The 72,089-nt window shown below is 40.2% G+C and overlaps 2 protein-coding genes across 8 annotated transcripts in view; both read right to left on the bottom strand.

The window, feature by feature from the left end:
• Positions 1-2,240: 2,240 nt before the first annotated feature.
• On the bottom strand, positions 2,241-39,722 carry sh3gl2a (SH3 domain containing GRB2 like 2a, endophilin A1). 7 transcript variants are annotated; one of them, XM_020628790.2, is made up of 11 exons: positions 39,513-39,721; positions 13,102-13,170; positions 11,902-11,974; positions 11,356-11,499; positions 10,435-10,568; positions 10,168-10,326; positions 9,051-9,154; positions 8,813-8,928; positions 7,299-7,313; positions 4,977-4,988; positions 2,241-4,868 (listed from the first exon to the last, which is right to left on the bottom strand). In XM_020628790.2, exons 1-11 carry the CDS (start codon positions 39,555-39,557, stop codon positions 4,672-4,674), a joined length of 1,068 nt encoding a protein of 355 aa, XP_020484446.1. In that variant the 5' UTR covers positions 39,558-39,721; the 3' UTR covers positions 2,241-4,671. The 7 variants fall into 7 exon arrangements, with proteins under 7 accessions (XP_020484446.1, XP_020484448.1, XP_020484452.1 ...); XM_065957317.1 differs by lacking the exons at positions 2,241-4,868; positions 4,977-4,988 and adding exons at positions 5,057-6,688; positions 7,128-7,139 and having other exon boundaries at positions 7,287-7,313; positions 39,513-39,722; XM_065957321.1 differs by lacking the exons at positions 2,241-4,868; positions 4,977-4,988 and adding exons at positions 5,057-6,688; positions 7,128-7,139.
• Positions 39,723-48,822: 9,100 nt separating this feature from the next.
• The window catches only part of cntln (centlein, centrosomal protein), an 80,757-nt gene continuing 57,490 nt past the window's right edge, over positions 48,823-72,089 (bottom strand). Inside the window, exons 21-26 of the mRNA XM_065964106.1 lie at positions 69,966-70,092; positions 69,622-69,759; positions 68,694-68,879; positions 63,209-63,406; positions 57,983-58,057; positions 48,823-49,677 (exon numbers count right to left, since the gene is read on the bottom strand). Coding sequence (XP_065820178.1) covers positions 49,567-49,677; positions 57,983-58,057; positions 63,209-63,406; positions 68,694-68,879; positions 69,622-69,759; positions 69,966-70,092 — 835 coding nt within the window. The 3' untranslated portion in view covers positions 48,823-49,566. The remainder of the gene's footprint in view (positions 49,678-57,982; positions 58,058-63,208; positions 63,407-68,693; positions 68,880-69,621; positions 69,760-69,965; positions 70,093-72,089) is intronic.

Raw genomic sequence — 72,089 nt, forward strand, 5'->3', positions numbered from 1 at the left:
AGGTAGCCTCGAATAATTCTCAGAATAGCTTTGTGAATGAAGACATACCAATGTTTTAAAACATCTTATACTGTGATAATGATATCTTACTTCTATATATTTTTTCTAGCTTGGCATGTGATGATGATGATCATCAAGTCAGAAGTAGCAGTGAGCAATAATTCAACACGACTAATGATCAGAGCTCCTGTGTTTTTACTGATTAAAACAACAACTGTTTGACAGGACACCTACACACTAACACCACTAGAGAGCGCTTTCCTTCTGGTGTCAGTTTGCAGCTGAATGAATGAGTCAGATATATGGCACTGTTTCATCAACAACGTTTAGCAGGAGACGCCCTGTATCCACAATATCCACCTGTACACATATGACAATGCCAGTTACTGTGGTTAATTTAAGTGTTTGTGGACTCATCTCACCTGCATTATGTCAAACAAAGTGCAGGCTGTGTCTATATTTGCAGTTATGTGTGGAGCAACAGGCCACAGGGTGTGGGACTGTGACGGTGACATGCTCTGATGCTGTACAAAAGACCACCATGTCCCCCTCAAAACTGGACCAGAGTCAACGTAGCAGAGTGTAAGTGTGTGATGTATGTTTGATGTATGTCTGTGTCTGTGTGTGTGTGTGTGTGTGTGTGTGTGTGTGCAGCAGTGCAGATGCAGAGTTGGGGTTAAACAGTGTGCATGAAGACAGGGTGTAGCCAGATTGATAGTGGTGACAGATGATGGGTGGAGACCTTAAGGTATCATGTCTGATGATAACTGTCATACAGTTAAAACCACAACTGGCTTATCAGATTGTCAAACATCGTACGTCTGTGCGAATGTACAAGAGGCAGAATAATCACACTATTTATCACTGTATGTATTTTTGACATTGGGTGGAATTTTGATATGTTTTGATCAATATTTTCAGCCTGCACCTTGATATTTATATTTTTGCATTCTTCGTATTTGCAAACCTTTGCTTTCCTCTCGTCAGATAAACGTATATCTTATATTGTTTAATGTGCGATGGCTTTGCAAATTTCCCAATATACCGTCAGTGTGCAAAACATTAGATTTTGGCGCCATGTAGCATCTTAAATGCAAACTGTTTGGGAATAAGTGACTAATTTAAGTTCACCAGAACATCCCAATTTCCAATTCTTATCAGTTCATTTGACCGATAGTTGCAATTCAAGATTAAAGTAAGGTATAATTAAAGTAAAAATGTTCAATATTCACAGATATATTGGAAAATAAACTTTATTCAATACTTCAAACATTAGATATTTGTGTTATGTATGGCTTTACTCGTCAAACAGTTTCCATAAATAAATAAATATATCTTTTAATTGTGAGTCCCAATACTACATGAATATACGGCATTACATGTAAAGATAATAGGCAAGGACCCCTGGTTGTGTAATTACATTAATAATATAAATGTATTATTGCTTCTGACACATCATCCTTATTTATATACGATATAAATTATATAATTTTGAAGGGATGGAGCTTATTTCAGCTATACTTTATATTAGTGTAGGTTTTTATTTGAATGTCTCATTTGTTAAACAACGATGTCATGCTATGTTAATTAAAAACATTTAAAGTAGAAAGTAACAACGATCACTGTGACATAAATAAGTCTCACAATGAACTGTGGGAGAGTAATTGGTTTAATGGAAAGAATCCATATCCAGATGGACAAATCTAGACTTCTTCAGGACTTGTACTTAACACTAGTGTAGAGCTTAAACTTTGTTGATTTACAATATTTACTACAGCTTTACTATAATTCTTTATTTGTACAGGTCATGTAACGTTTGAATTGTATAGCCCAGCTTACACATGATTATATATCGCAGAGCCTTTAACATGCTCAAAGCTGAAGTCATGCGTTTGATAATGTTGCACTAACAGGATGACTGATACATTTCAGCCTGCTTTGGTGGTTTTCTTACCTGACCTATTTTGTGTCGGGCTGGATTCTTGCAGGATGACATGAAAGAATCCACCAGTTAAATGAATAATACATTCTTCTTCTTGTTTTACTAAGCCAGGTCCCTGCTGTGTCTTCCCCACATCTTCAAAACAACAGATAGAGATGGTAGAGAAGTTGAATAGTTAGCAGGATATTAAACCCTTTAAAAGAAATATGTTTTTTTATGATAACAGATTTCTACATGCCATATTTTTGGTTGGAGCAGAGTTGTGTGCACCAAAGTCGTAAAAAAGTCCCCAGGACAATAACTGTTTCTCTGTATTTATTTGAATAAATTACATTGACTTATCACATTTTTTCTTTACATCAAGCATACAGTCTTAGAATCCAGTGCAAGAATAAAAGAAAAACCCAAACCGAAAAAAAAACAAATGAAAGAAAAAAACAATCCAAAGACAATCATGTGCAGCACAGAGAATCCCTCCTTTCACGTTGCTTCTGGATAATATACTGTATATATACATCTATACTGTAAGTGTATACTTTTGTCACAGTTACAAAAATAAGATACGTTACTGTAGATGCGGGACTATACAGACAAGGTGAAAACAAAACACAGAAAAGCTGTACAGTCCTCATTGAGGGCAAAAATACACACGATTGTTAAAAAAAGTGAAAGAGAAAAAGAAGGAAAGAATTGTGTCGCCTTGAAAAAATAAATAAATACATGACCTTCAATCTGTACTGTGGTTCTTCCCCAGCCAATGAAGTGTACTGTCTGATAAAGTTGTGCTTCCCTTAAAAAAATAACACTTAAAATGGGATATCAGGTTTACTTTGCATCGTTTATTGTTAATCTACTGAATCTGATGAATTCCAATATTAAAGAGACATCCATGTTTGTTTTAAATGTTGAACACTGTCAGAGAAAGTACACCGTTAATACCTCAATATTAGAGGTCCTCTGCATCCCCCGGCCCTCTGCATTAATACATGTACAGTATGCAGACCCCTCCCCCCCATAAAACAAGCACAGCATTACTACAAGATGGGTGTGAAAACAGTAACCGCTGCACAGATTATTTTGCAGAGGAGATAATACATTTTTTTTTGACATCGCTGAGGAGAAAAATGGGAGACATAGTGTTCGGCTACAGCACATAAATACTCAGCTGACTAAAACATGATCTGTAATAACTGAGAGTGGTTTGATTTCTAGATTTTCAGACAAAGATGGGGAAAGAATCCCACACAATACCGCCTACACCCTACAGCCGATGAAGAAAAACAAACACAATGTGTAATCATCTATAACTATCTGAGATCTTACATGAGAGAAAAAAGGTAAACCTGCGACTGTGATCCATTTTATGTTGTAGAAATGTTTTTTATTTTAGAATAAGTTTCAAAAACATTTCTACTGAGACAAAAGAAAAATATGACTTCTCATTCTGTTCGGCCATTTGTGGACTCTTGGCTCTGCCTAGTTCCCTCTTAATCAATGGCTTATAGACAGCTAAACTACAGAGTACTAATTGGACTAGTAGGGATGCAGCAACGCCTTCGGCTGCAGAGAAAACAGTTGCCCCGAGGAGCATTTAAGTCTTAGAAGTTATCATTATATCACAATACATCGACAATTTGTCACACAAGCTGCTGATAAGATACACGTTGGAGGATTGAAACGTATCATAGTTTTCTTACATCACTTCAAACAGGTTAAACTGCACATTGTTGTGTTTTTGCAAATCAAGTCATCACTTCACTAATCACTGGCTCAGATAGGTAATGTCACATACGTAAGAATACACTTTGTTTCCTCCTGATAAAAATACCAAAGAACTAGAGATTGCAAGCTTCACCCTGACACATCCAACAGATTGACCCACATTTACCGTCTTCGAATCTTGAAGCTAAAACTGAAGTTGATTCTTGTTTTTGTTCTTTTTTTTGCAGGTAACTTTGGTATCTAAATCACTCACGCACACATATTGATATGTCAATAATAAAAATGTTGGTAATCATGGGTTTTCTTTGTCAGTAAAGATGGTTCCATTGTCAAAAGTCTGATAAATCAAAAGCTGACAGACATCCTTTGGACAGAGTTTTTGGGCATGACGAGTGCATAGTTTCTTCAGAAACTGTCAAAGCATGCCAAAATACAAGCACTGTTGAAAAGAAGAAGGAATATTCAAAAAAAATATCCGCTCGACAAACTTTTTATAAGATAAATGTTAAACACTTGAAACCATGCTTGACCTAGAGTCTCTAACAAACATGAAGCACGTGGACCGATTTCTCTTTTTCTAGTATGTGAGAGAGAACATTTCTATCTACTGTAGAGGTTTTTCCACAAAGTACAGTGAATGAGAGAAAGTGACTTTTTGTTAAGCTGCTCTGATAAACTGATGAAGGACTGACAGCCAACGTAAACAGAGACAAAAGCCGGGACAGAAGTTGGATAAATAACTATAGAAGCCTGAAAAAACCTCCTGGGATAAAGGGCAGCAACAACATCAATGCAGATATTTGTTCATTTGAAGTTTCTACACTCAATTGATTCTCGTCAATCTTTGCTCGATATCATGTTGTTGCCGTTTTGTCTCCTCTAAAGCAAAGTGCAGGTGGTTGTTAGGAATGTTTAGGAAAAGATTACTGGGAAATACTTGAGGGAGGAACTGGACACTTGGATTCATTTCACCATCTTTTCCAGACACAGCTTGTATTGGTGACGTCCTAGTGGGGCAGCGGCACCAGGATATCCACATAGTTGATAGGGAAGAAGCCCGAGTTGCCGTTCAGCATCCCCTCATACCAGTTATCATCGATCTTATTGGTCAGGGTGATGATGTCGCCCTCCTTGAAGCCTAGCTCACCCTCATTCTCAGGGTCAAAATCGTAGAGCGAACGGCAGCAGGGCTGGTCCATGGGGGCTGCAGGAAACAGATTTAAAAGAGTTAAAAGAGCGTTCAGAGGACACAAAATGTTGCATATCCATTTGTAATATAATAATCAGGAGATAAGCTTGTACAAAGGCTCACCTGGAGACCTGGCTGTAAAGGGGATGGGAGGGTGGAGGAAGCAGAGAGGAGGAGAAAAGTGAAAGAGACACATAAAATATCAGCGTCACTAAATATAATATTTGTTTTAGGAATGCTGTGTTTAAAGGAAAAGTTCTTCAGTTTGGGAAGATTTCATTCTCTTCTTTGGAGTACAGTAAAAAAAAAGGATTGATACAATTCTCATATCTGCCTGTTAAGGCTACAACTACTTTAGCTTAGCATCAAGACTGGAAATGAGGCAGCACTGGAGTAAGGCCGAAGGAAGATGAGCATCGTTTTTTTTTAAAGGAAGTGAGGGGGTTAACATGATTTCCAAACTGGCCAGTTAGTCTTCCTCCTTGTAATCCTTGTTAGAGTTTGTTTTTGACTAATGCTCATTTTTGCCCCTTGTGGAAGCTCGGTATAAACCACCCTTACAATCATCTTTCTCTCAGTTAGTCTTGATCTAATAAATGGGAATCAAACCAAAGACTGACTTAATAATAATGGACCGTGCTGTGATGTCAACATTAGTTTGATGACTGCCTTTTTGAAATCTTGAGTTTCGCATTTCTGGAGCCACAAGTGTCCATGTTTGGACCAGAGGGTGGCGCTGTTAAGCAGCGAGAGGATGACAAACGCCTCGTTAAGTAAATGATTAACAGTCTTATACCCGCGGCTAATTCCCTAGCTGGCAAATGAGCTATTTGACACTTGCATTTTACACAGGATGACATAGATGACCAGATACTATAGTATATCATAATATAAAGCTAGAATTTCACTCATTGAAAAGCTTGAGCAACAACTTTTTGTTACAAAAACCTCAGGGAAAGCCTCAATATCACATTTGCGTGAAATAATCCTCAAACACAGCCAAGAGGGAGAGAGAAGAAGAGAAGTTCAGCGACGGGAGCAGCTGAAATGACTGTTAGTAGACAGCTACCTGTCACTCAAAGCCCCTAATGATGCATAGCTTCAGGTATTAATTTCATTTAAACAAATGGTATTAATGGAAAACATGGAAATGTTTCCTGTTTTTTTTCTTACTGGGCTGTAAAAATGTTTGACTTTGCTATAAATAGGGGCATCTTAGTATGGGGCCTGATGGAGATAAACTCACTTTTTGAGTCCGCCTCAAGTGGCCATTTGAGAACTGCTGTTTAATGCTGCCACAAATTTCCCCCACGGGGGATCAATAAAGTTTATCTTTATCTTTATCTTAATGGCACTGGTGATAATTTTGGGACTAAACTATTATAGGCAACATGCTGCGGCTCTTTATAACCCTCAAAGATATTCCAGCACATAACCCCATAAAAATGAGAGCTGAGTCAGCTTTAAAGGTGCTGATAGGTGGATTTCCCAACCTTTTAAGTCTTTTTGCTAAGCCCACTGGCTGTGGCATTATAATTTGCATCCAGAAATGAGAGACATTTCAATCTTATCTAACTTAAGAATATTAGTTAATAAGCTCATTTCCCAAAGTTCTGAACTTGTCCTTTAAGAATAAAAGAAAGATTTAACAAGGAATAGGGTCAAAAGAGAAAGCAGGGGTTAGACAGAAACAGCACTGCAGAGGAGTTGCACTGCGAACAAAAATTCAGACAGAAATACATTTCCACAAATCGATTAAAAACCAGATAAAAAATAAGAGTGATAAAGAGATTTTGCATCCCTTCCCAGTCACTCTTGCTCACCTGGAGATCTTGCTGCAAAGGGGACAGGAGAAAAACAAAAGTGAAAAACAAAGCATAAGTGGTTATGTTTCATAGTATTTTCTAGATGGATAAATGATGGCGTGATTGGTCAGAACAGTTGGCGCTGAGATGAAGAGGTCAATAAACAATGTGAGGAGAAACACAAGTTGGAAAACAAATGAGAAGAGAGAGGACACCAGAAGAGGAATAAGTGGACAAAGGAGAAAAAACAAATGCTGGTCCTTGAAGCACTCCATTGTTACTTTAGGTCAGATGTTCTTTGTACAGTGAACGGACAGCAATTGTTTTTCTGCTGTTGTAACACATCATCAGTGCAAAAATGTTCCAATGAAAAGAGAAAACGGAAAGATAGATGGTCAAACAAAAAGAAATGGTGACGTGATGGAAGAGATATTGTTGTATCTCTCTCCAGGGGTTTACTTTGCCTCACCTGGAGACCTTGCTGCAAAGAGGGGGAGAGGAAACCATACGAGGTGGAGGGAGGAAAAGAAGACAGTAAAACGTGTTAAGTGTAATGAAAGGATGATGTTAAAGAAATTAATTCATGAGCACACAGGTGGAGAAACACACTGACGGATAAAGTTTTGACCTGCATGCTCACCTGGAGACCTCGCCCCTGAAAAAATTCACAAAAAACATAAAGAGAAAGAGAAGAGTTCACAGTTGTATTAATTTGCTCTGGATTGGTGGAATTTCTGTATAATGTAGGTAATAACTGAAATGTAGGGAAATCACGCTGGAAAAAGAAAGATAAAATTAGCAAACAAATAAATACACTGTAAATTCTCAAATATCTGCATTTTCTTATCTACACCAATTCATGAAAGCATTGTAGTTTTTTGATACATGTGGAGAAATTGCTAATTTTTGCAAATTAGAAGCATGGACTGTATAACTTATGGACAGAGTGCAAGTGACGTCACCCATTGGTTTCTCAAGAGTAGCTTTGAAGCTTAATGATGGCGGTTGCCATGTTAGAAATGCTGTCTCAACTAAACTTTCGTTCCATCTAGACACAAGCAATGAGGTGGAGATGAGGTGGACCTTAAGCCTCCTTACAAACAGCTACAACACGTCCACTTGCTGTCAGCCAAGGGACTGCAGATGTAAAATTAGCCTAACGCTAACTCTGGTGCAATGCATCAAATGGTTACATTTATGTTTTAATTGCACATTGTCCATTACAAATAAAGTTAAATTGAGATTGGTCACACCCCTACATAACTCTTATCCTTCATAAAATCAACATGAATGTGTAATAAACAAAGTTTAAACCCCATCAAATGCGTGCTGTTTGGAAATGGGCTATTTGTACTGAATTGTTTTTTTTTAAACCAGGCTGTAAACATGTTTATTTCTGCTGTAAAAATTGATAATTTAACATGTCCATTTAAAACATGTATGTGACTTCTGGGGCTTTTGTAGCCAGGAGCAAGTGGATGCCTGATTAACTGCAGTTTGTTTTTTGCCCTTCCTCATTTGCTTTATTTTTCAACACCTGAGGTTGCTGCTTGCTTAAAAGACCACTTGCAGTTGTTGTCTTTGATGTGAACTTTGTGTTGTGTTATTCTGCATGTTTGTCAATGCTTTAACTCGCATGTCTTGTCATTTTTATTTTAATACAATACTCCCTTGATTATGATTGACTTATCCCTGTAGCTGTGTCCTGTTCATGCAAACATAACAAACCATCAAGCAAGTTTTCATATTTTTTAAATTCAAATGCTAAATGTCAGTAGTTTGACTTTGAGAAATCAAAGTAAAATGTAACGGTTCATTACAGGAAGCTATGAGTGTGTTGTACTGATTCAAAATGCATGTACACTGTTCATGGATTAACTTGACAATGCGATGTATAAGATTTAAAGCATTTACTTAGCTATTATTTGAGAATTTACAGTAAAACTCAAAAAGAAAGAGGAGCTTGTTAAAGGAAAGTAATCGTATATTTGTAGAAACTAGCCCAGAAACTGTCCTTTACAGATAATTACCACCACAATTTGATTTTTCTGTCTTCATATGGGATTTCCAAATGAGATTCCACATTTTATACAAAGCACCAGGACTAGTTTCTGGACCTGTTTCTGAGCAGTGAGGTTTATAATCAGGTCTCACCTGGGGAGCGGGCACCGTGGATGCCTCCATTGTGGTTCTCACTGATGGAGAAGTCCAGAGACGTACGCGGTTTAGGAGTGTACTCTTTCCTTGGTTTGGTACTGCAGTCCTTTATCCTGTAATGAGAAAACACACGAGTCCCTTAATGCACATATAACAGAGATTCTACATGTCAATATAAATGCATTCAATACATATATTTGAGTGAAACAGAAAAACAGGATGTGAAGATACTGACCGTTCGTCAATCTTACTGGAGAGCTGTGTGAGGATCTCAGCAGCCCGGCTGTGGTACTCCACTTGAGCGTGGACCAGTGCAGCCAGCTGGCTCACCTGCTCAATCTGTGTGTGAGATGTGTAGGATCTTATGTTTAAACTGAATACAGCAAGGTGATGTAGAGCAAGATCTTAAAAATAGTGACTCATAGACTGTTTCAAACACAAAGAGTATGAGACTGACAGTTCCTTCTTGACCTTGGAAACCTCAGTTGTCAAAATAATCATGCCCTGAGGTTCAAGAGCAGCTGTTATCATTCTTTTAAAACTTTGTGCACTGAGAACAGCTACTAATGGACATTGTGATAAAATGTTCTCTGCAAATATACAGCATCAATTGACTGATAGAAGTACTTTTAGGGGCCACTTAGGGCAGAAAAACTACAAACTATGAAAAAACAATGACTCATGCTTTAGAGGAATCCCTATAAAATATATTGTAACCTTTAGCTACAGCAGGAAACGTCAGCTTTCAATGAAGTCAGGCTTAAGGCATCCATTCATCCATTTCATTTTTTCTGTGTCAACTTCACAAGTTTTTTAATTGGATTTAAATATCTTGATGTAAAACCGTCTCCAGTTTGAGTTGCTAGGGAAACCAGGGCATAGACTTTGTGGATGTAAGCTCCATGAGCCCAAAAAGCAGAGTCAGTCAAGAAATGCACTAAATCTGCATTCCTGCTAACAGCCAGCAGGAGGCAGCTCCATTGGTAGAAAAATAGGTTTCAGGTTAAACAAAGACCTTAAATGTTAACTCTAATTTTATAATTTTACTTAATTTGTCTCATATGATTTGTTTTATTTCAGCTACAGTAAAATAAAAATAGATAATAAACCAGGACATTCCAGGGTGTGTTGACAAGTCGCTAACACAGCATCCAGTCAATCTGCTTAGAGTTAAAAAAAAAATGTGTGTCGAAGAGGACTAAAGGAATAAGTTACATAGCTGGAGATAATAAATAGCAGAAAGTGCAAGGCAGTACAGTAAAATTTCACCAAAAACATGAAAGAATGGCTGTCACATTCTGATATGGCTTGCAGGGCTAAAAGACAAGTGATCAGAGAAAAAAGATACTTACATCACTCTCCAGCAGGTTAAACATGCTCAGCTCAGCAATCTCCTTTGAGTCATCAAATTTCTCTAGTGCTTGTTTAAGCTCGTCCTCTGTCACTTTAGCCTGGCGCTTCTTCTTATAATCAAAGTCCAGACGGCGGCCCTCCATTTTCTTCAGGTGATGCTGCAAGAGGAGGCCAAAGATTTGAATCCAAACACTCAACAAAGAGATGATTTTGATTCAAATTTTTTTGTTTGTTTTCTGTACCTCTACATAATTCTGGACTCATACCTGAATCTCCTTCAGATCTTTTTCATGCAGGTTCTGCATTGGATCAATGAAGTTCTGCTTGACCTCCATGTCCAGGGCGTCCTTCACCTCTCCGAGCTCACGCATGGCTTCCCCAGCGTCGATCAGAGCAATGCCTAGAAAAATAAAAACACTTTTAGTCACTTTTAGAAACCACTCACATTACAATGTCAGGGTAAACTTTTGGTCTCTTTGCACACATTTTCATTAGAACCTTATTTTAAAGCATGTATTTATCTTTATCCTTATTTTATTTCCTTTACATGTGAACTAAATAACAAAGCAAGCTGTCAGCATCTTGTGTGGAAGACACACTCAGACATTTTTCACATCATTGTCAGGGCTGCACAATAATTCCCGGTTTCATCGTTATCATGATATGAACCTTCCCAATAAACACATCTCCAAAGTCGGAATTTATAGCAATAAAAAAACAAAACATTTTAATGAAGTCAAGCAATGCTTTCTCACTCAGCATTTGTATGTTCCACCTTTTGTATGGAGGCATGAGTATAATGTTCATTCTTTTAAACCATTATGATGGAGTCAGATGAAGCTTAAGCCATAAACTACCCTTCGATTTATTAGTGCCAAATTAGTGAAGGAAAAAATGGATTCATGGATTTATTTTGGATTCAGGAGAAACAGGTTGCACACACTGGTATCATATAGAACATGAACATAAGAAGGTAAACAGAGTTGACTGAGTTACAGCTAACATGTGAATCTTTATTTGTTATTTATCGTAACTTATATCATCGTCGCAATATCGAACAATGTAGTCGCACATCGCATATTTTTCTCATATCATGCAGGCGTAATTGTTTTTGCAGAACACAATTAAGCCTATAGACATGATTTATACTTCTCTGTTTCTGTGTTATCATATGTTTTGTAGCTTACCAAAGTTAGAATCATCTCCGAGCTCCCTGCCAAACTTCTGCATGGACTCTCCCAGGATGGTCTCGGTCTGTGTGTAGCCCGGTCCCTTCTCCTGACCCCGCATACGATGCATGGAGTTCATCATGCTCATCTTAGCTCTGGTGGCTGTGAAGGAACAACACCCATTAAACCAAACAAAACTTCACCAAACTGTAGTCCTTGTAATGTATATGTAGGGAGAAGATGAAATTCACTTTCATTCATTGATGCATACCAGAAGTACAGCTACAAGTCAGACATGTACTGCATTTACATCTAATCCTAATGCTATCTACTGAGGCTAAAGTATCCCAAACTTGTAAAGAGACAGACTTTTCTTCTGACAAAGCTTGCGACTCTGTAAAGTTATACGCATATTCATAGGTATAACTTATAAGTATGTCACTTTTTTAAATGTGATGATGCTTTAATTTAAAGATTTAGGTATGAGAGACACCTGAGACATCGCTGTAAAAGAAATCCAAACAAAACATCACATTATCATGTTTCATAGCTGGTGTGTCTCACCTGGATTTGGCTGCAGATACTCAGTGGTCTTGGTCATGATGTCCAGCACAGCCCGAGCCGTGACGTCCATCCTCTGTAGAACACAAAGCAAAACCCAACATGAAGAGGGAGACAGAAGCTGAAGATGCAGAAACAACAGCTGATAGAAGATAAATGGATGACAGTTTGTGACAGAGATGAAGACAAATAAATCGGCATTAGAGCAATTTTTGGATCCGTGGAACCTGTCATCTAATAAAGAGATAGAAACAATAAAAGTAGCTGTGGCTTTGTTCTGCAGCGTGGGTGGGAGAGAGAGTCATGCTAAGAGCTGGCTGTGATTGCTTTTATTTTCTGATTTATATAGACAAGGCACTACAGCTCTGCAACACTATGCCTTTACTAACAACTAACACATTAACACTTACATAAAGACACCCATGCAGTGTGGATGCATAAATCTACGTAAACACTCACATGTACATAAGACTATACCTCTTACTCAGTTAAGGAAATGCATCAATATACTTTGAACTAAAACACACACATTAGGAGGACACAACACCTTATGTTGTGAGATTAAAAATAGTTGATAAGTGTCAAATCAACCCTCAGCGGGATCTACAAGAATACATCTCTTAAAAATATAACCAATGAGGCGCACCAGTAGCCTAGCGGTTGGTGCGAGCTCCCCTCCTGAAGAGGCTTCAGTCCTCGAGAGTGGGCGTCCCGTTTTAGAATCCAACCCGTGTCATTCCCTAAGCTCTCTTTCCCCAATTTCTGAACCTATAAACTGTCCTTTCTCTACATAAAGTAATAAAAGCACCCCCCCACCCCAAAAAGAAATATAAATAAACAATACAATGAAAGACCTCCAAAGGGTTGAACTGCATCTTCTATTGGAAGCCCATTTTCTCCAAGTTTATAACAGTTTGCATTAAACTTCAGTGTAACCACAAGGAGCAACATCTCTGTTGATTCTTTAGGTAAAGACTTGACCCTTCTTAAGGTTTGCACAGGCCTTGTGAAAGGTTTAATCCTAATAGGACACTCTGGGTGTACGTCTTTATGAATTTGTTCTTCTTATACTGTGCATGTAGTTACCTAACATTACAGCAAAAATGGTTTGTCTTCTTGGATTGGAAAACATTTTTTACAAACATTTCACATCCAACAAGCTCTAACATTCAAAAGAGGTATGATGGAAGAGTCCAGTCTTGCCTTTTCCATTTCAGTGAAGTCCACATCGAGCTTCGTTCCTTCGGCACCTCCGACTTTCTCACTCACTTTCTGCAAAAAAAAAAAAGAACAAAGAGAAACAACACGTTACAGGTGGAAGCATTCATTTGTTATGTTGATTGATTTATTTAACCAGAAAGGTCCCATAGAATTATGATATCTTTTCTGCCCGGTTCTTACTGGTCAAAATGGGCAATACAAAAAAGGGTTTAGTGAGGGACACATCATACAAAATACACAAGAATGAACCCCAGGAGCTAGAGAGAATCATGCCGTATAATAGTTAATTTTGAAAGACTTAAAAAATAAACATTAGTCTTTTAGTTTGACAAAGCGAATGATGAAATAGAAAGCTGCAAATTACAGAATCTCCATTAGTATTCAAACTACACATGGAGTTTTTGCTGAAATTCAACAAATTAAGAATTTCTTGCAGGTTACAGTTTTCATTTAAGGCGTCAATCGCAAAATGAAAAAACAATATCTGTATATCTTTTCATAAGGTTTGTTTTTTAAAACTGTAGACAGATCTATAAGATAGAGAAAATGTGTGTATTGTAATAGAAGAGTGCTTTAGTACTTGTGTTGTGGGACCCAGACTGTCTCCTAAACCACACTGTCATGATCTCTCTGTTTAATGAAAGGCAATGTTAAACAACAACTACACAGACACCAGCTCGACCTTGAGCTTTGTATAACACAAACCCATTTCACTGGTCAAAACACTGCCACATGAACCTCATCTCACTGTGACAACACGGCTGCTTGTGGATTAGTAAGTCAGGAGTGTGTTGGTGACCTTTAAACAAGCGTCAACGGCCCTAATGCAATTAAACTGGCATTAGAGTCATATTAACGGCCGCCCTGTGTCTGTAGAAGTATTTCTACAGAAGTTTATGATCTTATTGTTACTTTATTTCTTTTTAGCTCTTTTGTTTTATTAGTTGTATTTCTTAACTCAATCAATCACCTGACATCAGCTCCTTCCAATTAGCTGTCTATTTAACCTGCAAGATTTCCTGTCTCTCCCTCTGCTCTCTCATTGCCAGCTCTGCACCAGTACTGCACTCTTACTCAGCCCCACCACTGCAGAATCCACCTGTAGGCTCAGACTGTGGGGGTTTAAGATATCATCCCATCACTCCTTAAATTCCTGCATGTAAGTAAAACAGTGGGGAGTGATTCAGTCGGAGCCTAGCCGTCAAACACAAACTATGTTCTGCTGCAGTAAATATTTTAAATGATACAAACATGAGTTGTCTGACTGAAATAAAGATAAGTTTGTGTAGCAGAAATGTGTTCATAATTTTGTGTCTCCTTTAACCTCTCAAACCCTGAACTTTGTGCCCATGTGAGAGAATATTGTCGATATATTTGTACCTATACAATGTCATACACTCCTATCACTCGTTCTAGGTTGCACATAAATGGAAGACTATCGTTCCTCGAACATATAAAAGTCAGGCCGCTTATTTAGCAATGGATGGGTTTTCTCCTTCAAAGCCGCAGCAGAGAAGGAGATCAAACAAGAGAAAGAGTAGGGCTGCAAACAGCTACGAGCAATGGTCCTTATGGCTTCAGACATGGCACACAATGTGCAAAGACACAAACACCGAAACATAGAAATAATTCCTCTGGGCTCCTGTCAGTCTGTCTGCTGATAATTTTTGCAGCTCTGCCACCATCCAACCTCTCTGTGATGTAACCAGACGGCTCGAGGGGGCAGCAAACTGACGCAACCAGGCCAGACACGAGCCTCAGAGGACGGATTGAGGGAGGGAGAGAAGCTTTCAGGGAACGTCACAGCGCGTGACTACAGAATCCATGAGAGCTAAGGTCAGAGGAAGCAGCCTTACCTTGAGTCAAAGACTAAAAAGTAACACTTTACATGAACTTTTCTGACTGAATGTGTGAATATTACATTTTATTGTATATTTTTGTTTGTTTCTGTGCTCACTAAAAGAAAAAAAAAAAAGAGGGAAGGCACAATAAAAAGAACCAGAAATTATGAATTAGACTACATTTTTCAGACATAACGGGTTGATTTGTGACAGAAAGAGCAGAAGCCTAAGCTGGTGACAGCAGTTTATGCAGCTAAGACTTCCTGAGGGTCTGTGCTCTATGAGTCATCTTCACAAAGTCTCCTCTGATCCCTCCACTGAAACAGCTCAACATTTTGACAGCAATGCAAGAATACACTCAAAGCTCCACATTCACAATCGTAGTAGGAGTCACATATCCTGTCATATGTTTCACCTACACATCATTAAAATAACTTCAAATCCTCCCTGAGCCAGTTGCCATGGAGACAGGTACCTGCCCCTGCCTGGCTTGATCAGCTGTACGTGTCGGCAGGTTTGACTTCTTGTTATTTCTCTCAACACAATCCTGTCACAGCAAAGATGATGATTGTTTTTGTTTCTTTTCCAGTTTGTTTTGTTCTTTTATTTAGTCTGTGGTTTGTTTGGTCTTTGGATTCATTTCTGTTTTTTCTGAGTGTGTGCATTTTCTTGTTATTTTATTTATTCAGTTAGTTAAGTTGAAAATGTAAAATATGTGCTCTGGTCTGAGACTTTGAGGAGCACAACTGTATTGAAAAAAAGAAAAGAAATGGGGGAAATAAGCCTCATGATGTGAAGTTCCCCACCTGTAAGATGAGCAGACATGTAAAGATGGAGGTGCACTAAACAATTCATGCCCATGAAAAGAAAAGTCGAGTGTTCTTGTTAGACTTGTTCCATGTTTATGTATGTGTAATTCTGAGAGCCACAGCTGCATCACCTTTAGCCATGTCTGTAATGACACTTCTGTTGTTCATCCAAGCTGTATAATCACACTGTACTGTTTTACACCTGAGGTGAAATATGACCACAGTTACATGGAATGGAAACCTGGTTTCAGATGCATATTCTAGATATATATCCACATTACGTGAATGTACAATAAACGTGGCCTCCTTTAGGATAGATAGAGGATAGAAAATGTATATAAAAAAACTGAGGCACTCACGCACGCATGCACACACGTACACTGGGGTCGACAAAGACTTAATGAGTCATCTGAGCACAGATACTTGTATTTCAATTTCACAAAGAGAAAGATAACATGAGAAGGAGTTTCTTCTACATTATACATTATATTCAGTTGTGCATGGTGGCCCAACATCATTTTACATTATTTACTGATGTTAAAGAATATTGCCATTTATTCTATTTCTACTGATTAATACGGAAGCGTATTGCATTCATGTGGGGGATTTTTTTTTTGCCTGGTTTCTTGTTATGACGAAATCTTTATCTCGTTATTACGAGATAAAGATCTCGTTATATTCTCATGAGCTTGTCGACCTAGCGCAGGCATCTGAAGGTGTTAAGGTTGTTCAGACAGAAAGCAAAGCACACTCTGAACTACTTGACATAGCAGGATCGGTTAAATAGATATGGTATGCTTCACCGATATAAAGTCATGCATCTGAATTGCATTCAAGCTGGCTACGTGGTGTCTCAAGATACGCTTAGGCATTTACTGAAAATACTTACTGAAAACAACTGCGGTGCCGGAATCGCCTGCTACAGTCTTTATACTGAAATATTGTAATGAGCTGCCAAGATGCCAACAAGATGTTTATCTTGTAATAACGAGATCTTTATCTTGTTATAACGAGATCTTTTCTCATTATAACAAGATCTTGTAATAACAAGAAACCAACATGAATGCAATACACTTCCGTAATGGTTTTATAACCTTGGAGAGGTGTGGGTTGACCTAGTTTTGTTTCCATAATCTTACACTTCTTGACTTTGAATTGAAAAAAAAGTCTGAATCACCAAACTCGTAAAATAAGCTTCTGATACTCTTAATGAAAAACATACACACTGCAGTGTGCACCTGCATGATTCAAAGACAAAAACTATGCTGCAAATGATCTATTTAGGAGAACCTATTTTCTTTTTTTTTTTAACTTTAATAATGGCATCTAATTTGTGCAAATTGGTGCTGCAGCTAGCAATTACTTTTGCTTCTGATGTCCCTAGTAATTGATTAACATTAAGCACGACATAACATTTTTTGAAAATATGCTCAGACAGACGGTCCAAACACTAAAGATATGCAGTTTATAATAATAAAAAAAGAAAAGAAAAAACAAAGTAGGGCAAAAAAACGAATTTATATGAAGCTGGGAGTTGAGAATGATTGGTGTTTTCATTAAAAAAACAAACAAACAAGACACAATGTTGGAAAATTTTGGTTTAAATGAATCCAAAGGCATTCATGGAAATCTTAGCTTTTTGGCCACCATTTTTTCTGAAAAAGAATTCTGAGACCCTCTGAAACGTAGACAGTTGCACATTTTTGACACTTCTAACAGCTTGTTCACAGGGTGATTAGACCTATTTTCAAAATTGTTTCTTCATATATCTTCAATTTGACAGATATCTTATGTGCTGAAGCACATCTGATCCCTAATGGAAGAAAGCTCTAGCAGTACTTTTGAGGGTGAATTGAAAGCCTATCAGAGTGGGAACTGGCAGATGCCTGGAGTGTGCATTCAAACTCACCTCACACAGTGTCAGACCTCTAAGGCCAGCCAGCTCTTATTTCTCTGTATGACACTGTGTCTGTCCAACATCTATGACTTCTCTATCTAGAAGATGAAGTGAGTGGAGACAGTCAGAGTCTGGGAAGTCAGTTAGCTGTTAAGCTAAATGGATGAAAAACAACTCAGTCAAGCAGCACCCGCCTGTGGGAATATGTGCATAGCTTGGCAGGGGTAAGAGCAGCTGAATGAATAAAAATGAGCTCTTGGTGGCTGTTGTAAGTGGAACAGTTCTGCTGCTGCCGCCCATGGCTGCTGTCACCACGTGCTCAGTCCCCAGACACTCTAAAGTGGAGAGCAAAGACAGCCTTGTTGTGCTTTGCTGAGAAATTTGGAGCGGTGATGGAGGGAAGATGAACACAAGAGCAAACAGATACAGCTTAACTATACAGCACGTCTCAACCAATCAATGATTGGTCCTTCACCTGCAGAGACACTCTAAGTTAATGTGACCGATTTCAGAGCCACCAATCTCACCTAACACCAAGGAAATCAACGATCTAAAACCACTTAGTTCCAATATCTGTCCCCCACATAACAACCCCCCTCTCTGTTTATCTCTCTACCCATCATTCTCTCTCTTCTCTTCCTCCTCCCTGCAGGGGAAGGACACCACAAGGTGAACGGAGCAGCAGTGTGAAGTGAACCTAACAGGGATGAGTGTAATGCGCAGTTGGCTGCTGGGAAATAGCAGCAGTGGCGTAGATGATATGTAAGCTGTGACGTCACAGACTTGTTCGTCACATCCAGAGCCTTCCTAGTTGTAAAGTCTGGAGAGCATGGATGCTGATATATTCAAGTGTATGCTCATGCAGCTGATTTGTGATTCGTTTTGAGAGGAAATGCAGGAAAACGGTTTCACTGCAGAGCTTTGGGTGTTGTTGTTTAGATGGCAGATTTAATGTTCTAGGCTACTTCTGATTTTATTTAATGATCCCCTGCAGACACCATTGAAAGCAATAAAATCAGACCTATAAAAATGATTTGCACAATATGATTTTTTCCATTTAAAACATACACCTACAAATTCTTAAGAACATTACAAAACCATCATTTATGTATGTGCACATTTGCTTCTGTCAAAGGTAAAGCTGTTGAAAATAAGTCCCTTATACTTCCCTCACAAGCTTTAACATTAGACTTGTGATAGCTGAAAATTAAACAACTTGCGTCCAAACAAGTTGTTCTGTTATAAAATCATGTTTGTATAGTCTAACATCCAAAGTGAGCACCTTTCCTTTTTGGCAGATGGACATGAAAACAGCCTTCTGGTGTCAAACATACATGTGTCATTCAACAAAGAAAGGCTTATGGAAAAGTTATTTAAGGATACTATCACAAATCATTATTTTAACCAGTATTTGATGGCAATTTTAACAGGTGCCATGTGAGGCTGTTCTCAGCTGAAGCAATGAGCAAAACGGTAAATTCAGCATGTTAACATGTTTGCAATGATAATGTTGATATGCTGATGATAAGCAGTTTACCATGTTCACCACTTACTGAGGGTTTATTGGCATCCAAACATCAATCAAATTTCAGTAAACACACCTCAGGTGAGGCTTATTGAATAAAAGTAATTATTGGTATTTGGTCACAAATCCCAGTATTGGACAGTCTTGCTAGCAGTTCTGTTATGGTAACAATGACATGACATGTCCATAATTGATGTCTGTAAGAGGAAGGATACTTATGCCTACGATGCATCACATAAGGAGGCCAAATGGTCTCCGCCATCAGAGGTAGGTAACAGAGACAGAATTAGGGAAGATGGCGGCAGTGTGTAACAACTGTGTGTATGCAATTTTTAACTTGATGATGTCAGGCCAGCACATGAATCAGTCCACTTGGAACCAAAAAGTATGATCATAATGTATCAAATAAAACCAGTAGTAGGACAGATGTTCATAAATATAAAGCAAAAATAATAACAAAGAAGACCAAAGTAATCCACAGTATTTCAGAACAAATAGGTTCTGTTCACATTCAGATTCAGATCTCTGTCCTTACTTTCCATTTTCTCTCCAACTGGCGCCCATGTTAGCCAAAACAGATCAGATTAAAGATGCTAAATGTGGAAAGGCAAAAAGCCCAGTGATAGTTCCAAAGGCTGCAGGGCATCCTCCCTCCCTCCCTCCCTACTCATCTAAAAATGCCTTGCATCACCACACAGGTCAGACAGCAGAGTGTTTGTCCTAACATGCTCTCCTCGTGATTGTTTTTAAGGACACATCCACATCCACATCCTCAGATGGCCGGCTGTCACTAGCTTTACAGATCAGGTCAGATACTTCCGGAGGTTCTTACAACCACTGAAACTCAAGTCATTAATCAATCTTAGCAAATCAATTCAATCTGGATTTATTAAGTGCTGAAGCCAGGATGCTGAGATCAGGAAGAGGAGAGAGATTTGACCGATAAACAGCTAAAAGGTTACATCAGTTGTTATGAAACATTTCTTACAAATAAATGTTCCGTGATACTGGGGCGATTCATTGTTTTTGGAAATGTCATTTTCATTCTAGCTTGGAGTCAAATAGGAAGATTTAGATCCCTCTGATGGGGAGTGGGTTAGCTTAGCTTTGCTTAATGACTGAAAACAGGTGAACAGCTAGCTTTGCTCTGTCCTAGAGTAACCAAAACTAGCCTACTGTCCAGAATAGTTTAAACTCTCAATTAACATCTTATCTTTTATTTTTTATTTTTTTTCAATCTTAACTGAAATCTTGGTATAGAAGCCTACTAGTCGTATTTTACTACCTTTGGAAAGAGCCAGGCTAACTGTTTGGCCTTGCTTCCAGTCATTTTACTAAACTAAGCTAAGCTAAGCTAAGCTAGGCATCTGCTGGCTGAAGCTCCTTATCTTATCATCCAACTCTTAAAAGTGAGCAGATGTATTTACCAACTTGTACTTTTAACATTATGCTTTTAAAAATGGTAGGTTATAATTATTTGAAGTATGATTTGACTTTGATAGTTTATTGAATTATATATTCTGTTATGACTTTTACAGAGCTAACCCCAAAAGTAACAAGATATTACCAGCAGGTAATGCTATATTTAACTCCCCTGCAGGTAAACAGTTTTTTTCTTTTCTATAAAAAGATCTGCCCACGCAGGTTGATGGAAACACTCCTGGCAAACACAACAGGAGGGTTTAAACAGCGGGGATTAACACCTGTGTGAGGGCTAAAACTATTAAAATGGCTGAGGAGGACACCAACCTTAGACCAACTCTGACACATGAAGCGTGTGTAGTTGCTTTGAAACAGAAGTGCGGGATTAGATTACGCCAGTCAGTGCAGAACACAGAGTGATCAATACTACAACATCATATTTTACACACACGCCTGAGGATATTATCTCAGCCCACGTGTTCAATCTTTTCTTTTTCTTTTTTTAAACATTGCATACATTTGACTTGACAAACAGTTTTGGATTAAAAGATGGCCAATATACAAAAAAAGAGATGTACTCAAGGAATGACAAACTCTATTAATGAATTGGTTTTTGCATTTTTCATCATTATTCTAAAAACCCTACTAAAAGTTGTTATCGCTGAGTTTTTACTTTTTAATTATATTTCCAGTCTGATCATCTGATTGGTTGATTGCTTGTTTATGCTGCAAATCCACATAATCAGAATCTCAATTTAGCTCCCTTTACTTCCCACTCCTTTAAAAGGCTTAACAATGCAAAGTTAACCATTGCAAAAGTTTGATAACTTGGAACATTTCCTACTGTTTTTTTTTAACCTAAATTGTAAAACTAAAAAAACAAGATGATAAAATTAAATTGTGTGTTCGGAAAAACCCACAATTAGCACAAGAGTGGACACTTAAAAACAAAGAAGCTAACATGTTCAAAAGGCTAACATGGAGGTTGAAAGTAGCTACCGGCCTACAATATTCTATGCCAATTGTTTTTTTGTTCAAGCATGGTAACATTTATTCATTACTATACTTAACACAGGAAAGCTGAGGGGAATGTCATTAATTTTGAAGATGCAAAAGTGTTGGAATAATTTAACCTAATGGTGTTTTTGACTAAATTTCACAACAATCCATCCACAACTCAGTGTGTGTTCATGATCTCTGATGATGGTATTTATATATATGTTTTCATCCTTGCTGTGCACTTCAAACCCATCATCAGCATGTGCATATGTGTGCCAGTTTATTAATATTTGCAACATTCACAACTGCACCGTTAGCATTAGCATCAGTCACATGGCGCCCAATGTGAGGCACACAAGGAGCGTGCTACCACTGCTGCTGCTGTTCTCCTCCCCTTCCCCCTCCCCTCCCTCCTCCACTCCTGCTCACTAGTCTAATCCCGGCTGGGCACACAGAGGCCCTGCTTTAAATAAGCACAGGGTGGAAGAGGGAGATTAAAAATGACAAGAGTGATTAGTGAGGCTATTAGGAGGACAGCCCCTGCTGCTGGACAATAACAGGGAGATCTGACTCTACCTGACAGCATTAAAACCTCCCGACCCCTCTTACTCCACCTACTGCCCATTTTAACCTTTGAAAGACAGCTGAGGGGAAGCTTCTCTTGACATGTCGAGCAGGAATAAATCCTTTCATTTAGACTGCACAAATGTAAATCTGATATATTTCCCACCTTCTTCACTCCCCTCAAACTCCCCATTTTTCACCTTGTTTATTTTGAGAGAAGAAAAGGATGATTGAAGAGACAACATAGAGGCTTTGGTCAGTTGGGAATATAAAAGTGAGCTGCCAAATCTTGCAAAAGTCAAAAACACTTGCATAACAATGCCCAGAAGAGTTTAGTCTTGTCTTCTTTTTATCTTACACTTTCAGACCTCTCCTCTTGTTATTTTCCTCTTTTCTCTTCTGTCTTCGTCGCTTCCTTTTCACCTCTCTTCTCACCTCCAAACACCCCTGAGGTCTGCCTGTTCTCAGCGTCACGTTTCTCATGCAACACTGGGCCGAGTATCCTCAGTGCTGCATAGTGACTCAACAATATGTCTGACTGCATTAAGTGTAACTGAAATACAACCTGTCACAGTTGAAGCTTTTGTGGATCAGGGTTTCTAGGCAGAGCACTAGAAGGACCAAACTGTGAATGGATTTTAATACTTTATTTATGAGTGACCTTTACAACTATCGGCTGCCCTGAGAAAAGACACGTGCTCTCATGGAATCTAAGAAAAATCTTTTTGTCATTTGTAGATCTGGGTGTGGCTAGTTCCTGTTTAGGCTACAGCTGTTCCAGGATGATTGTAATCCCGCAGAACATCGAGGCCTGAGGCGACATTAGAGGGGGCAACATTTAAAATTGGGCATGGTTGTGATGTAGTAGGAAAAACACATAGAAACATACTATGACAAAGGAAATTAGAATCAACAATCAGACGATTTGTGACCTGTAGGACAGGTAGAGAATGACAGGACAACACAACACTACAGGGTCCCAGCATCTCCTCTGTCCACATTCATGCCAGCATCAGGGAACTGTTCGACCACGTTGCTTCACTGACCTCTATCCTCTCTGAGTGTGTGGCCTGTGGCTATTATAATCTGATTTGTAAGCCTTTGCATGGCTCTTATGTAACAGCAGGGATGAGTCTGGAGCTGGGGAGCTGGGGAGATGTGTGCACACTCTGATCCATCCATCCATCCATCCACGTACTGCCCGGTAAACAGAGGGAGAGAAGGGGGAAGAGAGGGAGGCAGGGAGGGTGAGGGGAAACCAGCTGGCACCGTGTGTGAGGAAAGCGTGCCAGAGTTTGTGAGCATCATGTTACGTTGAGTCCATGATGAGACAAAGATGGAGGATGAGTAACGGCACATGCCACATGAATGATGGAGAGATTTTGCAAGAGTGTGAAACAAAGAAAATATACCACTGCATGAGATGACTTTCAAATCAAGAAACAAGTGCTTTTTTGTGTTCTCAGGTAATTTTTTTTTACATGAGAATTTTCAGCTTTGATTTTATATTTCATGGTAAAGCTGCACAGCAGATCTGTGTATTAAATTCAAGTTAATTATTGAAATAAAACAGGAAAGGACAAATTTGAAGACCTATAAGTGAAATGAAAAACTGAACGTTTTCTGGGTTTTGGTTCATTTCAAGATGTTTTCATGTTGTTATTTTATTTTGTCACTTCATAAATATAAATGTATTGCTATTATTATTGTAATTTTATGAACCACACCGTGACCTTGCTCTGTGAAAGGTGTTATACCAAATAAATGTATACTTTCTTTTACTTACTAATTGGAAGTATATCTTGTGTTGTGTTTAAACTTGTTCCATTTGTTCCAAACTTCTGTGTTATGTGTTTCTACCTGCTGTTATATGTTTTCTTCATGTGTACCAACCGTGCAAAGCTGTGAGAACAAATTTCCCCCTGGGGGGACAATAAAGTATTGTATTGCATGTATTAAAACTACAGATAAGCAGCGCTCAGTAATTTCAGAACATTACACTCTGTATGTCCCTGCCAGACCTCCTCCAGTTTTGCCCAGGAACACTAAGGAGGTGCTAATCACTTACTTACCACCCTGTGTCTTTCTTGCATATTTGTAAATATCACCCTTTTCTAAGTGCTACTGTAGTCTCTATTTTCCCTTGGGTTTATCCTTTCTTTGTTATGAGCCATTCTCTTTTCACCTTAACATCCTGCACACCTCTACAGCAAAGCCAGTTACACTGTTATCATACAACAGGCTAATATTTGACCTTTTAAAAACACTGCCTTTTGACCAGTTATAATATGCAAGGCATTTCATCATTTCAACAAATAAATAAAAACATTTGAAGTTAAATGTGTTTCTTTGTATATAACAAGGAAGAGAGGGACTAGAACTTATCTAAATGGACGTTAATGACACTGTGTATTCGATATTTCAAATCTTTGGTAATGTTCTGTGAAGATAGAAACAATCAACGTGTCTGCAGATCTTGAAGATTTACAGAGTGCATGTAGGGGATTAACACTGAAACATGATTTTGTTTATTTACATCAGAACCCCACAGGGTTCAATTAAGATTCACCGGATAGTATGAAATCCGCTTGTTACGCAGGGAAACTCTTAATGAGCGCTGAGTGATTACAGCCACCAAGTTCCCATCATTAGTTCTGTATCAGTCATAGTCTGACGTGTTCATGGTGGCAGATATCTTGTAAGGAGTGGGCGTACTATTCTCTTTTGCCCTTAGCTGTCTTTAGCAAGGGACAAATCTATCCTACTGTCATTTTACGAGTCACTCTACACAGGCTGCAAAAATACAGTTTGAACACTCGAGTAATGGTGGAATTTCTTTGAATAGGCCTGCAAATCACACATCTTATCCAAGCCTTCAAAAGACTTCAGATGTATTTTAGGTGCTGTTAGCTTCCTTTACACACTCATACTTCATCAGGCCTCATTAGCTCTGATCACGGGTCCAGCTCAAACAGCGTCATCCAGCCAATACAAATATTAGAATCTGAAAACAATCTGAGATGACAGTGACAGAACATTTGTAGTGATTGGATCTACTTTTGAAATAAAATGTATTGAATTCCTGACATTTTAAAACAAATAACTATTAGCACAAAATACAAGATATCAACACACTCCACTTAAAGATATTCAAAAACATTTAGCCTCACTAAAGCCAAAGTTCCTCTTTTTCATTCATGATCAAAAGACATAGAGAGAGGAAGAGAGGAAGATGACCCTGAAACAAAGACAGGACACTTCTCTCATGCAGTGACTCATCGTTCACTCAGACAAACACACACACAGATAGAGTGTACTGTAAACGCACACACAGCTACATGCAGTTAACAACACACACACACTCTCTCTCTCTCTCTCTCTGTACTCGATTGCTACTGTATTATACCCATTTCAAACACGAGTTCAAAAGCAGTTATGAAGGAGCCTTGAGGCCCGAAGAGGACTAGACTACATACCGCACAGAACACAATCAAGTTTATACAGAAATTTTATAGTCATATTGTTCCAATGTTTACCCATCAGTATGGTGAGTTATAGCTGTGTGGGTGTAATGATGGTGCTGTCTGGGATAATGAGCACTGAAAATCAGTATTGATGATAGTTATTAAAGCTCAGTGTCACACTCCTGTGCTGTGTGTGTATGTGTCTTTAAAACACTCATTTAAGAGCACATCATTCATCTTTCAGATTACAGTCCAGCTGCTGTCAAGCTACAATATTTGTGATGTATAGAACTCATAAAGGACTAACAATCGACCAATTTCAGCTTTCATCTGTGCCAAATTACTGGTTTTATTTTGGAGGGCTCCTATCTTCGTGGCTATTTGAATAAAATCAGATCTCATCCGTATTCTTTTAGTGATGGACACATATTCATGCGAATTAAGAACCAGTGGGATTGTAGAGAGTCTCTACAGTACACAGAGGCTTTAGTGCACGTGGAATCCAGGAAAGAGGAGATTATTATGTTCAGTGGGTAAAAACCAATGAACACAGCAGCCATTTTATACATCGGCTGCTTTTCTGACTGCATGTTTGAGGCTGTGTTAGTGTTTTTTTTTTCTTCTTTTATTTCTGTCCAAGGGGAAACAGTGAGGGAGATTCAGAGTGACCCTCACTGCTTTGTCCTCCTCTTGAGGAGTTTGACCTTTTGCACAAATTTCCTCCGTCTACTAAATCTCACACAGAGAAGGGACAGTAGCTCTCAACCAGGCTTTGGACGGGCGTTACAAACAAAGCAAAGCTTCACCAAACACAAACATGTAGCTGCACTCCCTCAGGTTCTATCAATAACTTAGTACTCTCGCCCTGAGCACATTAATCAATAAGGAAACCCGACACAAACATGTCAAATTCACTGAAGTCTACAAAGAACAATTTGTGCTCGATCCCCACTATCTGCCTTTAATCTTGAATCAAAGATGCAACACCACAACAGATCATGAGGAGGAATCATTTTTAACTCAAGGCCCACTTACATGTTTTTTTTCTGGAGGCATCAGCTCATGTCACAGGACTAACCCAGGTTAAAACTAGAAACTAGATCCTGAAATCCTCTTTTTTCCCAAGGTCAAAGATAAACTTCGCCCACACATAACTTAACACTAAGAACAAGGCACATTTCTGTTGTTGTTTATCTGGTTTAACATGGTGGCATACCTGAGATTAGAATTAGATTTATCTTCATCAACACTCATAATGAATCCTCTCTCACGCTGGCCAGCTTCTCAAAGATGTAGTTACAGTTTGTACACACCTGGCACATTGTGACAGCATGCTGTTTTTATGCTGCTTAACTCTGCAGGCATGCTGTCACATACACATACCTTGTTCTATCCATCTTTGTCTGGTATCTTTCTAATCCATTTTTTTTCCAATACAATCTCTTTCCACTTTATATTCCTTTACAAACTTAAAGACTTACACATCCCGTATATGTTTTTTTTGTAGCTGTATGACCTTGATGGACAATGCTTGGTTGTGCAGCACGACCGAGCATTGTCCACCAACGTCAAGGTCCCTGAGCTCAACAACACCTACAGCTTTTCAAACGACAGCAGGCTGGAGTAGAACAAATGCTGGCCAGCATGAGAGAGGATTCCTTATAAGTGGTGATGAAGATAAATGTCTTTTATTTCTAACCTCCGGCTCAAACATATACGGCAGTGACAGCACAATAATGGATCCTGCAAGAAACAAGCAGCCCAGCTTTTACACAAAAATCAATACAGCAGCGAAAAAAACAGAAAGAAAAGAAATTCTGCAGAATTTCAATCAAACAGCACCACTATCTGCCAAAGTAAACACTAATGTGAATAAATCCAGACAAGAGCAGGAGCGACATCCTGTATGTCTGTTTGTCTGATATGGACAACCTGCTTTTCAACAGCAGCCTGATTAAATCATGTTTCATAAAGAAGGTTAAACAGGAAGAGACAGACAAACCAGGAAGATATCAAGATCTGGTTTGACTAGTTGATTGATTTATTAGTCAACTGATGGGAAAATGACAGGCGAATATTTTGAAATCTTAAAAAAATTCACTGGCCCAAGCTTCTTAAATATGCACATTGAAGGCTGTTTTTTTACATGATGAAAAACTGACAAATGCAGTCAGACATACAAATACACCTGAGGGTTTAAATTTGTAACCTGGCAAATTATAATTATTGAATTTAAATATTACCTTTTGATCTTTTTGAAATAAATCTGTTTACTGCAAAAATAATTAGCAGCTAAATTTAGTTCAATGTTTAAAAATGCTGCGGGTAAAGAAATAATCAGAAGATATTAGTCCAATGAAAAATATAGCACAGATAATGTTTTAATTATTTCTCACTTAGGACTAACCCTTGGTGCATTAAAAGTTGCTGTCAGCATTATTTTTTAACAACACAGCAACACATCGACTGCTGTTGAAAAGCAAGAATCAGGTCAGCATGTACCAGAGTGTGATCTCCAGAGAAAGGTGTGAAATCAAAGGCTGACTTATCAAGATCTGAACATTGGAAACGTTGTGAAATCTTTATCTCAGGACTGTGGCATTAGATAGCCTTATATTTACATCATTATAACTGAATGATCTGATAACTGCATGCGGCTTGTCTGCAGTGAATCAGAAAATGAATTCTAGAGAGAAGGAGCAGTGTTTTTATGTCGGTGCTAAAGCAGGATGAGGATCAATAAATTATGGATTCAAGCCCAGACAGATGCAGCACGTACATTTACATTACTGTGTGAAATCTCATTCATAGTGAAAGCTCTGATATGACTTACTCTTTCTGAAAACATGAATGAACAATAATTGCTTAAAGCTCTGTATCTTAGTGGTAAGACACATCAGCTTCAGGACAAATGACCAAAAGAGGGAACAAGGAGAAATGAACTCCAAAACTGTAAAAAAGAAAAAAAAAAAGAAAAAACAAGCTGGGAACACTTTCAGAATCAATAGCTAAAAGACCATTTAAAGAGTATGACCTCAACACCCTCTTAATTACTGCTTATTGATAGTAAGTTAGGACGTTGTTGAAATGAATATGCTTTGCTTACTGTGGTTCGGCCCTTATAAGGTAGAAGTAAGCAAAAACATATATAGATCATAATTCATGTTCAACACCCTCCTGACTTATTATTAATAAGCAGTAATTAGGAGTGTGTTGAGGGTAAACCCTTAATGGCCTATTAGCTATAGATTACGGTCAAGTAGAGTAAGGTACTAATAAGTGATTCATTTTGACTAATAGTAGCATGCTCATAAAGAAACCTAATGGTGAATATTGTGACCTTAATTAGAACTGTTACCAGGAACATCTCAAAGGGTTTTTTTATGTTAAAATGTGTTTTATTATGACTTCACGATTGATCTGTTATACTCCAGGCTCCACGTATTGCTGCTGATGGCAGGATAGTCAAATACAAAAAGAAATGTTACATTGTATTGTATTGGAGGCTTCTGGTTGTTTCCCAATAATAAATCTACTTACATTAAAGTGTCTGCATGAACATCTAGTACATCTCTCCTATGGCTAAAACAAAACAATAGATAAGATCCTTTTCTCCTGAGGCCATTTCTACTTTATTATCAATATTGTTCATTTGAAATGACGTGTGAAACAAAACATTGACAATGGGTTAGCCATCTTATTCAGTATCAACAGTATCATGTGTTGTTTAGAAATTGGCAGATATTTAAGTTTTCTTCTTCCTGCTCCTGTTTGTTCAGGAGCAGGAAGCAACAGTTTACAAGTATTTTTAGAAAACAGTCTATGATGGGTGTTGTGTTATTGTGTCTGACTCATACACTGGAATGGGCTGATATAAATCAAATATGAATATGAATTAATATTAAACTTCCTTACCCACTTTTTTTTTTCTCAGGGTCCCTGCTGGCTGTCATATTATATCTAAACACCAGGAAAACAACTTTGTTTACCATAAGCCTGTGGCTCTTTTTTACAAGTCGAGCAAACGATGACGAGGCCTGTTTACACAAAGCAGCAGCATGATTAAAATACTCATTACTCAACAGCACAGTAGGTAACCAAAATGAAAGCAATGTTACAATTGCATTCATTCCCATCTTCGCACTTTCTGACAAGAATACTGCTCATTTAATGTTTTATATGACAAGACTTGATCACATGATCATCCTGAAGCATTTAAATATGTTCTAATGAAACGCAACACAAAGTCAAACTAATAAAAAAGGAACAAATTCTAGATCCAGAAATCAGCAAATAAATCCTCAAAAGGAAAAAACTAAAAATATTATTGAGATAATAAATCGACAAAGGGGGGGTCATGATGAATCTGTGACCCCCTCACATGGTACATTTGTTGGTCTGATCAGGCACATGCGGCACGTTTCACAGATTATCTCTGAGTCACACACAGCTCCAATATGATGCAAAGTCACTGTGTTCTGATTAATCTGAGTATAATCCCTCACAAACCAGTCAGTCTCTGCTCTGCAGTCGGTGGGAGTGGATGTGCACATGGTGTCTGAGAGCTCTGTGTGTACATGGCTCGTGTTTTTTTGTTGATACAAAAAAAAAACATAAAGCTGTAGGACACAAACATGAAATCACAATAAATCACAATCTGTGTCCTCTCTCCCTCATTACTGTCCCTTCATCAGATAAATGAGGCTTCAGACTGAGGACATGATGCTGCAGCTGCCCGAGAGCAAAGACTCCACTCCTCTTTTGTCCCCTACATCCTCCTCTTCTCTCCATCACTTCCTCCTCTCATCTCTTACTGCTCCCTGCTGCACTTTATCCCCTCTCACTTTCATCTTTTCTTAAGCTGTCTTCCTTTTCCTGCCCAAATGTCCTCTCTACTTATTACCCAGCAAGGGAATAGTAAATGCATCTGCTACGATATAGAGTGCATATTTTGCTGTGTCATTCTATTCAGCAGCACGTGTTAGCCATGCTAACAAAATAACTCTGTACAGAGGACAACTATTGGTACATTTTGTTACAAATTGAATTGAAAAAGGGGCTTATAGTGTAGGTAAGAACGGGTTTTCCTATTCGGAGGAGGATGAGGCCTGCTGTCTTTCCTCATGGAGTCTTTTTTGGTTATAAACCAAAAATCTATTCATAATGACATTCCAGTTAGCCTAAGATAGAGTTTTTTTAAAATAAATATGAATAGACTGCAGAAAAATAACAACCACTTACATACATATGAAAATTATAGAGCCATGTTAGGAACTAAATCAGAGCAAGACACAGCAGATGTACCTGCTCAGCACTCTATTCAAAACCTATATGCTTCTTCTCATCTTGGATTCAAGCTCCATTTTTTATAAAAATTTCACCCAAAACCACACATGTCAGTGCCGTGGGTACTCATCAAAAACATCAGGAGACCATCATAGTCAGTAGGAACTAAAGGTTTGGGCTGTATATTTTTTAATCAAAACTAAAATGCCACTTTCAGGAAGCTTTGTCTCGACTAAAGTGGTGGATTATAATGAGCATCAGCAGAACTTTGACATGAGTATTGGTTAATAATTAAAAGTCCTTTGGATCTTGTGTAGCTCTACAGCTCATTTCTGACACCCCTGCTTATCAAAGACTGCATATTATTTGATAAACATCTAAAAAATGAGATGACCATCTCTGCTTACACTGCTATCACACAAATAAAATACTCATGATCCTGCACCAGCATGATTGACAAACCCACTGACAGAGGTGTCCCCGCATGTGGCCAATAGTAACTGCTGTTCTTTGACTGTAACTTATTGTTTTTTTTTAGTGTTATTTTCTATGAAAGTATCATTTTATCAATGTTAATCAGCTTAATTTAGTCTCAAATCTTGTCCAAAAACATCACCTGTCAAGTTGACCTGCTTCATGACCTCTGCCCAGAAAATGACTTTTGTCAGTTGGAGCAAATGCGCTACACGTGACCAGCTTTATCCTCTCAAGGTCTCTAAGAGTTTTTAAAAAAACCTTAGAGACTCTGCTAAATGTTGCCTTGCCTTTATTATATTTATAACACATCAGCAGATATATCAAAACAACACTGTGTAACTGAGACAAGAGGGGTATACATTTGGCTAATAATGATATGACATGAATGCCCCTGATGAATAATGTGTGTGAGTATGGAGGGGGTTCAATTTAGTCTTATCAATGTCTACAGTTATTTCCATGCATTAAAGTAAATTGCCTTTTTATTTGCACCAATCACGATGCATAAACTGTGAAATTATTATCTCACTAAAAACATGACAACTTAATTTTGTTGTTTCAGATTACTGAACTCTGAGCAAATGATATTGAAGGTTGATATCTTTAAGAGAACAAAGGTAAGAACAAAGGCTCACTTTCTCTGTTCATTCTGTTCGATCGGACAAACCTTCAACCTGTTTATAAGAACTGGTCTTGAGAATTCCCCTCTTCCAGCCCTGAGCCATCAGCAGCATCTCCTGCAGTGTTTGATGCCCAGAATATGTAATACAGAAGTCCTGAATAAAACATCAAGCATGGCCTGAATACTGATGCTGAGAGAGAGACAGGATGAGAAATAAGGGAGAGGAAAACACGAGAGGGAGAGCACAGACAGAGAGAAAGAGCAGCTCTCTTTCTGCAGTCAAAACGAGCCAACGTTTCCTTCACTCAGCTCATATTCCTTTTTTGACAGAACTGAAATCAATTTAATTCAATTTTCTTCTGGAAGAAGACGTTTAATGGGTTAACCTCGCCAGTACTCTTATTCAGAATGTGCCGACAGGTTGAGCTAAGAATAGGGCGGTTAAAGGCCCTGTCTGTCTGTCTGTCAGTCATTAACCTCCCGAACAGAACTGACGTCACAACAGGCTTCACTGTCCCATTTAAGCCCTGTGGTGTCTGCATGTGCACTCTTGTCAAGAGTCTCACAGCTGACAGGTCATTCAAAGTTACATCTAGAGTTCAGGACTGATTTTTTTACATTCTTTTGGTAAATCTGTTGGATTGATTTAATTACAGCATGTCAAACCTGTGATGCTTTTGAATACAACTCACAGATAGCGGCATGGGAAGAAATTAGGTTTAGCACCTATGAGTTCCCATGTTGTGAAGGTGATTTTATATTATTGGGCTTTTGGTTCGATTCCTAAAATAAGATCTGTGGTCGAGTTTATCTATTAAAATCAATAGATAAACGTTATCCTGCTAGACAGAGAGACAACAGAGAAATGAATAAGAATGTGTTTGAGATAAGGGGATTGAGGTGACATATTTAACACAAACTATGATAAAAAAAAAGACTCCCTGTTTGAGAAGTCAGGGAGGGATCAAATATGTCGGAAAGAAACACTGTTATCACTCGTCAAAGGGCTAAGAGAGATTTTCCCCCGTTTAGCCCAGTAAGCACAGGACAGCTGAGGAGAATCATGTTAGTGAAAGGGCTCTGCTGTGGTAGGTAAAACTCATTTAAGGCAAATGACAAAGAGAAAAGAAATGCAGTAGGAAGAAAAATACATGCAGATATAAGGATGGGAGGTTTAGTACTGCAGGTTGGATTTGTTCCATTGCAGCATCACTTTTGCTGCAATGCTGATCTACACTGGGCCAAAACCGGACGCACTGGGTTGGCTGGTCAATTCTCAAAACATCATTTAAACAATGAGCCTTTGTCCTCTTACTCAGGGGCATATAACATGTCACGCTATATCTTTGCTTGATACTCAGTTTGGTAGCCCTCAGAGTTCTGACCCTATTGGGCAATTCTGCACTCAACATTTCAGACCAATATCAGGTTTCAGCTCTAAAGCTGGAGGTGTTGTAGGGTGGAGAGCAAGCAATAGGTCAGCCGTATTCAGGTTCAAGGATATTGTACCAATACCAGACTGACTAAAATCGAGTAGGTAGTTATTTCTCCAAAAGCCTTCAAGACAGTTAATCCCTGCAGATCACCTGTTCTCGTCACCCTCTCCTGTTCGTTTTGGCACAGTCCCTCCTCTCCATCAGCATCTCTTGGCTGAATTCCCCCTTTATCTCTCTGCCATCCCTACCTGCTCAAGGCTGATTACCATCCCCTTCTTTCTCTTCTTCGTTCCTGTCTTCTCTTATCTCACTCTGCTCGCTCCACTCTCTTTGTCCCTGCCGACCCATCTGCTATCTCCCAGCTGGATCTGTTTTACGCTGCACTGCAGTAGCCCCAGCGAGGATCCGGGCGGGATGAGTCACCCACTCACAATCTGCTGCCCTAAAGCCCCTGCAGGCATCAGCCTTGTCCATAGACCCCTCTGCTGCCCATAGGGACACACTCATGTACAGATATGCACGCTCATTTGCATGCCTGAACATTGCATACCCTTTCCTGAAGATTTTTGTCCCGAAAGAAAATGTAATGCACACACATATTGGATAATTATATCTAAATGGACCAAGAAAAATGTCCCTAACCCTTAAATATTTGTCTTTCAGCTAAAAGGAGAAGGTTTCCAGTTGACAAATCTTAATGCTGCTCACATCAAAATGAGGGGAGGACATGTGTAATACTCATATTAGTATTCAGCACACACAACAGGAAACCTTGAGTAGAGCCACCACTGACTACAAAATAAAGGATTACTGCTATCCTATGCTAGCTAATATGCAGCAGTTAAGCTTTTAGCAGCTTCTGATTCTTCAACACCTAAAAGTACACAGACAGGTCCACATCTTATCTACAGGTAACATTTATTCCCATACAGAGTGTGTATGGTATAACAGCTCATGCTGTGTGTACTGCTGTTCCTCAGAAGGGTCCTGACTTTGTTTTCAAGCTCCCCTCCTGGAACATTTGAAACAGCTGTAGGGGCCATGATGACAAGGAAAAGGTGACTTTATTACCTGTGGCTCACCATGGGATAAAACTCTACAATCTGCATTTATTGTACTGCTTTCATTTAAGAAGTTTGTTCAGCTTTTCATTAATTGTGCTGCAAGTTTCCATGTGTATATTCCCTCAATTTGGGAAAAAAAGGTACATGGCATTAACACAAATGTGGTGTACTGATGTGTACGTAACCAGCGGAAATGTCATCCTATATTTATTACTATGACGAGATGTGTCAGTATTATTTTGTATTTAAAAATATATTAGACTGCATACAGCCAATATAGTACTGATTTCCAGCCATGAATTATAATGTAGATAATAAGATGAGATAATGGTGACTAGATATACTTGGCAAACAATACTTAGTCTCAAATAGGATGTTATCTCATTGTATGAAAAAAATAAATAAAAGTCTTTTAGAAGTGGATTGAGTTGGCATGATCAAGAGTACTAAGTTATCATACGTTCAAGATACATTTATACTTTTAAGAATATATTTTATAAGTATGATTTCCCTGCCATTAACATGCCCTGAAGCTCAATAAAAAAAAACATTTAAACATAAGTTAAATAAGCTTTACCTTTCAGAATGACATGTGGTGTGATTGCAAAGCAACTTGTTATCATTTTAATGACACTGATAAGAAAGCACATTATCTGGAGGATCTGCAAGCTCAAGCATCACGAGAGACTTTTCTTTTCCTCCCTCTCTCTCGCTCACTGTGGCACACTTCAAGCTTTCCTGCCATTGCTTCATCTCCCATCCCTCCTGCAGTTTCTTTTTAATGATCATATTTTTGTATTCATGGATGCAGCACACACTTACTTCAATGATTCTATGTACCCTTTAAAGCAATATGAACACAGCTATTTTTCTGGAGTTTAATAAAATATAAGGATGCCTCATGCAGTTTGCTCCTTTTTGGAGTAGAATAGATAAAACATCCCCCTCGAAAATAATAATCCAACGCCTCGTCTTCACATTAGCACGTTCACTTCCCACCATGCACACACGATCAGCTTCAGAATCACACACGTGCACAACTCTCTCCATGGGAACAGAGCTGTCATGAAAGTAGCATCTGCTCTCTCCATGACTCAATTGACTCTGAGCTGGAGTTGACTCGTGACGTTTGAAGCGAGAAACCATCACATTTAAAAACATGAAGCACAAGAACACTCTGTCTTTGCTTTAAATATCGAGAGGAGGATACAAGCTGAGATTTGAAAGGCCGGTTTTATTGTACAAGCTGTCCAAAGGCGTAGAACACGTTTACAGCACACAGTAGTGCACTACTTCAGAAGACGGTTCAGGGTGAGATCGAGAAATGGATCAGTGGATAAATAAATAAATGTTTCCTTTAATGGTAATTTCCTGCCGGAGCTGCTGAGTTTTACCCTTCATGCTCTGCGCCTCCATTCTTTTCATTTACACAGCACTCTGAGCCCCGATGTCCTTGGGTAAGAGAGAGAGGTCTTTTGTCAGGGAAAAAATGTGATTGTGGTCGGGTGCTATAAATTACTCAGTGATGTATGTGAGAAGGTGAAACTGAGGTTGTGTGTGAGCGTGTGTGTCTGTGTGTGTGTCTGTGTGTGCATCCCATAAACTAAAAGGCGTTCTGCCTTTTATGAGCCGTCTCCCTCTGCAGATGGTGTACAATCTATAATGAAGAAATGCTACAAGCCTCCTTGCAAAGGAATGAGGAGTTTCAATGTCTCATAAAGCAGATGCTGTATGTTTAACTTTAGATATAGAGGCGCAGCTAATTAGCAATTAGGGATGCACAGGACTATATGGGCGATGCAACAATTTAGAAAGTGCATCACAGATATTAGCATTAGACGCAACATCCTCTGGTGTCCCTACTAAAAGACAATTTAAATAAATGAATCAACTTTTTTTAATATTACATGTTTTAAATGTTGATAGCACAGTTGCAAATCATTGGACATCACAGCTCTAAGTCAATACTGTTTTTATGGTTTTGAATCAACTTAATACATTTGGCTTGTTGTGAATTCAAAGCTGGGGAAGCCAGCTTTGGAAACACCACCCACAGCATGCTGGATTTCGAGTATCTGATTCAACAAAAATGTAAAAGCTGCTCTCCAAAGCGATGAACTGGCAGAACCTCTTCAACACTACGACAGGACGAGTCCAGAAGAAGGTTGAGGAGAGGAGCAGAGCATCATTGTCATGGATATATTTATGAAAAAATATTTCTCTGCCGTTCTTGTGCAAATAGCTTGGTACTTGGAACTCTGAGAGGATTGTATCTGTATCAGCTGCTCTTGCTCAACATGGTAGATGATGCCTTGGCTCGGTCCAATGGAGACAAAACCGCCATCAGAACTTTCAACATCACTTATTACGATGTTACATCTCGCGCCATAATGAAACCAAAGAATACAAATGTGCATTTCTCCAATGAGGGAAGGGTTATGTGTGTACTATTTCTTGCGGAGGTATACATATATACATATAGTAGACAAGAAGTTATCCGTCCTGCATTATAAAATAGTGCAGGACATTAGAAGGATATTTATGGGGGGTTATATCTTGCACTATTCTATAATGCAGGGTATAACCCCCTTAAATTGAGTTTATCACCATTGGGCAGAGCCTGCTGAATGTTAACTGGCTATAAGCAAATATTTTCTGATCTTCTCGTTTTAACTTTCAGTTAGAAAGCAAACAAGCATGGACAAATCTAACCATGCTTTTAATTGTAATGTCAATTGTGACAATATATTTTTGTATTTTTTTTTAAATTCCTGGTCCCATCCTTTAATCCTTTTGACCCCCTCGTTACATGCTGGGTTGGGGGTACTGCTACTGTCTGGTTAGAGGATGTGTATTTAAGTAGCCAGATTGTTGTGGGTCTGGGCTTGGATTATAGCGCTGTGGCAGGGGAACAGAGGGGTTGAGGGGAGCCTTCTGCCACTGAGAGTGTGCAGAAGAGGACTGTGTGTGTGTGTATTGGTACGTGTGTGTGTAATTGAGGGTTTGGGGGTTTGTAATACAGAGGAACAGACGGCAGGAGACCACAGTGATGGCTGACTCTGAGCCTGGAGCTGCCTGTATCTCGTTGGGAATAAAACTGAGTAATGAAGACTGTGTTGTGCAAAAAAATCTACAAATTCAAACGTAATCACTGCATATTACACACTCAGCCACACCTCTTTGTGCATGCGCTGCTAGAGACATAACTGTATGCACATTTACAGATTAAAATGCTCTCAGGCCACATTGCCACACTCACACAGATGCATTCCCCATCTACGGGGAGAGACAGGGCTCTGCTAATGAGTGACAATAGACTCATCACACAGAATTAACACAATCTGTGCAGCGATCTAATGCCCCGAGTGGGCTGCTGTCTCCTTCCAATCAGATCAGATGAGCTGCTGATTAAAACTGAGAAGTGTGTTAACAGCAGAACAGGCACATTTGCAACTATTGTTTTTTTTTCATTTAATATTCCAACAAAGTGAAACTGCAAGTGCTGCCCTTCAAGAATGTGCAAAGAAACTCAACTTCTGTGTCATCTATATAAGGCTTTTAAGTGTCAGTTTGATGTTTACAAGAGCATAAATTAGCTAAAAATACAACATTATGTGTCACCATAATGGATTCCAGTTGGAAATTGTGTAGATTACCCCCTGGCATCACAATTCAGGTCTAACGTGCGATTAAGAGACAAGAGAGTTTAATGTTTACGGATGCTGACCTTCTCGACACACACTATAATCTGTGTCACAATTAAGTCATCCTCTCCCCCTACTCCAGTTTCATTTGCGCATAAATTGGAGGAATAATGCAAACTGGGAGCTTTAACCAAGGCCATTTGGATCATCTGGGTGAACTAGAGAATAAGAATGACGAGAAGAACGTTCTGTGTAACTCAAGCAGGCTCTGGGTGTCCCGCTGTGCCGGGCCTGAAGCTTCCTGTCAGTGTTACTGTGACTCACCCCTAGAAACGGACGACCTCCCTCACAGCTATAGCACCAGAAATAAAAGTCAGGCCCTGTGAGACTGCTGCAAGGGATGAATGTGTCCATCAGGATCCCGTTAAGACCTTTAGTGACCCGGAGCCACCTCTGCCATGGCCTCCAGAGTGACTGATGGCTCAAAAAAAATATCCATCAATAAAATAAGAAAGACAGTAAGACGGCTGGGAGGGGTTAAGAAAGCCTTTGAGTAACCTTGAACTGATCCTGTTCTTTTTGTTGGGCCTTTATGTTTCAACGGCATGATTCAACATTAGAGTAGAATGGGAACCCATGATTTATTTCATCGCTGGTGTCCCGCAATGGATGATACATTGCGTTTTAGAGGGCGCGGAGGTCATGGCGTGCCGATGCTGGCGTGAGCGGATTTCCGCCAAGGCGCACTTAACGATTGCATAACATCTCGGAGCGTCGGAGTTCCCACTGTTATTGGCTGAGAGAACCGCAGATTGAAACCACCACCCTTCATTCAGGACAACAACTTGCGCAGTAGAACAGCGCCACGAGCTGCGGCTCTGCTGGTTTCCTGTGCGGAATGTCATCTGAAGGGTACCGGGAGGATCTGACGTCCCCGTCATCGCCATCATCACTATCAGCGGAGAGTCGTGCCGAGCCGAAACATGACATGAATAATTATCGTGTATTTCCCGTCATGCATCAAATAATCCCATTATAGTACAACCCGGGCTGCAGCATGTAACATGAGTAATAGGCTACATTATTCTGTTGGTGCAATGCTGCAGCACGCTAGACTCTACAGAGGAGATCATTTCAGCACCAGGAGAGCATTGAAGGAGATAATTCAGAGGTACATGATGTGTCAAAACTACACCTGGGCCTACATATGATATGAGCAGCATGAGGAGGACATTTAAAATCAACAATCTCTACCACCTTAAACACCACGCATATTTTACTCCAAAGACGGGTCACGACAACGTGAGGATGTGCTGAGATTTGTTAACGTCGCCTCCTCTTACCTGAGTGGCTTTGTGGAATTGCTTCTTGAACCCCGCTACAGACATGGTCGCTACACGGTGTTTCTAGCTGTGGATATGAACTGGAGCTTCAGGTGTGAGAGGAGGAAAAATCTCGGTCCTAGTTGTATCTGGTGATGGTCGTGCAGCCGTGGATTACCCCTGTATACGCTAGTGTTCAGCAGAGGGATCTCCTGAGAGAAAAGGGCTGACTAAAGCCGCGATCAGGCTATTGGATGTCAAAACCACATGTCCAAAAACGGCGCTGACGTCGGAGCCAGCTCCTTTAAAGCGACCGCCTCCGCACCAAGACTGGACTCGGTACTCTAAATGAGACTGAGGTATTTGCTAATCTAATCTCGTTTAGTCAGTGGACAAGGATCAGATTCTGCGAGGGCAGATGGGGCAGGCGCAGACTTTTTGATGGAAATAATGATCTTACTTTGGAAGATTCCAGAACATTACATAAGCACGTTAATCGTCCTGCAAAGAAAGAAAGACAGAAAGAAAGAAAGAAAGAAAGAAAGTAAGAAAGACAGAAAGAAAGAAAGAAAGGCAGAAAGAAAGAAAGAAAGAAAGAAAGAAAGAAAGATACTAGTAAACAAACCCACGATTAGTTTTGGTTCTTGTCACTCTCATGAGAGTCAAAGACTCCTCCAGCACCCTGGACAGCGACAATCACAGCACAGAGCCGTCCCACTACAATCTTAGTTACTGGTCCTCCTGTTACATCCTGAAGGATCCCTCTCTTTGTTGTAGAAATCAAGAACAGATTCAAATTGTGCAAAAAAAGTTTACACTGAAAGCACATTGAAAATATGTTGTCTCATACTTTTCAGTTTATTTAAGTCTTGAGAGGAATTTTAAGTCCCCCAAAATTTGGACTTTTTACAATATCTGAATAAGGACGTTCATCACACTCTTAACTCTAGAAACAGCAGGTGACTTCAAGGTTCACTGTTTTTCATCGTATCACATGATCAAACTTTAGCCCAGTTGTGATGCAACAGATATGATGAATTGTCCTCAGCACTTAAAGAGTTAACGTCGTGGTTGCTACAAATTGGAACCAAAGAAGTGTCCAGATTGGAGACCTTAAAACTCCAATCTAAGAGTTTTATACTAGGCACGTGCACACACTGGAATCAAAGGAGGCTTTATCACCTGATCTTTTTGCCCTCCGCAGAGAAAGTGCCCTATATTAAAAAGTGTTTGCGCATATGCATGGCCCGAAAAAAATATATATTATATTTTGTGAAATACGGATATCAGGTCGGGTCTGTCCAAATCATTTTGGGGAATAAGAATGTCGTGAGGAAAATCATCAACTCCATACATCTCCTTCTTTTGACACCTTTATCAGCTTGTGCGTAATGGCTCACGTAGCTTCTTAAGCACTGGAATTAGGATGTCATTATATTGAAGGGTAAGCAAATAAACTAAATTATAGATGAGTGTGACGAACTTTCCTTGGATAAACCGTGGATTTGCGATTTAAAATGTGATCAAATGTACTAAAACAAATGCGTAATTTCTGCTTATTCTGGCAAATAAATAGGCTTGAATGTGCAACCCTCCCTTTCGGCAACACAGACTCCAACCCAATCCGCTCATCACGTTATTCTTTGGCTGATACGATTAAAAAGCCGGCACGGATCTGCGTGAATAATGCGAGTAATGGCTCTGAATTAAAGCTAAGAAGTCACCTGCACACAGTCAGCTCAGCGGCAGCGCCTCGACGCCAGATGGCTGGTCTGATTGTGGTGAACTAGCAGGCAGATATTCAGGGACGCTGCCCATATGGCCACTAAAGCAGAACTGGAGTAAGATTTGGAGAGACGACCACCAAATGGGCTATCAAATCCTGAGTATGGCTTTGGCTTTTAAAACGTCTAAATAAAACAAATCAAGACTCAAGATGCTTCCTTAGAATTCTAAATTATAGCTTTAGGATAAAGAAATGTGAATTGTACCATATTTCACCTAATCCATTAAATATGATTAAAGCATTTAAACACAGCTCAGTTTTTATATCTTTGAGAAATAATTAGATGTTATAAGAGGTGAATTGCAAACACGTGTGTGTGTGTGTTTGATAATAAATTACTGTAATTAGAGTGTGTAGTGTAGGTGGTGTATTTGTCACAATTAGACCACAGAATATGTGACGATCTTTATTATGCCATGGCAATCTGACAATATACATACACCTGCTGACGTTTGTGTAAGTAAACTCTGAAAAATGTAAATATCATTGACACTCCAGACTGTGTGCGATCAATCCACACAGTACACGATGTGCATGTGTATTCAGTATTGACAGTTAAATACACACGACACATCCCTTATGTCAATATTTTACTAATTATACTATTAATTTGTTCTTCAAGTGCAAACTCCATCACTGTCATCACTACTGTCTGATTGCTTCATGAAATTGTTTTTTTTTATTCTATTTTCGAAAGTATCGTATTGTCTTGTGTTTTGACCAAATTTCAGCACAACGGATTCTTTAAAGGAGTGGAGTGCAGGTTGAAAATTAGGGACATTTGTAATGCCAGTAGCGCCATCTAGTGGATGAAATTTGCACATACATTCAGACTGAACGATGCATCTATTATAACTGTGTATCAATACGGCGTAGTTATTGAACATACAAAGGCGATGTTTGAAATAATTTCAAAAGGCAAATCTGTAAAAGGAAAACATCAACTACAGCATGTTTCTTCTAAATGATAAACTATGCATCACATGTATCACCAAAAGACAAGGTCAATAATATCGACTTAATATCCTAATAGTCCAGGTTTCAGAATGTAAAAAGTTAAAATAAATTTTAAGAAGTATCAACCTTCAAACTCCAATTCATACATTTGGGGGGAAACTTTAAGAATTTTTGTTCATGTAAATTGTGTATTGCCTCTACAATATCCACACTCACTTGCAGGTGACAAGCTTTAGTAATTTGCTGCCATCTAGTGGTATGACATGATGCAGCAATAATGGTGCATTTCTGTGTAACACAGTGAACCCTGACATGCAGCACTATCATTAGAGACTGTTGTATTACTCTCAGGTCAGTTGGTTGCGCTGAGAGCATCAAATATGTAGTAGTATGTAAGATGCATTGTAGAAACACTATTGTTTACTTTGTCTGAGCAGCTTTTATTGGCTCATAGATAACACACAGGTGATACATCAAACTGCTGTGCGCAGTTCTCTGGTCAGTTGTCCTGCCCATTGGCCTCGGCAAGCAGCTGTGATGAAATGCTTCGTCCCACGGCTTAGTGATCAGTGAGTGCGCGTGTGGCCCGGAGCTGAGTGTCCATTTGTCTTAACTCATGAGATGATGAATCTCACCTGCACTGCACAGACAGAAGGAGGCAGAGCTCAAGTGCAATATGAAACTGTTTCTATTAACTTTATTACAGCATGCGTTGCTGTATGAGTGCTGTATGAGCTGCAATTGAAATAGTTGTGTTACTAACATGTTGATCTTCTTTAACAGAGTATCAGGGGGCTGCATTTTATTGTTAGCATTAGTAAGTAGTATTCGTTTTGCAGGTTAAACTGTAAAGTAATAGCTTCTTTTTGTGATAAATGTTGGATCTAAAGCCAAATAATTACCAGTGTTCATATTTAAAAAAAATATTGTGTTAATGCTAACTGATGTTAGGCTTTAGAGTTCAAAGTATTCCTTGGTTTGATCCTAATTTAAGGAAATAATAATAACATCTGTCCAGCACATACTCGTATTTTAACTGACCCTTACATGGGAAAAAGGCCAAGATACACTCAAACTATTTCACATAGGAGTGCAGCTTAGTCTGCACCTTTTGAGGTTTACAACAGCACTATGGCCTCAGACGAGAAGGCTTCAACTCTCAAACAAGATTGTAGTCCAATGAGTCCACAGAACTATGTTATCTTGAAGCAAAGATGGAGTCCTATATTAGTTTAGCTCCCTTGATGATCATGATCAGGGTTCAGCTTTCATTCCACTTTTAAAAAAGCAGTTTCCTCTATCTGCCAGTTAATGAGTGGTCATTGGGACCTCTGCAAGACATTGTCAAGACAGGAAACACAAGACAACCCAACAAAACCCCAATTCTTTCAACATCTCAGAGAAGTTTGCATTAATGCAGAAACGTTGTGTGCCTTACTGGCATCTGCCAAAGGAAAAGGCAAAAATCCATCTGAATCTTTATATTTCTATCGCAGTCACAGAGCATGTGTCAACTGGGCTCAAGAATATCTCAAAATGTTCATTACATCACTTGTTCAGGTCAAAGGTTATCCTTCGCTGTGAGAAAAGGCAAGGCCGCTCTCAGTTAGCCAAAGCTCTCTCAGGTCATCCTAAAGTCTCAAGTTTTAACCCTCAACCATCATCATGAGCTCAAGACACAAGAAGAAGATCTGAGATGCATCCTTAAGTATAGGGTGAGGTCAAAAGCTCAAACATACAGAAGTAGCCTGGAGTACAATCGATGAACTTGTTGCACTGAAAGAAACCAGTTAAGGTGGTTCAGGATTCTGTGGATGGTTTTTGAAGGTTTCGGCCTTGTCTTAGAATCGAAAGCATTTTTATTCGGTCTTTACCGGTCATTACTGTGATTAAAAAGAAAGTGCCTTTACTTTACTTACTTGAAGTTACTTAAATTCATTCATCAGTTGATTTTTATCCCCCGGTTACGTCTGCAACCTTCCCTTTGTTATGGTCCAAGTGAGTGACAAAGCCCCACGCACACAAGATGATTTTTCATTGATATTTATGATCTTAGTCTTGACCCGGTCTCGATCCCGAAATATCTTAGTCGTGTCTCGGTCTCAGAGCACTCTGGTCACGGGAAATGTCTAGGTCTTGGTAAATGTGGTCATGACTACAACAGAGTACCTCCAATAAATCATATGCTCACTGTGGGATCATTGTTTTTGTTGTTTTTCTAACCTTAATTTAAAAAGGTTTTAAATATTTGATTGTTAAGTGTTTTCCCATTATGTAAATACTGCTGTATTTTATTATTTTAATTCAGCTTAGTTTTAATAGAAGTGTTGCTATTTTATATTTCAGAGTGATGATTAGTTGATGTGATTTTAATATCTGGCTAAACTTTTCCATATGGTGTCAATGCAGGACAATATGGAGGATTTTCTCTGGTAGTATTGTGAAGGTAAAGAGTGTGCTTGTGTGTGTGTTGGAAGAGGGGGGATGTCTAATTGAAGACATTTTCATTGAGAATGCAAGGATGGCACTTTTTTAACGAGACTTCTATTGTATTTTATATTACAATACAATAATTGGTATGATTAAAAAAAACGTTTCTGGTATAAGAAAAAAAAAAGCTAAGATTATCTGCAGCTGTAAACTACTGTAAGTGGCTCATTTTTAATCATCATACTTGTTTCTGTTCTCCTTTGAGAAAACTACCTTAAATCTGACACACTTTTTACATGGATCTTTAAAACATAAAAAGTCATGGTTATATTTAATCAATGATTCAACCTGAAACACATTAGACTATAATTGTAAGTGAAGGAAACATTTGTTCCATAGAGATGGAAAAGCCAGAATGGACAGTGACAGCTGCAGACCGGGGTCATTTGTCCCACATATGCCTGTTGTGTCACTGGAGACAAACAACTAACACACACCAGGCTGTGGTCATGTGTTTGTGCGTTTCATAAAGCCCACCAATCCCCACGCAAGCCTGCTCCACTCAAACATGTTAATGTACCTGAGCTCTGCTCTAATTGGTCCCAGTGATGCTCGCCCTGCTCCACCTGTGTTCATGGGAAGCCTCCAGTCGGTCCTGCAGTCAGGCCCCCGCCACTGTGTGCGAGCGTGCAGGGCTAATGTTATGCAAACAAACACTTCTTTGTTGTTTGGCACTTCTTGTGCCGGCCCGCCACTGTGGAAGAAAGGAAGAAGGTAAGAAAAGGGAAAAGGAGAAGGAATATGGGGGATGCTTGAATTCATTAGTGTGATTACCTGAGGTGTGCTACTTTACAGGGGGTAATCTGTTAGCCTGCATCATAGCCTCCAAACTTCAGCCAGTCCGCTAATGAGCGCTTGAAAAAGTTAGTCAAGGTGGAGAGGTGCTTTGAGGAGCCGTACACCCAAGACAAAGGTGTTATTATATATGCTGGAGCTGAAAACAAAGGATGTTTATTATTTTTACAACCGCTAAGACCAATGAAGACTGATACTGTTTTCTGATTTGACTCTGAATGTTCACAACAAAATGGCTCTGTGGACAGTATGACAAATGATGAAGTCAGAGCCTAGGAACAAGTAATGCTGGGCTCAGAAGCTCAGCATACTTGAAAGCGTGAAATTTCTGACGACAATACACTGTAGTGCAACCAAAAGTGACAGTTTGACTGATCTGCGATATTAGAGGCCACATTTTCTACACCATTTGAGACAACAACTCAGATTAGCCATAAGGACACCAGAGGGTTCAGGTAGCCACTTTCAAAGAGTCGCTTCTCTCTGAGGTGATGTTGAGGACTAGAGTTTCCCTCCTACGCAGAAAGAGAAGGTGGATTAGAGACCAGATCAACCCCTCTCTCATTCTCTCTCCTCTTTTCTGCCCAGAAGCTCAGGCCACGGCTTTAGAGAGACAGCAGCCATGAGCAAGGCTTAGGACAGTCCACAGGGATGCAGAAAGTGTGAGTGTCAAAGAACAAGAAAAGTGCAGGAACAGCTTGGACAAAGCAAAGAGGTGAGATGGAGGGGAGAGAAACCCGAAAAGGGGAAGCCAGAGGATATATATAAATATATATAGACGGATAGATCCTGTAACTTCCCCTTCCTCTCCCCCTATGCCTCTGCCTTATCACACAGCATCAAAACATAGCTTTAGTCCCCGGAGTGGCTGGCCTTTTTATCTGCTCCCTAGCTTCCCACGGCGGGCCGCATCCACCCATAATCTGCTGCTGTTTCATGTCTGGAGTGCTGGAGAGGATGATAAGGGACTTGTTCAAGTGAAGATCAATGAGGTTGTATACATAGCATATGTGCATCAAGAGAGTGTGATTCCCTTTTTCAAGGTGGCATCTGATAGAATGAAAAAGAAAATTATACATGGTTACAGTGAAGATTCACCTGCGGGATATAAAAGTTACAAAAAATAATATCATTAGGCTTTTGGTTTAGATGTCCCAGCACAGTCATGGGTCAGTACCAAAAATTTAAGAGAAATTTCTGACCTACACAAACAACTTCTACTTTTTGTTTCAGAAACATCTCCCTGTGGATGAATCATGAAACACAGGCACAATACAAAGTGTAAACATGTTGCATTATATATTTGTCAAAAAACATTTGGCTGAATGTCACAAAGTACCTTGTTATTTAAGACGGTGCCAAGTGTCTGTGTGTGTGATATCAAAGCAGACTGATGTATTGGCAGCCATAGCTGTGGTGTGAAACTGTGTCAGTGAAGTAAGGGAAGCCACCAGAGGCTGTTTCCTCCTCACACCACAGCTGGCTGACGGGATCTGCGAGGACTAATTGTGCATCAGTTGGAGGCTGCAGATATCACAGTTTGTGCTTTGACTGTTCTTTGTAGTGCTACCGGCCTTCCCACCCAAGTGGCTCGCATCCTCAACACACCAAGGGAACTTAGAAGTTCAACAGCCTTGGGACACACACACACACACACACACACACACACACACACACACACACACAAACAAGACAAAGACGCACATACACAATTCATTGATCGACCCCAAAGTCAACCCATGACCCTGACCTCCTCTACCCCCTGCAGAAACAATCTCCTGAAGGAAATAGAGAAAAGAAAAAACACACACACACACACACAACAAAGTAGAATTGAAAAGAAAGCAGTGTGAGGGAGAGAGAAAGACAAAAGAAAAAATGACACAGAGTTGATTATGTTGGAATGAATAAAAGGGGGAGGGAGGAAAACTTTACATTTGGAACTACTGATCAAAGTCATCCCCACAGGAAGCCTCTCTTAATGAGAGCCGTACACGAAAAGACAAGGAGAGAGTGAAAGAGAAGAAAAGGAGGGGATGTGACGCCATTCCTACACAGAAAATAAAGAGATAATTCACATACGGTGCCTAGTGGAAGACATTGGTGTGCGAGTGTTTCCAGTGGGTGGGGGGCACATTTGAAGGGTGTTTTCAAGATCGTTTTAATGTCTTCACTGAGGGAGCGTCAGAGGCAAGGCCAGGTTAATTAAACCCAAGGGAGTACCAGCTGAGGGGGCCCGCATTTGAATATGTCACAGAAATAGCGCGAGTGTGTCAGCCGAGGCCGGGGCTCGACGAGCAAACATGTTGACTATGCATTACAGGCTAAAAGGAAGAGAGGAACAGACACAGTCAGACTGAGAGGGGTGGGGGCTCCGGGATAATTTGCGTGGCACCGATGCTTTGCTCTTGTATCCCCACTGCGCCACCGGATTTCTCTGAGTTATTAATGTTTGTCATTAGCTGCATTACGCTGGAGGACAGTGACTGGGAAAAAAAACTGCAGAATTTATATGGGACAAATATTGACAATAGCTGGCTCTTGGGTATTGGAGGAGAAGAAAAGATGCAAACTATGTTAATGAATGGTAATTAACCACAAGGGTTTGTCTCTCCTGGATCCCAGCTAAATTGGTCCCCGAGTTGCAGCGAGAGACAGTCCTGGCCTAATCCTTTATTATAAAAAGATAAAGGAAAACGACATCATTAGCATATATTTGAGGAGGGAGGGGGATTAAAAAGTAGAATTATTTCATTTTAATTCCTGAACACAGGGTTCTGCACACCATTGTTAATTATACATCACAAAAAGAAGTGGTAAAGAGGAAAACAAAAGATAGCAGAGGTAAAGAAAGTAGCTTAATAAAAAGAAAGGAGGACTTAGAAGGGAGGAGTGTGTGGTCTCTTGTGTAGGATGCCAACGAAAGGACAAAGGAGACCAGGATCATGGTTTAATATTCAAAATGAATATTAAGAGGTTTAGGAAAATGGGAAACAGATAAAAGGGGTGGAGGTAGATATGTCAAGGATGAAGCCACTCCTCTAACACAGCCCTGTGCTCTGCTGTGCTGAGTGCCCACGTGGACCCTTGTTAATGATGTCAACAGCAGGGGTCACTTGTTACAGACAGAAACCATGCCAACAGTCAGCCGTCAATCATGAGAGAGGTGAGAGAACCCCACAGTCCACCAAAGCAACCTCCGTCACCATCGCACAGTGACTGACAGTCCTTTGAACTTCTGCAAGAGACGAAGAGCAGAGCCATAAAATTCACGGATCAAAAACGAAAGCTGGAAGCCAAAAGGAAGTGAAATGGGCTTTATTTTGAAATCTGAAATTGTTTTACAAAAGAAAAACATGAATAATTAACATAATCACCCCTTAAATTAAAAAGGAACAAATACTTACAGAGAAAAATCATTAGCAAATCTTTAAAAAAATCCCTAACAAAGACAACATCCTTCCAAATAAATAGTAGGGAGTGCATTAAATAAAATTAAACCGCCTTTATTTAGTCATTTATAAAGGTATGATAAATGGATCTTCCCTCTAACAGTGAATACTCTGCTCTGTGCTGCACTCTTCACTTTCTCAAAGTGTCGACTTGGCATTGCTAGGTCAAGTCCATGCACCCTAAGGTCCTTGAGGTGCCAAATAAATTAAGGAAAAAGGTAAAAGAGAGCTGAAAAAAAAAACTGTTACTTGAACATTAGCGTAAGCATTTGCTTTATCACCCCAGGTCTGTGTGGAGAGTGGGGGAGAGTGGCTGCACTGTAAATTAGCTTGGCGCTAAAGGGCCCTGTCTGATAGACATAGTGCACTGAGCGCTAACACAGATGTCGAGGGCTCATTTACAAAAGCAGGACTGCTGTGTTGAGCCAGTGGACCCAGAGTGAGTCGACAGCCCTATTCTCACAAATATTGGTTCTGCTGCCCCGGCTCAGCTTGGCTCAGCCCAACTCCCACCGAGCGGGAACCGAGGAGGGAGAGGGGAAGGGAGGGAGAAAAAAGAAGAGGATGACAGTTTTCCCAGCCTCAGCCCAGGGAGTCAGGCTTTTTCGCTGACTGGTGTTGTGAGTGTGGCCAGCTCTTCTGTCAGCACTTTCCTCTCCTTCATCTTCACGCGCACAGCCTCCATTAGCTGGCCGGCAGAAGGGATCTGCAGGGGAGGGGAGCGATAGAAAAAAGGGTGTGGGGGTGGCGGTTGAAGGGGTAAGAGAAAAAAGAGCAAATGAGGAAAACACACAAATGCACAACTGTTAAAAAAAAAAGTCAGATTTTTGACACCTGGCAGCTTTTCAGAGAGCCTGTTTGCTGGTTTTTGAAACAAAAGAACCTCAGACAGCCTGAGGAATTGTGAAACTTTTGAGGGACCCTCTATGTTGAGTGTTTCAACAAGGAAATTCAGAAAAAAAGCTACACAGCAGTAGTTTCAAAGCTCGTTTGACACACTTTACTTTTCCCATAAGTTTCTATTCTGAGGTAGTACAGTCATGCACAACTTGTCAAAAAAGGGGGGGGGGTGTTGTTTTGTCCCAAAGCACGCTTGCACTGCAGCTCTTTTTTAAATGTACTGATGTTTACTTCATCATATAGGATTACAAAGGTTGAGAATGAGGATCTTTAAAGTCAATTCTAGTCATGGAAATGTTGTAAAAGATTAAATGAAGAGGTGGACAGGCTTCTCCTCAGAGTTCTGGCTGATTTTGTTTTTCCTCTGAATCGACACAAGGATTGTGTGGTCATTAGGGTGTCTGATCAAAGGCAGGCATTCAAACTCTATCACCCATAAATATTCACTGCAAGTTATGTGCAGCCCTTTTAAAGACGTCTTCTTCAGGCTGAGGATACAAATTAATTCCCTAAGCCATTTCCCAGAGTCACATGGCATGAGATGAGAAGTGGACGGGCCGAGCTGAAAATAGTGACTTCAATATCATAAAATCTTTCACTTTTTATCTCTTGAAAGGGAATGTGAGAATATAAGCTATTAAACCAGGCGCAGAGAAACCGGCCAACACAAGTCTAAAGTGCTGAAACTAACTTTACTGAGTAACATCTGCATCGGGGAATAGAAGGTATCGTGTTGCTTTGATGTGATTAACACACACTCACAGCACACATTAGAATAAGGTCTGTAGCTAACATGTTTTAAGGACACGGCAAAGGTCTGTGATTTGAAACTATCATCTCATCAATTTCCAATACGTCTGGAGTGTGAGAGCCCCAGTCCCTCTGCCCCCTGACACCTTTCTCCTCTTCATTAGAGGTAACAGGAGCAGGGAACACAAGGCCCAGTGTGCCGGGAAGTGTGTGCCTGTGTGTGTGTGTGTGTGTGTGTGTGTGTGCACTTGAGTATTCGAGGAGTGTAAAGTCAGTTCCAGCAGCACTGGATGCATCAAACACAGCGCGCTATTCCTCAGAGAACCACTATACTGAAGTAACTGCTGAGACATCTCCCTCTGCCTCTTAGCCCTCGGGAGGGTTCACTCTCTCTGTCTCTCACACACACACACACACACACACACACACACACACACACACACACATTCACATAAATGCACACACATACACACAATTACCCAATCAGCTAATTGCACTTAGAGCCACTAACTATGCAAACAAACCCACTTAGATAGAGACACAGCCACAACACAAGGCTCTTTGGGACAGCAGAGAGGGAGACTGGATCATTAAAAGTACCGATAGGGGATTATGGATAAACAACACTAACAGGTAAACAAGATCTAGATAAACCCAACATGAGTGATACTTAAGCACAGATTGAAAAACTTTGAGCAAAAAACAACAACTTACAAATCCCCTTGAGATTGGGGTGCAAGACTTTTATATAAGAGACAACTACACAAGTCCCTTCTCAAAGCTTTTCTGAAGTGTACTTGAAATGTACATTTACATTTTTTATTATTATCATGTCTCTTAAAAAAATATTATTTGCCCTAACTGTATCTTATTTCTATGAAAACCTGATAGTCGTGTTTTATTTAGCTGCCTTCATAAAGCACATGGGAAACTTGGATCTACACTAAAATGCACAACGCACAGGAGGATTACATTTATATGAATCTTTTTAAATACATTATATGTTTGGCCAAGTACAGTGAGGTAAGTCCAACAGGTTTTGGTGACTTGTTATGTGATGCTTATTTGTTGGGTGAAGTACTTTTCATTATGATTCATCTCCCTAAGGTGTGTGACTCAGATCAGCATTATGGCACCAGCACTCATACATACACACACAAGCAGCGCTATCATTCCCTTTCATCTAACGGCCACATATTCTGGGGACCGATACCCTGCAGGATGTTTGGAGGTAAGCTGTGATGCAGCTGCTCTGGTCGATCCCCTGGGTTCCTTAAGGCAGTGTTAGCAACTGGCACTAATGTTATGCTACAGTTGATTTAGCCGGGCCCCCTGTCCCCTATGGCAGAGATAGCCAGCACCAGCGCTAAGCATCGGAGCCGCTGTTTTTGCAAGAGGCCCCTGTCCCCTATGGCAACACAAAAAAAAAAAGAAGCTACTGTAGCACTAAGCCATGCTAACCCACATCCATTACTATTCAACAGGCCCTGCAGAGCAGACCTTTTGTCTAGGTATGATTTCATGAACATGTTTCAGAAGTGAACTGACATGTAAAGCCACTGACACTGACAAGCGTGGGTGTGCGTGTGTGGAGGCGAGGGGCCGGCGCTGCGAGCAAAAGGTGTTTTTATGAGCCAATTAAATGACATTGCTATTCCACAGCCCCGGGCACACCTCAAGGCGAGGAGCAGCTCAAAGTTGCAGCACTCCAGTGACCATTGTCTGATAGTGGCATTACAAACACCAACTTCTTTTTTTCTTTAAAAGATCGATCATTCCAGCTCTTTTGTCTTCTCCCTCGGAACAGGTTAACACAATTATTTCCAAGGGCCCAATTTGTGAGGAGCTGTAAAGATTGTGTCAGTCTGCCCGATATCTAAATGAGCGAGAGTGAAGAGGGAGGGTAAATCAGAGTGACGGTATATCATTCAAATTTCTGCAAGCAGTCAGAGTGTGTTTTCTCATAGTTAGCCACCAGCTATAATGTAGTTATAACATTTAATAGGTAGACAAACATTTAGCTCTAAAAAAGCAGGGACTCTTGGCTTCTTCATGAGCCTCAAAAGACTTTCGATCTGTATACCAACATCAAAAATTGTATTCAAAAGTACATGTTAGGCTTCAGGAAGAGCAGTTAATAGGCTATGTACTCTGCTGGTTTATGACGAATATGAATACGCAACTTGTTTTGTATCTGATTGGTATGACAGGACTGTTTCCACAGTGGTGAAGGATTCTCGCTTTTAATCTTTGTCCCAGGTTGGCGAGTCGTCTCCAATGTAGGCCACTTTTCAAGGTGAGGAAGAAGTAGTTACAGTAGTTTTATCACAGAGGGGGGAGAGCGGCTCTTTGATCTCTGATCTTCTCACTTTTGTTTGAAAATCAAATTTATCAAACGGGGGAATAACAACAACAACAGCATGATAAATAGATTAGGAAAAAAAAAAAGCCCAGGCACAAAGGCACCTCACTAAAAAGTCTTGCATTTGATTATCTCCGATAATGAATATGTCACATTTGCAGAGAGGGGCTCAGGTAAGAAAATCACTAAAGCTCCAACACGCCTATTCTCTCCTTCTCCTTCATAATTACCTACTCCTGCAGCGGAGCAGATCCCTCTCTTTTCTCCCCTTTAGGCCACTAGAGACTGATATGAAAGGGAATTGGACACTTGGGGCCACAAATACTGTAATTAAAAATCTCTCCTTTTCTTGATACGTTGTTTGGAAACATCATTTCAGTGTGCAACATGCATTTGTTAGGGATCTGACCTAAATACACCCTAGATTAAACACAGGAAAGCACCGGGTCTTTGTTTCAGGTTCCTACTCATTAGGTGTGAAAATGAGGTGATTCAGACACGATTGGGGTATAAATTTAGAAAGGTGATATCCATACAAAAGAGATGCAACCTTTAGGTAGAATTCTGCAATCAGGAACACAGCCGTGATTAACAGTACGGCTCATTGGCCGAGTTAATGTACTGAGAAGCAGTTACAATCAACAAAGTGGCTGTGCCTGCAGCAAACTGTCACAGAGAGAAAAAAGAACACGTCCAGTCATCTCTTCATGGAGTACATGTCTACTTGCATTATTTATCTTCTTTCTGTTTTAATTGTAAAAGGGAAAGTTAATGTGTGTACAATCAGACTGGAAGTGTTCTTAAAGCTCCAAAAAAACAGAGAATGAGAACAAGATTATTCACCTGGCTTATTTCAACTGGCCCTGTGAATTGTGCGGTTTGATACACTGTATCTGGTCAGGTTAAAATAATCACCCAACAAAGCAATGGAACAGCCCCGACAAGCTGTGTCTGCTGTTTCTATTTATATGAGATGCAAGTTGAGCACAGAAAAAGTCGCAGTGTGCTCTGGCATTAACAACTCTAACAGCAGCCTCCTCCTGGGAGAGCCCCATTCTGCTCCCTGCCAATGTTTCAGTGACATATTTACAGTACAAAGGCCAGGCTCCAGTCCCCTCCACACACATACAAACACACTTAGAGAGACGGAAAAAGAGTCGCTGATTTAATTAGTGCAATCATTAAATGAGCCTTAATTAGAGTCACTTTCCTTCAGAGAGAAGTGCGGGACTCCGAGCTGTTCCTTGTCATTACAGAGGCATAATGAGCCACACAACACAACTCGCTACACATCGCCCTCGCAGCGTCGACAACAACAGAAAACTTTCTGTGTACGTTAGCTCTTTGAGGTATGGAGCCTTTGATATGTTTTTAGAAAAAGGGTTAATGCCCTGTGGAAGTGCCATTATGGTGAGAAGCTTGGAAAAGAGGTGACATGAATAACGTATTTTATTTAACCTTTGATAAATGAAACAATTTGCCTTCATAGTAAAGAACTACAGCAGCCCCTCCCCAAAGTTCAATACGGTTTAGAAATTACAGGAATGATCTCAGCCCTGTAGTCCATCCAGTCCAGATCGCTCCGGCCTGTCTCCACTACTGTCTTAATGTAATGTTCACCTGCTTGTTATAGTTTGGAGGCTGATAAGAAGTGATGCTTGGACGTCTCCCTCGGGTGTGATTTTGAGGTAAATATTAGCAGGCCCTCTGCGCCACCCCATACCAGTAAACCAAAGCGCTGTCCTCTCATAAAGAAATCAACAGAGTCAATGACTTTTTAAATGTTATTATGCTGTCATGAGGCTTGAGATGGGCATGCGTGTGTACAAAATGAGTCTGAAAAATGATCTGGAGGGAGCGTGTGTGTTTGCATGCATGTGCACACGCTTGCATGCACATGCACCTCCTGTTCATTATTGGCCAGCAGCAGAAGCCAGTCATTTCCCTGTCTTCATAAAGACTTGGCCCATTAAATTCTACCTCCAGTCAATAATTAGGACTCCACAAATAAACCAAAGGCAATTAAATCAATGCTTCCCCGGGCCGGTGCCTGGACCCTGTGGCCCACATGGACACTCCATCTTCTCTGCTGGCCGTATTCATGGCGGGTTGCAGTGGAGCCGTACAGTACACCCCCTGGCCTGCTCATGATTATTAGATAGCACCGTCCCTCGACCCTGGCCATGCAGCGCAGCTTATGGTGGCTCTCCACAGAGAGGCGTAGGGTTTGATTTCATTAACTCACTAGTGGAGGTGAGAGACGAGGAAATGAATGCAATGTTTCATTTGGTTTTGAGTGGACATGTGGGGTAGCGGTGAGGGGGAAAGAGAAATGTATGCCACTTCTGTGGCATGAGAGTAGCAGTAACTCAACACGTTCACAGGCACGATTCTCTGTCTGCAACAAACTGTGTGCTAAAGTGGTGTGGATGTCTCTCTTTCTTGTTATGTTGACATGTGGCAGCACATGACAAGGATGGCGAACAATGGCCTGCAGACAGACACACATACCACTCATCTGCTCTTCCACATCACAGTCATATATACAGAAACAACACACACAGAGTGAGTGATGGGTTTGCTATTGGCAGGGCCACAGCGATAATAAAGTGCTGTCCCACTGGCAGCTCCATTAGGCACTGACAGTGACAGGATGAGGCTGTCGTGAGAGTGCACATGCACCCACCAATACCTAGACATACAGTACATACACACACACACACGCACAGACCGATGGACACATTCTCATCCTCTTTCAGTGACAGCCAGCCAGTTAAGGACATGGATCTCTCTCTCATCTTTCCTTTCACTGAGTCTATTTCTGTCTTTTTATCTGGAGAAGTGTGTGCCAGTGCAGCTCAGGGGTAAGATCATATCACTATTAGGGGAGTGTGTTATTAGTGTCACAGGCAGGGTGACAGGCCAGGCTGTTTCACTTCACAGATGTTCTGCTTGCTGAGCCTTTCATAAGCTATGACAGAGAGAAGAGGAGCAAAAGGGGGTACAATTTGAGGGATTCAGAAATGTTTTCCCTTGCTAAGAAAATGCTTGTTTCTGAGCATCAAAGGACGCATATAACCACCTTAAATCCTCCAATGAAGATATCTGCCTTAAATGTAACCATCACATACCCTTTCCCTGGACTCTTAGTATATGAGCTGTCATCCCTGCTTTTTAAAAAAGTCAGAAAGAAGAGAGCAGAAGAGTTGTGTGTCCCTCTCATAACACATCGCAATTAAAAAACTAGATGAGAGAAAACTGTGAGATTTAGAGAGGAGGAAAATGTATAATAAATAAATCACAAAAAACAGCTCAAGATGGACTTGAAAGGCGTTAGAAAAAGTCTAATGCAGTAAAGGGGATGACTGTTGTGGTCCCAGCGGTCCCTGCAGGGACCTAGGGGCGAGTCTCAGCCTTGTCATACTCTGCTCTCCTCCTCCTCCTCCTCCACTCCACACCAGCTTCACCCCCCCACCCCCTCCCCTCATCCACCACCCCTGTTCTGCCCACGGAAAACGTCGATAGCAGGCTGCCGGTGCCGAGGTCTCTGGTGGACACTAGCTCATTCTCCCGGCATCGACAGGCCCGCCAAATCAATATTTAGTTCCCCACTAACAAGCTGCCTCGGGGTCTGAGCCAGAGAGAGAGAGAGAGAGAGAGAGAGAGAGAGAGAGAGAGAGAGAGAGAGAGAGAGAGAGAGGAATGCAGGACAGTGGAGGATGGCAGAGAGAGACAGAGAACAGGGACTGAGAGCTGTCCAGCTAGAAGGGAAAAACATGGATTCAGTAGAGTCTTGTTGTGTGTGTGTGTGTGTGTGTGTGTGTGTGTGTGTGATTGTTAGTGTGGGAGGGGGAGAGTAAGGTGGAAAGGTCAGAAGAAGATCTGGGGAACAAGAGAACAGTGTCTGGTGTGTGTCGTGGTGCGGAGGCGACGCATGAGTGCCTGCGGCAGCCGCTGACAAGAACATAGACAAGACACACATACACACACTCGACACTCTCAATCATACACATATCACAGCGAGCAGACGTTGACAGCACTTGAGTAAAGCTCCAGCAGAGCACTCACAGATGAGTGGCTGTGCACACAAAGACTTTCTCTCACACACACACACACAGACACAGACACACACACACACACACACACACACACACGCACACACACGCACACGCACACACACACACGCACACGCACACACACACACACACACACACGCACACACACACACACACACGTGCACGCAGAATGTCGTGGCTTTTCTTTGTTTCATCTCTTGCATGATTTTTTTTAGAGCCAGGAGTGGGACACATTTAAGCAGGAACTAAAATACATCCTGAATATTTTGTATTTTTCTGATATTTATGGCACCCATAAATATCACTGCTATGTAAGGACAGTATATGTGCTATTATAAAGAAGGCAACAGAAAAAGAGACATGCATGCACTGAGTGATCTAGTTTGATTTAAAATGTCTGAATGTTTAAACATTTTTTGTGATATACTCTGAGGCATATTATGAATTGATTCCTAAATGTAACAAAATTTTACATTAATGATTTTAAAAACTGTATCATCAAAAAAAGACAACATCAAAAATCTCTTTTTGGAGATTTGCTCTGTTAAACGTACACATTTACTTTGAAAAAAAAGACTACTTAATGATCTATTTTTCAGATAAACGAAGCAGTTAAAAGTGCCACTTGTAATCAATACCTGAAGGAGATTAGACGTGCACGTTTGAAAAATGTTTTGTGCTTGATTTCAATCTTCAGTATTTTAAACGCCAGAAACTTTTAGAAGAAAAACTTTTTGTTATCTATTGACTCTCTAGAAAACAGTTGTTTTAAAAATCGACTCCTCAAAAGATTGTAACATTAAGCTCAAAATATTTTACCAGAAGGGAAGATTGGCTTTAAGCTTATACAAGATTTCACTTCCATGTGTGTAAGCAGGAACGAGTAACTTGTGGGGTCTTTACTGCAGATGTGTGAGCCTAACCTTCTGCTGGAGGATGTGGTTGAGGTGTTCCAGCCACTCCTGGTCTCCTGGACTCTCTGAATGGTCCTCTGTCGCCTGAAAAAACAACAATAAATACAAACATTTTAATGACAGGATGAAGTCTGAAAGATACAAACCCGGGACAGAAAGAATGCTGGTGTTAAGAGAGGATACTCTCAGTTGATCTTAGCATTTTTGAACATGAGTAAAGTGTAAAAGTTCTAAATGAATCAGATTAGAGAAACGTTTGATGAGGAGAATCTGCCAGCAAGGGCAGAATTGTAGCATCATACCAGCCGGGACCTTGAAGAAGCTCTCTGGAGACTCAGTGGCAAGGTATGCCAGTAAATGTTTGCATGCTAGTCAAGTATAAAGAGGAGCCTTGTTACTGCTAATGAACTGAGAGAAGACGGTGTGGCCATGTACACCTCAGCACTAATGTGTTACCTCTTCACCTCAAACCCCAGGTGTTGCTGCTCCAAATGATGTGACAAGCCTTGTACTGCCTGACAGTGACACGAGGGAGGGTGGAAGGTGGGGGGGAGCGTCTGTGTGGCTGGATTTAAAAGTCTCTGCGGTCACAGAGTGCAGTGTCACGAGTCTGTAAGGGCACTTTGAGTATATTTAAAGAGACTCAGCCTGAGGTGCTGACTTTCTAAAGATCACCCTTTACTTTTAGCAGTATTAATGTGAGTGAGATAACTTACTAAAATCAAAAATAGTAGCTACGTTTTTAAGGACTTTCAGCTGAGAGACTATTTCCAAGATTGTTTTAAACCATTTAAAATATCTGGGAGTGTTACTCTGCATATATATGACTTAAATGGTTTTACCCAGAGCAGTTTATTGTGCACGTGATGTATTAATTTTTTAAATGTAATGAAAATTTAGAACCATAGAGAATAAAATAGCTTTTAACAATGTGGCAAGAGCAAAAAGTCTTTAAAAAAACAATTTCGCTTCAACAAAGTGTGTGTGTTTCAGCTTTAATGATAAATGGATGTGAGAAATATCAGTAAGTCCTAGTAAGTGGACTAGGATGTTTGAGATTTTGCCGCAGACTTTTTATCCCCTTGTAGCTCTGTATCATCACAACCTTATATCACCTGATATTAAACACTTCATTGTTGTTTTAGTTTATTTGACAAAAGTCTATAAGGCCTGAATCCCCAGTTCTTGATTTAGCTTGTGTTTCTCTTTAGCTGCCCCCTTCTACCTGGTGTGATGCTTTGGCGATATCAGAAGTAGTTTGAGGGTTGGGGGACTTCTAAAATGGAACTGTGTCGCCAGCTACAGTATGTCTGTGGCTGTGTCGTGGCAGACACATCATACAGGTGTGGATAACTACGGACAATCAGCTTCTCTCTCCAAACGTTCTGCAATTATTGTCCCTGCTGCTGTTTTGACCATGTTGCATCCCCTCTCCCTCTACACTGTTCTTACCGTTTATGTGCATACAAGATCACACTGCGTTACATGTTGAGGACACTGATGATTCAAATAGACGCAGGCGATGCAAGGCAGCCTTCGTGTGCACGCATATGCATAGCTAAAAGCAAGTATATGCCTGGCCTTACACTTTTAACCTCAAACTGTGACACATTTTTAATCCTTGTGTGGCTATGTGTATTCTTGACAGAGCTCGGATCTATTTACTGTATGTTCAATTAAGATATCATGTAAAAAAAAAAACACAACACGCCCGCCACATTACGCCACCAAGCAGGCAGCTATTAACCGCTATTAATGCAACAGAGAAAAACAGGGTTTGAGGAGTGAGGAGTCACTTTCCCCAGAGTTTTCAGCTCTGATGAAGTAGACTTTTTCATAAGAGAGAAACTTGGGGAGGTATCTGGTTATATAAGTGAGAAAGAAAGAGAGAGAAAGAGGGGGCTTTTCTAGTGACTATCGCCTTCAAGCCTTCTGCAGGGGGGGAGCATGTTTGTGTCTAGAAGTGTATGTGAATGAGAGTGAGAGTGCTTATCCAGCCCTTGGTGGATATATAACAAAGCACTGACCCTCCATCAAGCATTAGGTGCAAAACAAACTGGCCTGGCAATTATAGTCTTATTACATCTGGATCATTAATTCCACAACAAGTTGTTCAGGGAGCCCAGCGCTGCTCTGCCCTCTCTGCTCCTCTGCTGCACGCTATGGAATGGACAAAGGCATAACATGGTGTGCAGTATCATACGTGTGTGAGCGCTTATGTTTGAGCACACAATCTTAACATCCATGAACGAGGGATAGGACTTTTTTTTTTTTTTAAATATCTGAATAGTCAGTCAAAGATTCCGTGGTGGGGGTGTATGGGTGGGTTATTATTTGAAAAGAATTGCCAGTGACTTTCAAATAGTGACTTTCTTGAAATGCCCATCTCTTCCATGTAAATATGTCAGATTGATTTCGAGTTTGTCTCTGCATTAGTTTGTGTGTAACGGAGCAGCTGAAAGTTTCTGTTTCAGTACAAAACCACTTGAAAAACTACAAACAATTACGGTAGTTTTCCTTCCTATTCCCATGAAACATTTAAGTAAAGGGAGGTCTCACTTTATACAGTCCCTGCTGTACAAATAGGCTTGTCACAGCTGCATTTCTGTTCAGTAAAATACCTTAAACATAACCTTAGATTTTTCAAAACTGGGACAAACCAACAAACCAAGGTTATTGCTTTAGAGGGAAGAATATATGTAGCCGTCGGAAAAAACTTGGTTGTAATTACACGAAGGTTATCTATTTGCAGAATTCCAAAATATGACCAAAAACCAGGAATAATTCATTAAAAAAATTCTGTTACACACAAAATTTAAAAAAGGCATCGATTTCAAAACCAAAGCGCATTGCCTTACAATGCTAAAAACTTCTGCAAATATTGTTGACAAGAGAAATTTGGCAAACTTTAGAAATGTAGCTCTGTTGGCAATGGAGTTTTCTGATTTAAAAGTAAAAACCAGAGGTAAAAGCATTCCCATTGAGCCCTGGGCTCTCATTCAGCACACTGGTATCGCATAACCAAGTGAATAAATGAATACATTCGCTATGAATCAGACTTTTGAAGACTGCTGGGACATCCTCATAACCTCGTGTCACATTCTCAAGTAGAAAGAAAAACAGAGAGTAAAAAATTGTCTTGCAAAAGCTCAACACATGGTGAAATTTCATCTCTGTTACAAAAGTTTCCATCATTTCAAACCCATTACGAGAACAACCACATTTTAGATTGTATAGCAGTGTATCAACTGTCAACTATCAACTGTTTTATAGTCAACTGCTAACTTTGTCTAGCTAGATGAGATTAGTATAAGAAAGGTCTACATGATTTTGAGTTACCTCCAAAAGCTAGCTAACAAACATTTACGTATAGACACACTCCATGAATTCCATGACACCCAGCCAAACACACAGTAGGATAAAAGCACAAACAAAAATTGTCTAGGGATTTCTTCACGTCATCTAAAACAACATGTGATCAATGTAATCACAACGAAGATATACTTGCTTTTTAACCTTGTGTTCACATACACATCCAGCTGTGTAAATAACGTAAGTGTTCACACATACTTGGCTATACACTCATATACATACCTGCATGAGGAAGATTCCTCTCGAGAACAGACCAGAGAGCTCAGGCTGTACCAAACTATATGCGAGATATAGAATTACCAACCTGGGGACACTCCTGGAAGCTATTTTCATTTTGTGATGAGAACTAACATAATAGTAACATTAGTACTAAAGTAATTTAGTTAATGCAGGTTCCCACGTCGACTTCTAAGATGGAACTCTGTTGCCCGCTGATTTAACAGGCATATTTGTGGCTGTGTTGTGATACGGACACTTTTTACAGATGTGGATAACTTCTGGCTTGGTCTATCAGATTCACTCCCAAACTTTCTGCTATTGTTGTCCCTGCTGCTGTGTTGCCTCTGCCTCTGCACCATGGGCATACTTCATCTTGCAGGGGATGCAAGGAAGCCCTCATACTCACACGTAGGCATTGGTAAAAGCAAATATATGTCCAGCCTAATACTTTTAACCTCAATCTGTGACACACCATTATTAATCCCCTGTTGGGTTTGTGCATTTTCAACAGAGCTGGGATATATTTATGTTCAATTTACAAATCAGGAAAACACACTCGCCACAGTACACCACCGAGGAGGCTGCCGTTAACGGCTATTAATGCAACCGAGAAAAGTGTCGAGGAGAGGAGAGTAATTTTCCCCACAGAGGTTTCAGCTCTGATGAGGGGGACTTTTTGTCAAGTGAGAAACTGTTCCCTGTCATCCCCTGGGTGGAGCTGGGCTACAAAGGGCTAAAATTGGTTTCAAGTGTGAGTAAGTGTCTGCTGAGCCCTCTCTCATCTTGTGATGGATAGGAGGAAGTCCCCAGGGATGGGAGCTTGATTGTAACATGGGAGTGCTAATTGATGACAAGGCTGGGTGATCTATGGTAGAGAAAGGGTCCACCAAGTTGGAAAAGAGTGTGAAACTCAAGAAGAAGAGCCAATAGGAAGAATTTTCTGTTCAATGACTGCCTTCAGCAGGGAAAAAAAGGAGTTGTACTTACTCAACTTGTGCTGTATTAAATCGCATAACATCCTGACAGGTGCTGCAGGTGTTGACAGGTTTTTGATCTCGTTGAGAGCAAGAACAGCTGCTTTAAACATGTAGCCACATCTTTCTCTATTGCACTACAACTTCTAAACTTATTAGTAACATGGCTGTGTGTGTGGTTCTACTTAACTTGGTGTTCAACCTTGCTTACTTGCCCAAATCGGTCTGCACATCAATAAGAGAAGCTCAGACAGAAGCAAAGACTTCCAGCGAAGCAAAATTCTGTTAGTTACAGGTGAAATGAACTAAGAACAGAAGGCTTCTATTTCTTCATATTTCTTTTTTTCTTCACCGATTCCAATCTAGAGTTTGCATTCCCAGTGGATCGACCGAAGTAATGGTAGCTCCTCATTTAGCCTCAATTGACAAAAGGAAACCCAAGGCAACAAGCTGATATTGATGATATAATGTATTTCTCAGTCCTCTGGTGCAATCACTGAGCAAACCCCCTGAAAACTTTTAGGATGTTTTAAAATTTTACAGTACAAAAAAAAAAAAATCAATTATAGGTATGCTGCGTGCTCTGGGCATAATTTAGACTTGATACAGATTCTCAAGTTAGTGTTTATTTAGGAAATGATGACCCCCCCATCCCGTCCCTTGACCTTACCTGGTCAGTGTCCATTATGTCCGCGAGATCATTCTCTGACATATTGAGGATGGAGGCAGCGATGGACTTGGCTTTGATCATGGACTTGGCTGAGAGGCTGCTCTTTGCTGCCACAGTGTTGGCCTGCCTCGACCTCCTCCTCTTCATCAACTGCTGCTTGACCTCTTGAACGTCTAAAAGTATTTCACTGGCCAGGGCCTGAAGGAGGAGGAGAAGAAGAAATGAAAAAGAAGGATGATGAAATGGATACAGAAAAACAAGAGGGATAGCTCTGCCTGGCAGATGAATAAATGAAATTGATCAAGCATGCGCCAGAGAGGCCTAGTACATTATGGAGGAATATTGAGTTTGACACACTCAGATTCTCTTCGGTTTCGCCTCAAGCTCCCTTGTAGGAGTGTGGACCTGAGGGTTTGTTGCCCTGTCGATTGAAAGCTGAGGGAACACAGCTTTGATACCAAACTCACCCCAAGTTTTGCTAAAATCTCCACAGACAGAAAATCATGCATCAGAGAGAGAGAAAGACACAGAGCTGCTGAAAATACAGCCATTCATTTATTTATTTGCTTTCTGAATGTCTCCGAGTACAACAGAGCAGCATAACACTGTTAATAATTAAGCTATGAGGAGCTGTTTTAAATGGGGCCCGAGTGAACGGCAAGCGAGACGAGGAAGTCCTGGGATGGCACAGTTGTCGAGCACTAAATGGGAGTTTGCTCTAAATACAGAGAGACAATTAAATGTTAAAACTGCCACTGTACACGGGAAAGTCAATAAAGTAAACTCCCCTTTGCTTCATTTTGAGCTTATTGATCGAGGCAATAATCTTCTGTATCATTCCCTTGTAAGCCCGCTGAAAAGCTGACCTTGGAATAGATGGTCAGATGAGGAAAAGCTAGAGACGGAAGAACCCGCGGAAGAGACAAACAAAAACAACAAGAAAAAAAAACAGCACAAGTACAAGGTGCTCTTGCTCTTGGACAGTATGCTATATAACAAGAAAACACTCAAGTGCATTACCGTAACAAGGGTAATCACATATGAACAATCGAGGAAAACATTCCAACTCCTCTGTTGTAATTTCACACAGGTGGGCCAGGTGCAGTTTACAAAGCCAGCGGTGGTTCTCACAGGAGAGTGCTGAGTGAATGGTTGCAGGCTTACAGCTGGAGTGTTGTTTATGAGCAGCACTGAATATTTCAATGAATAAATAAAAAAACAAGAAGGACAGAGAAATTAATAAGATGTTTAAAGCTACAGTATGTAATATTATTTTATTATATTTTTGGTTGAAATAACTGATTTTGATCATTAAACGTTACTAACAAACAATATTTAAATGTTCCTTGAAATAAACGTGCACCTGATCTGTGTCTGTGAATGCCCTTTGTATTTAGTTTGTTTTTATTTATTTTTTCAAACTTATGAGGTCTGAATCAAACAACCAATCAGGGGTAGTGTATGTAGCCTAGCCAATCACAGAAGCTCAGTGAGGAACATGTTCAGGTTTCTTGGCAACTGTCAAGTTTTCAAACGAGCATTATCCGCCTTCTGTGTGGACACTTGAGTTTACTCTGGTTCAATGCATCAAATTAAAACATTTGTGTTTAACATTGTCCGTAACATTAATTACATTTGAATTAAAAGAACAATGGTCCTTGAACACACAATCTCAAGTCGTATTTAAAATAATATACAACTAAAGTGTGTGCTGTCTATGAAAACTCAAAGTCATCCAAATAAGCAAGATCAGATCAGTTTGATTTGCCTTTAGAAAACGTAGTGCAACAAGATAAACTCAAAATTGCTTTAAATCTCAAAACTAGTCCATTGATAGCCTAAAAAGTAACTGTGTCCTTTTGTATCTGTCAACGATCAAAACAAGAAATAAAAGGGAAAGAGACAACTTTTTCTCAAATAAATTTCTGACAAAGGAAGGCCACTAAATTCCTTTTAGTGTATCTGAGGGCTGTTTTTACCCTTAAGGAATACCTGGCTCGTTAATGAACAGTCGTAGATCCTATTCTCTTATTTACAGCCTAATAGATATTCACTGTCACTAGTCAAGGGTTACATTCAATTGACCCAAACCCTGCATGCGGAATAATCCAGGAAGAAATTAAGGGGTGAATTTATTGCTAATTCTCAGCCCTGGGAGAGACAAAGGGTGGGAGGGAGGTATGCCAGCATTCACACACAAGCTATCCTAATACATACATGGAGGGTACGTGTGCGTGAGCATGTGTCTGTGTGCGCTTGTTAGGAGCTCTTAGCTTGGCTAGTACCACAATCACTATTGCCAGAGGGGCAATTTAGACAGGACGAGGATTAGGGCATGGAGATGGGGATCAAATGAGCACGAAAAGATATCCTCTTTAATAACTGGCTACCTCTGATCCTCTTCACACATATGAAGACACAAAGGGCCGTTTTACAAATATTAAGAGCAGAGCAGGAGGAAAAAATACGCAGGCACTTATCAAATAATCGTATTGTTATTGTTTGTGTTCTCTACAGTTTGAGAAAGATGTCATATAAAAAGCCTCATCTATAGGTAAATTAAAAGTGTAAGCTGAATGTTAAATACAGGTGTGTTCTTAAAGTGTGTTCATATGAAGAAATTACAGTAATAATAAATTAATTACTCTTGTCTTCCTTTACGGATTTCGAATTCAAGATATGAAGCAAAGTGTTATCATTCTTTTTCTTGGATCATAAGCTAAAATATTCTTTACAAGGGGACTGTTCAGTGTGTGTGTCTGTGCTGTGGAGTAGTCACTACATGCAGGGCCACTGTTTAGCAGTTCAACAGCAGTGCTTGCAGCCTGGGGCGTGTGCAGGGGCCAAAAGGGTTTGCTGGCACACAATAAAGAAAAATCTCCGCACACACACACACACACACACACACACACCAAAAGAACAAAAAACAAGCTCATAAAGACACACATGGACACTTCCATAAACACACACACACACACACACACACACACACGCACAGCCCTCCGGTCCTGATCAATACATGACAAGAGTAAATCTCCTCCGGACGTCAGGCAGTCCAATCAAAGAGCTCGGTGTTCTTATAGGGAATCACAGGAGCCAGGGGGAGACAAACAATGATGTGAATCCTCAACAACAACACAATGGCCCCACAAGCCTAGGGTTATGGGAATCGAGGAACGGAGATATACAATCATGAACTGTATTCTTATGCATGTGAGCTTTCACAAGTAATGCGGCTTCTATTTTTAGTATACATGTATATTACATTCATGTGTGTCTTCTTTACTACATGAATGCATATGTATGAAAAATTGCAGGCCATCATTTTTATAATATTTAAAGTGTGGAAAAGAAATAAAAAAAAAATCTCAATTTTAAAAAAAATCTCAATTTTTCCACAATTTACAAGGTGAGTTTTGCATGAACAAGAATCCTCTTGGAATAATTACTGGATTCGGGGACAAAAGAACTGGACATTTTCCACAAAACACTGTCCATAATGTGCCACTTGATACTTGATTTATGTGCGTGTAAATACACTGCAGCCTCTATCTATCCCTGCCAAGCCTTTTTGCTCCTTTGATAGGCAGGTGTCAGCTGAGCAGAGGTGATAGACGGTCTTTATCAGCCTCTGCCAGATACACACATAGACTGACACAGACACACAAACACACCTCAAGGTGATGGATTAGGTCTTAACAATGACAATGGTGCCCACTCCAGTTGGGCACACAGTATATTTACAATGGTTGCCTGATTCTCCCTATCCATAAAAAACAAAAAGTGCATTGCCTCTGTGCAATGTCCGCTCAGCCCTTACTGACATTGTTTACTCTCAGACATACATCGCTTTGGAAAAAAGTGTTTGCTAAATGAATTGTAGAATTGTAGAACTTCTTGGCACATAAACAAATTGTTACAATTCCATCTATGTTTTGATGAGTAAGAAGTTCCTAGATGTGGTCGCAGCAGGTTAGCTAGGTAGTGCTGTAATTCTTTCCCTTAGCTACATCGCTAACCGCTCCTGGGGGATCTTGAGGCTTGTCCAGATCAGATGGGGTGAGTAACTCCTTCAGTGTGTTCTACGTCTGTTCTTCCTCCCAGTTGGACGTTTCCAGAGAACATCCACAGGGAGGAATCAAGCCCGACATCCTGATGAGATGCTTGAAGCCTCTCAGCTGGTTCCTTTCAATGCTAAGGAGCAATGGTTTTATTCTAGGCTCCTTGAGGATAGCCTCCTGATAATCAAAAGAGCAACTCTTTTGATCGCTGCCTTTACCTCCTGGGGCTGAATGTCCATCGACAGGTAAATTAAGAGCCTTGCCTTGAAGTTTCCTCTGCAGCACAACCGTCCAGATTAATGATGGCATTACTGGCGACACCATACCAGTTGTTTGACCTTGGATGGCTTCAGATCAATAGACTGTCACCAATCAAAAGTGTCTGTTAATAAACAGACTGAACCCCAATTTCTCCTGTAGATTAATTTAGGGCCCTGCATGGTTGAATGAAGAAAGGACATACTTTTTAACAACCCTTTTTTATGCAGTTTGACAGTGTTTCAGAACCACTAGATATTTTTACCATAACAAACTCCAATTCTTTCCACAGGTGAGGTTTTGTTTCCAAATCCACAGAATTGCCATCTCTCTGGTATCTTGGTACCTATATGCTGTCGATGAGTTCTTGGGTTGACTCCATGACAGAAAGAGATTATCTTCAAGCTGTAGATCTGAGCATCTATCTCCATAATCCAGGTTTTGAGGATCAAGGGCTTCATGTCCCCAAACTCACTTGTTATGTTCAGATGTGTGATTAGAGTAGGCCTTACCCGTATTTTGACACAAACTAACTTCTTCGCCCTTTACAGGTCTGTGTAACAGCTTACTCCATCATCTCATGTAACATCATGTAATGAGCACTATACAGCTTTGCTCTGTTATATTTCTGTGTGTCCAAGACATTCAGTTGTCTATCTATCTTTGAACAACTGTGTTTTTGGTACACTTATGCACTTATTTCATCTCAGACTGCAACATAGTTTTCAGTATGTCAGAGCACAAGCTCCGACAGCAAAACACCAATCATGTTCCCATCTATAATTGTACGCCATATTAGTGTTGAAGTTCGTTAGGAGATTTTTGGTGTAAAGGATCAAGTGATGGTCAAAGAGCTTCCGCATTATGACATGAAACAAGTCATGGTGGCTTTTTAGTAAATCCACAACCAGCTGAGCAACTCCAAAAAAGAGGGTCACTTAAAGTGCTGATCTTATTTTACAGCCCTGCCATACAGGATTTAGTTGTTCATTTACTGGGGCCAATTTGCAGAAGCCTCTACCTTCAACTTGCTGCACCAGAAACCTACACCTAACCCTGCAGGTGATACACCCAAACAATATCACTGCAAGGAGGTGAGTGGGATAATTTAACAAGACAAACTGTGGACCCATGGCCTTTGATTTCTTGCCCCTTTAGTACAGTACCTTGATAAAAGAATGAAGCTGCTCCAAATGGGAGTAGGTCTGGCTGAGCTGTCTCTGAAGCCTGGCCAAAGCATTGGAGCTCTGCTGGGTCAACCCCTCCATTTGCTCCGTAGCGGTCTGTTCCAGTGCAACCAATGCCTGCTCACTTGCTCCCAAACGAGCCTGCAAGACATGCATTCGCTGCTCCTGTAAAGAAACACAGCAGTCTGAGTTGGTAAGCTGTAAGCAATCTTGTTTTGTTTTAGAAAGTAGAGTGTCTGCTTCGGCCTGTGAGGCATTTGTGGCATTTGTAGTAAAAGTACATTTTGAAATGTTCTAGATCTTAGTGGTATTGTCTTTTTTACAGCGAGAATGACATAGTTTTGGATATATGAATGATGGTATGGGCTGCAAGCAACAAATAGCCCGCACTGATTATTCAGGGTCTTTACATTCTTCGATGTCATTGGAATGATTCTTAAGTTGCCTTATCGCAAAAAAAATATTTTGTAACATAAACAGCCTACAAAAACGATCTACACTTTTCTCCCTTTAGCTTTAAAATGTTTGCAATTTTAAAATTGTTTAACATCTCGGATTCATAAAGTGTTTTTCTGTTCAGTGATTTAAATGTTTTATTTTTTTTGCAGATGACACTACAGAAATTGAAATAAAGGATGAAATTTGTTTTAAATCCACTACTAACAAAAAGACGACTCTGAAATTACAGTTAAAATGGAATAAAGACTCATATCCTCTAAGTTGTGATCAGATACATAGGTGCCATATACCATGGCAGAGCACAGGGAAAGAGAAGTTTATCTCACAAGTCTGTAGCAGCAATTTGTGTATTATTTAATTGTCTGAATTTGCAAAAGGGTTTCCAAGAAGTGCATATAAGCTGTCTTATTCTCATAATGATACAATCACAACCGGGGCTGTTTCCTACCTTTTTCTCTAGGTCCTCCTTCAGTTTTGAACAGGAGGCCTCATACTGGCCCTTCTCTGTGGTTGCAACATTCAGTCTCCTTTTCAGGGATTCAATGAGAGCTTTCCTGTTGGTGGCCTCTTCTAATAAAGTCTTCACCTGTAGAGATGTAGAGGGCGGGCAAAAATGAATTAAAAAAAACCTGAAAAGGATAGGATTGGGACCTTGTAGTTGTGCTGTAATAAAGAAATACTCCCCTTATATTTTCATTGAAAATGTCCTTCAAATCAGTAAAGTAAGATTTCAGTCTACAACTGCAAAGGTAAGTTTATTCTTTGACCCTTGCTCTGATGCACTGAGTGTACCTTCTTCTCAAGCTCCTCCACCTGCCCTCGGTAACTTTTCTCCATCTCCTGCAGAACCTTTAGTCTCGTCTTCAAGTCCTCCACCAGCTGCCTCTTCATGTTCACATCTCTCTCTGTGTGGCTCGTCCTGGAAGCACGCATCAAGGCGCACACACAAAAACAAACATCGTATGTCGGAGCATACTTTTTCATTTTACCAGTAAAATATTCTCGTTGAGATGCAAGATCTATTTTTCAAGCGAGACAAATAATGAACAAATATTACTTCAATCAACAAATCAGAAGAGAGGCTTCAATAGGCATTCATTCTTCAGACATTCACATGCACACTTTAATGCGAGGCACACTCTGGCAAACAGCATATTCATGGGAAACAAATATAGACATAGAGAAACCGACACATACACAGACACACGCAAAGCTGGCAGGCACTGTGTCCCCATGCAGTGCATCAGGCATGACAGCTCATTATGACAACTAAATACACTGGCATGCTGTTCGGTTAAGTGGAGGGGGGTGCAATAAGGATGCATACGTAATTCTAACTGGCATATATTAGAACGAGTGCTCTGGCGGGGAATGCCGCAGTAAGTGTGACTGGGGAGTCCTCTATGACTAACGGCATTTTGAATCAGCAGTGACACTACTTTAGAGACTGTAATCAATATTTAAATGTTTGTTATTTCCCACGCAGCATTACACCCGTCACATATTGAAACCACATCAGCAAGGGGGACTTGGCTTGTGAATGACTGATTATCAATGAAACATGCTTTATAAAATGTTGTTTGTTTACATGCTGTACTGCGCTGATGATATTTTCCCTAAAGAGAGGCAAGGTCTCTGTGTTGCAAGAAATTCATGTCTCAACTGTTGCAAACATACACCCTGTGTCACTTCCTATTTTGATAACCTGCTGTATTGACATGTTTAACATTCCAGCATTCTGCACAGCCGTATTACAGAGAGGCCTTGTTTTAAATGGGCTCAGTATGTTAGTATGTTTTATTCTGTTTTCATAAAAGGCAAATATGAGTTGTTCATGGTTGTCTATACCGCAGGGATTTAGAACAAATAGAATAAAGATCATAAGGATGGAGTTAATTAAAATGGTTTTTGCCGTTTTTTTATTTCAAACATGCACTGGATCTCTGAGCTCCCACACGCCTCATCGGCTGTGTGTTTTAAATAAACACATGACGCAACGCCAGAGCAAATGCTTTCGTGTAAGTAAATGTCCCTGCCTCCCTAGGTGGATGGATGCCTGAGGGCAGACTGGCTAAATAAATGTGAGCTTGTCCTATTGGAGTGACATTAAATTAAATGAGAGAGGAGTCTAGCCTGGGGTCTATGGGGAAAAGTAGCGCTGCCTGGTTACCCCATGGATTTGGCCATTAATGAGAAAACCCATATTGAACCTTTCAGATGGCTGTCTGGTGTTGACTTAAAGACGGAGAGCAGCAATAAGAGCCCCAGCAGCTCCCTCTGCCCCAATGCTAATGGCAATTAGATCGACAACATTTATTTTAGATGTTCTCTTCTTCTGCACCCCAAAAAGAATAGAGGATAAAAAAGAATGAGGGATATATGGAGCTTCTGCCGGAGCGTGTGATCTCTATTTATGAGTGTTAGTGGAGAGAGAGAGAGAGAGAGAGAGAGAGAGAAAGAGAGCCTGGAACTATATCCCAATCACTCACACGTTTGCTCCCTTTGTTCTACGCTTGTTGGCAATATTGTTCTTCAAACATGCGTGTATTATAATGATAACAGTCAGAGGTGTGAAGTGTGTGTGTCTAAAAGAGAGTTAGAGCGAACATTTCTGTGTATGTTGTTAAGAATGAAGTGAGGGTGGACGTTTCATGTGGCTGATAGACAACAGGGCTAAAGATGAAAGAAGCAGCTTCATAAATAAGGCAGGGCCATGGTGCCGGATATTGACTGAGGACATGCCGGTGTACTTTGAAATTCATTTCTTTTTTTCCCCCTTCTCTTCTTTAAGGCGAAGCAGCCTTGCTCCCTGTGTGTATGCCGAGATGTATATTTCAGAGACGTCTAGACATGTCTTTCATTCTGAGAAGGGGTCCCTCTATGGAAGGAAATGGAGAGGAATGATAGAAGAGATGG

Source organism: Labrus bergylta, chromosome 1, assembly GCF_963930695.1.
Source record: "Labrus bergylta chromosome 1, fLabBer1.1, whole genome shotgun sequence".
Taxonomy (NCBI): Eukaryota; Metazoa; Chordata; class Actinopteri; order Labriformes; family Labridae; genus Labrus; species Labrus bergylta.

Bases quoted from the DNA above. Each gene is read 5' to 3' on its own strand.
- sh3gl2a (XM_020628790.2), bottom strand. From the start codon at position 39,557: ATGTCTGTAGCGGGGTTCAAGAAGCAATTCCACAAAGCCACTCAG. The intron at 13,171-39,512 runs GTAAGAGGAGGC...TTTTTTTTGCAG, and splicing joins AATTCCACAAAGCCACTCAG to AAAGTGAGTGAGAAAGTCGG. The intron at 9,155-10,167 runs GTAAGTATCTTT...TCTCACACACAG, and splicing joins TTAACCTGCTGGAGAGTGAT to ATTGAGCAGGTGAGCCAGCT.